A 72,089-nucleotide genomic window follows, 5' to 3' on the forward strand; every position below is an offset into this window, starting at 1 on the left:
TGTTTGCAGATGTCAATCTCAATAAAAATACTTGAGCAAACATTAATATAAACAAAGTAGCGACAAAAATTACCAAAAACCGAGGTAACATAAGTCTACAACATGACCAAAAACAATACAATTTGTATACAATATGTCTAACATATCAAAATAAGATGTATACATAAAACAAACAGAAACTATGAAAGATGAGCCATCGGCACAACATTCTCTAAATACCAACAACATTCAAATGCAACATAAGCCAACCAATTACAAAGAACGTGACCTGGGACGGCACATTCTAATAATAATAATATAACATTAAAGACATATCTCACAGTTTCTAAAAAAAATCCTTCTCTAAGTAATTAACCTGCAGCTATTAGATTATGTCGGCCTATACTCTAATAATGGTTGCTGGAAATATTTTTTGAATTTATTTTCACGAATTTATCATTCCTCAAAAATACTTTATGTCACATTTACAGCCTATTTATAAATGCAAAAATGGTACTTTAATTTACCTCTTTGATGGAAAATAAATTTGTAAATGATAACTGCAAGTTAAGAGTTTATCGACGTAAAAAAAAATTAACAACGACGAATGGTTTCAAAAATTAACTACACTTCTAAAAATAACAATAAACGCGTTATTGTAACACAGAAAATAAACCATAAGGATAATTTTTTACACAACAAAAAACTCGATTATAAAATTTATTTCCGCAATTTTGGAAATTTAAGAATTAAAAATCTATTTTTTTTAAAATTAATATATATATATGTTGCTTAACTTTTTTTTAATCATTGTTACAGACATAAAACAACCAGCTGTTTACTCAACAGCAATACAAGTGAACCCCCCCAAATAGACAATATTCATAGCGAGAGTGAATGTATTTCTTTTGTAAACACAAATAATGTATTTCCATCGATTCCTCGTGTTGTAGTTAAAACATATAATAGCTATTGAACAAAATTTGATCTGCACAACACTTTACATGAGATAAAACTAATATCTCTTATTTCTCTCTATTCTAATCAATTCAACGATTAAAACAGAAGAAAACAGATCCAATTACCGTATCGAGATGCTAGGAGTTGGGTTGCGAACATTCACAAGTTCACACATGACATTTATATTTATGAAAAGAGAGAAATTAAGATTTTTAGAGGTTTGTATTTAAGGTGGTACCCAACACCTTGACTAATATTAATTTGGCTCGTTTAATTTTCCTAAAATTTTGACAAAATGTTTACTTTGACCCTTTGACAAAAATATAAAAATTTCAAATAATTTGAACCAACCACTTTATCAGAAAAATTTCACTGGTTATATAGCAGTTTGACAAACACTAATTTTGATCATTGAGAAGCTTAATATTTCCTTAACAATACAACGTGATTAAAACGTTTAATTGATTTTTACAGAGTTATCTCCCTGTAGTGTTAGGTACCACCTTAAGAATGGGATGCTTCTTTTTATAATTTTAGTGAGATGTACAAGCGTTGACCGAAACACATTTTGTATGAAGCGCCGAAGTGCTTCATATTAAAAATGTGCGCATGATCAACGCCTTTACAACCATGAAAAATTAAAAAAAGAAGCATTAAATTCGTATAATTACATTGTTAGGCTACAAGCATACAAGTGAGAGTTTTATCAAGCTTTTCGTTTGTTTTTCAATGCATTATTTTAACATTGTCACGTATAGGACGTGCAGTCATAGCTGTTGTATTTTATACGGAAACAAAATTTGATATTGGAGTGCCTCACGATTGTTGTCAGCCAATCAAAATTGAGGATTCTTAAGTCGGAAAACAAACTGACAATGTCAAGGCAATATATCCGTATTAAATGCAATATCTAGGACTGAACGTGCTCTCCGTGACAACGTTAAAACAAAGCGACTTAATTTATTTCGTAGTTTCATTGTTGTAACATGAAAATGCAATTTCAAAACTGAATGTTTCTTTAGTAATTTTATAGGGTTGTAAAAACTTTAACGTGATCATTTTTAAAGTATAAAGCACGGAAAAATGTGCTTCAGTCAACGTTTTTGAATTCGAAAATCAAAATTATTATAAATCTGTCAAGTAACATCCTTTAGATGGTCGAAATACATTACTCAGTTAGATATCAGTAATTGTATTTTTAACATTTGTCTTTTGTCTGACACATTTGGGCGAGGGCTTTGAACTTCTTCCATATACAGCCTCATTTGAGATACATATGTGTTGAATGTCATTAGATATTTATAAATGAGCCAGCTTTACTAGCCGACTTGTTTTGTATTCACATGAATCAGAATTCATACTAAAACTTCCAGAAGAAAACGAAAACGTAATAATGGAATTAATTAAAGTCAAAACTATAACGCTGAAAAAAAAATGTCGAATTTGAACAAATTCCAAAAATTGGGAACACTTCTCTTTGAACAACTGAACTTTCAAAATATGAAACACTCTTGATAAGTACTTTGTATATAATAGATTCTACCACACATCCCCGTTGAGTACGATATTTATCCACTCGAGATTTTGACCAATTATAATACACAAATTGTGATACACCACAACAGCACATGTTGATTAAATTTGTCTCGTGTATTTTCCCACTATATCCATTCAGAACATTACACTCGGCATGTTACATTCATTTGTACATATCGACGCTAAATTACATAAAACCATGCATAAGCGCATGGATCATCCAATGTTTGTTCTTGTACTAGATTTAAAATGCAATATACTATACATTTGAGTACATATTCTTTTTAAGTGTATGCGTAGCTACTCATACTTTAATTTTTCATGTGCTTCGGACTTAAAAAAATAACGAAGTGAAAATTTCATTTTCTACCACTTGGTCGGTACCGCTTCTGGTGGACTATACGTCCCGAGGGTATCTTCAGCTCAGAAGTCAGTGCTGTGGTACACTGCATACCTTTTTGTATTAAAAAAAATTGACAAAATTAGAAGGATAAGATCGGAATTCGTTCAAATGTATTGCTGTTTATCTTACCTCCTATACGTTTCTAGGAATATGATTGGTAATAAGCGTCCGCGTGGAGACCGTGTATATTCCATATTAGGTTAGTGGGGAGGCGGGGCTTATTTCAATACACGGTTCGTAGTGGTGTTACGACTTTTGCACTATTTGATTGTTTAAATGTATTGAAAGTTCTGTTTGATATTGTTATACCAAGGTTGTTCATATTAAATTGTTATTGTTGACATTATTTTTTTGTGCAGACCAATTTAAGAGGGTCTTAAAATCGAACACTTAAACACTTTAATATAAAAATAAGAAGATGTGGTATGATTGCAAATGAGGCAACTCTAGTCTAAATTCAACAAATAAAGATAGTCGGTAAGATAAATTCGATACATAGTGTGCTAGTGACCTAATACGATATATACGGGGTCAGTAAATTCCATATGGGGTGAGAGGAGGAAGCTCTCACCCCATATGGAATTTACTGACCCCGTATATATCGTATTAGGTCACTAACACACTATGTAACTAATATTATACCGTGGAAAATCTAGTGAATGAAAAGCATATGTCCTTGTTAACACTTACAAATAGCACCTTCTCCGCAAGGACGCTATATTGGTTATAAGTTCGCAAGAAAGCCTTCTGGTAAATAGCAATAATGAAAACAAGTAAAATAAAAACAAAATTAGTAATTAATTTGTTCTTTTTCCTCTAAATACTAAAAGCAATGAGAACAGCAGTCTATTATATTGTTTTTAAATGTTACTGTACGAATGAATTCATCACGTACTGAACTCAATTTATTTATCTACTGACTGTTTTTGTTACAGGAACACACCGACAATTATTCTCTGTTTATCGTTGACGTTAGATAGGGAAAAAAAGTATCAACAAAATTGATTGATATGGAGGAAAAATTAACAATATTTTAATTAAGTCACAAGGCGAGTTTTCATACAAACGCTTCCGATAGTGATTTGCATTGTAGTTTTTGTCCAGTTCATTGGACTCCATTCGTGAATAATATAAAGAACAGGGCGACTTTAATTAACGTTTCAATTTAAAAACGCGATAACATCAAGGAATCCTGCCAGTGATAATCTCACGTCGTATCATGACGTTTTTCCTTATTTGGATTATGTGATTTTGATGGCAGATCTTAGAATACAAAATTTCAAATCCTCGTATCTATGATGAGTTTGGATATCAGGATTTGAAATTTTGTACGCCAGACGCGCGTTTCGTCAACAAAAGACCCATCAGTGACGCTCGAATAAAAAAGTTGAAAAGGCCAAGAAATCTGTATGATGCCTTATAAACATCTGTTGGTTTTTAGTTTCGTTTTGTAACTGTTTCATTGGTGTATATACCGTGTACGCATCACCTCCCTTTATTTATACAATTTGAAATCGCTAGGTGTCGATAAAAACGAGGAAGCGAATACATTATAAAAAGTGAAAGCATGCATACAGTCAAGTGGGAGGTATAGCTAGCTATAAAACCAAAATTTACACACCATTTCTTTGGAAAATGTCTGTACCAAGTCATGAATATGACAGTTGCTTTCTATTCGTTCCATTTGTTGAAAAAATCTAATGTTTGATTTTGTCAGATTTTATGGACTTCCCCTTTTGGAATTTACCTTGAAGTTCAGTATTTTAGTTTTTTAGTTAATACTATTTTACCAGGTCTGGAGTTAATTTCTGTCAGTTGGATTAGTTCTCATACCAGTTCTCTGAATTTTGATTTTTTTTTACTGAATTGTTTGATAATTAAAATGTTATGATATAATTTAAATAATAAAAAGTACAAGCATCATCGACAATTATATGAGTAACCAATGACCGGTCACGAGTCACTAGTCACAGTGAAAAAAAATTCTATGTTCATATTCATTATACAATGTAACATCGTATGATTCCTAGAAGCAAATAGTAAACTGTATGTTGTTTGATAGCGCTATACGCAATTCCCTCTAAACTGAAGAATATCAACCATACTGAGTGAAAGCATTTATTTATCAGTAAAAGCAAGGCAAAGCTTAAGTAGCGATAACAGTATGTTATGTATGGTTAAAAGGAAGAAAATACAGTTATGTGCGCCACCTGGTTTTTACATCCAACATAAAGCCAAGAAGTAAATATATTTGTTTATGAATATTTATGTTATTTAAAGAAATGACTTCGATGAAAGAAAGGTATGTCTTTATCCAACATTATGTATGCAATTAAATAATTATATTGAATTAGTAGTTATTAAGAACAAAAATTAAAAGTAAAAGAAGCTGCGGCACCATATTGATTTTTGGTACTGTACAACACCCAAAGGTATGATACGCTTTAATTTAAAAGACAAATTTCTCCTAAAAGCTTGGGCATGTGAGTTAGAGGGGAATGTTAACCTTGTCGGCAATGCAAATAATTACTTCATTTTAACCTTATACACACATCACATCGATTCATGGCTGTCAGCTCTTGGTGTGGACGAAACACGATTCTAGAAGAAGCCTGGGGGTAATATAACCCATGTATTTCAGAAAAGAGACACATACAAATGATATAGAGCACCAAATACTATTAACGAATACTTGAGATAGTCTCCAAGATCAGGATTATAATTATAAGCGTTGTATTTTGTTTTTGCTTATTACAAGTAACTAATGTCGTTGATGTTATACTTCATCGTCAGTATACAGTATCTCTACTTATACTTATATTTAGACTAGACATTTATTAACTTTGTCTGTGTCATTTCCGTTTGTTTTTGAGGAATTATCGAGCAAATTGCTTGGAGACATAACATGTTTACTCTCAAGTTCCAAGATATCAATATTTGCAACCAAAAGTACTTCCGTTTTGGCTATAGTCGAAACAAAACAATTTGACTTTGTACTCCTTGTTGCAGTTCGTGGCTTTTCGGGTATCACACCATTAAGACTCATGTCAGATAGAATAAAAAGTATGATAAATAATTAGACGACTAAAATACTTATAAGTACATGTTAACGAAAATCATCGCACTATAACGCCTGGTTAATATTTACAAAATACATTTCGTAATTTTTTTCACAAAAAAATAAGATACATATAACAACTTGTGTAACGCTGTACAAACTAATAGAAACCATGTCTATGGTAAAAGCGCAAAAACCGAAAGACAACCCTTTTAAATTATACATAATCAAATTCGTTCCTTATTTGAACTTGATTATGCAAACCAAATGCTTCGTTCCTTTGATTACATTTTTGATATTGAATACATATCCCTTTTATTGTCTTGCTTATGAGGAAAGTTGCAAAAATATATAGTGTCTACCCAAGGAACAGATTACCTAACGGTATTGGGCAAATCACTTTTTGAATTTTTAGTCCTCACTGCTCTTCAACTTCGTATGTTTTAGCCTTTTTAACTTTTTTTAATCGAGCGTCACTGATGAGTCTTTTGTAAACGGAACGAACGTCTGGCGTACAAAATTATGATCCTTGTATCTATGGTGAGTTTTTCTTTATTTACAAACATATTATGAATTTTGATATATCGGCATAAACAATTTTGTATGTAGAGCGAGTAAAATTATTTCTATTTGACTACGAAGGATTATTTTTCGATTTTATACTTTTGTTTTTTATTTCATTAATTTTCTGACTGGTGATGCATAATACCAAGCCTCTTTATATATATATATACAGTATACATTACTTATGTTCTACGGTGATGGTATATTGTATTGTGTCCCCGTAGAATGCATCAAATTAATCTGACTGATGTCATTGTAAGCATGATAAGAGAGATAACTACAAGGAGAATCATTTTACTGCATGTGTGTAGTTTCACACTCATACGGAGAAAGGGAAGTAATTCGAAGCAATTTACTAGAATAACAGCTTCTATTTGAATTATAGACCATACGCTAAAAATTACGAATGGGTTAACATAAAGACTTAATTTAAACAATGTGCATCCTCTTTAAAACAACTTAGATTTTTTTTTTTTTTCATACATCAACAAACAATCTTTCAAGCAATAATTTCTATTAAATTGTTTGTACAATGTAGAAATAAATCAACATAAAAAGTTTATATACATTTTGAAATAGTATTATTAGTCCAATTTTAATCTAAAAAAACAAAAAAAAAAGACAAAAAAAAAAGAAAAAAAAAGAAAAAAAAGGTAAAGTGGTGTTATTGCCAATCTGATAGCTATCCTTTTAATATATTTTAAAAAGTTGTGTGAAACGAGTTTCTGGTGAAAATAAGCTTAATGCTGAACTGGTTAATAAAGGAACTATGAACTATGAAAATATATATTTCATTTAAAAAATAACAATAGAAATGGTGTTTTAACCTTTTTTCTAATGGGATTATTTGTATAATTTTGGCAGAGTACCAAACTGACAAATGTTAAAAATGATTATGGTCCCTTACAAGTTTAATGTTTGATACTACCATATGAAGATTTTAATATCCTCGAAGTCCGCATAAATATCATTAGGTGCATGCAATTATTTTACGATGATACATTCCTATTTTCGAGAACTCATAGAAGTAGCTAAAGGGAGGCAAAAGATACCAGAGGGCCATTCAAACTCATAAGTCGAAAATAAACTGACAACGCCATGGTTAAAAAAAACCCGACAGACAAACAAGAGTACATAAGCACAACATAGAAAACTAAAGACTGAGCAACACCAAACCCGCCAAAAGCAACGCATATGAAGTTATCACACAGAAAACTGTAAATAACATGACAGTATGAAATTAAAGACTTCCAACCAAACTATATGTAGCATGATAAAACAAAGCAGTAGCGTTTCAAATGGTATTGTGATTACTTTAAACACACTGTTAACTCTATTCGTGATTTATTTTAAGGTTGAATGCATCATCTTCCGATTTTGTGGATGAAGTGGATGAACATGACTTAGTTTCTGCTGGCATTCGCTAACTGTAACAATGTTTTTCAGAATAGAACGATTGAACAAGGTACTGCTGGTCCTTTTTAATTTCCCCTTATACTGGAATTTTGTTTAATGAAGTTATTATATATATATATTGTTTCTCCCAAAACAACAGATTAAATAAGTGTATCACAGAAAACTAAACTTTGTTTTGTGTGATCATTAAAAATCATTCATTATTTTGTAACATTTTATTTGATTATTTTTTCTATAAGACATTGATTTGCTCCTATTCTTCCAAAATATTTCAAGATAATGCAAATTAGTTATACTTAATTTTCATTTAATATTATATCAAGGCTGAACAAAAGAAATGAATACAGTATTCGGAAACATAGTGTATAACCCTACAATTTATTTGGGAGATATACTTGTTCGTATTAAGACGGATCTTCTACTATTATCTTTGTTATGCATCCACGGGTAGAAATAATATCTTTCTTCTATCTTTTATTAGATTTGTCGAAAAAATATTCTATCGACCTTACCAAATAGATGTTATAAACAGTACTTATTATATTATATTTGTTGTGCATCCTTTGCTGAGTTGACCATTCCAATTACAGCACACGAACTTGAGTGTGTAGTTAAAGGTAGTATCTTTGGTTTGAAATCATTATTAACTAACATATTACCTTCCTTTGGGCGGAGTCAACAGCAGAGAACCAATCAAAAGTACTGACAGTATATACATAATCATATAAATATATCTCCCTCACGCAAAGCTCTGATTCCTTGTTCGACGTTGGGTATATTCTTTTGTCGTTTTTTGTTTATAAGCTCTTAATTTTTAATAAGCTTTGGATGTTCAAATACTTTGGCTTCGAGCATTACTGAAGAGACATTTATTGTCGAAATGCGTATCTGGTGCAGAAAAATTGATACCGTTAATGGTATTACTACCACTGGGTCGATACCTCTGCTGTTGGACTGTTAGTCCCCAAGACTATCAAAATTTACTGTTACAACATTTTTGAAATTATTCTAAATTAAGGAATATATTGCCCTAACGCAAAGCTCTGATTCCTTGCCTGACTTTGGCTATACTCTTTTGTCATTTTTGGTTTATGAGCTCTTCACATTTTTTATAAGCGTTTGATTTTCAAATGTTTTGTCTTTGAGCATCACTGAAGAGACATGTATTGTCGAAACGCGCTTATAGTGACGAAAAATTGGTACCGTTAATACTATTACTACCACTGGGTTCATACCTCTGCTGTTGGACTGTTATTCCTCGAGGGTATCACCAGTCCAGTAGCCAGTACTTTGGTACTAGCATGAAAATACGGAATGTATGTTATTAAAATTTACTGTTACAAAATTTTGGAAATTATTTTAAATTACTAGTAAGGAATATATCTCCCTCATTTGCCCGACTTTGGCTTTACTCTTTTGTCGTTTTTGGTTTTTAAGCTCTTTATATTTTCAATAAGCTGTGCATGTTTAGAACATCTTTCAATGACCGTAAAAATGGGATACAGAAATTACTATTTCTCAAAGAAGACGTCACAGATATCTGAAGAATTTGGTATGTGTAAATCGAAAGAGATAGTGTTATATGCAAACACAAATAAAGTTTTCATTTGAAATTGTAAAGGGTTAAAATTGTACAATTACACATGTAGCTGTTTACATTTTGCTTTTGAAGCCTTTGTACTCAAAATGGTGGTAAGGATAATAATCAGCAGTGCTTCTGATCGGATTGGGTTCTTGTAGATGTATTTATTGTACGTGAGATCAACAAAATGTAATTACAATTTCGCATGATGTATATTTTAAATAACATTAACGGGACCAATTTTTCTGCAACAGATGCACATTTCGACAATAACTGCCTCTACAGTGATGCCCGAGGCCAAAAAGTTTAAAAATCCAAAATTTATTAAAAAGATATTGAAATTGTTTGAAATTTTGTTTGATGTTGACCGAAGATTTTGCTGTGTTTTAAGTGCGGATTTTAGAAGCGTCAATACCATATGCTCTTTATGTTTTTTTGCAGCATAAGCTGTTTTATTTTATATGTCTACTTTCAAATTCTGGCAATATTTTCATTGTTTTTGTGTATATTTTTATAACTATGATTCAAACAAACACGGTATCATATATAAAATACATTTTGACAAATTTGGGAACTATAACCTACACTTGCATTAGGTAGTTGTTGCTATTGACGAAGAAGTGTCTTTCCGCGATACAACTTTCCGTCTACTGTAATGATGACAGTCCATCGTAACTGAGTTGAGTTTTATAAATCATTGCTATATTTGATTGCGAATTCTCCATACTTTAAATGAAGTGGTAACTTCCTTCGATAAAATTATTTTAGATATTTTTTAGCTGTTTTTGCTTTGTTCATTTGGTTTTCATGCTCTCAGACGTTTTAATATTGGTGGTGAAAACGTTCTCTCAAGGTCGAACCTAATGAAGGTTTTCCACGACACATGACGTGCGTATTGAAATTATTATTTATTAGCCGATACAGTGATAAAAACACAATTAATTACAAATGCTACTCTGACAATTTGTTTTACTTACAACAGGTGCGTTAGAAAATTGCTTTGTCCGTTGCACACTCTGTAATGAAACTAAATACCTCTGTAAACAAAATCAATGCAACTACAATTAACACATATACGGGTTCAATACTGGTGTCTATATAATATATTAAAATAACCATACATATACTGTAGGCCATCGAAAAATATATGTTCAAATTATAATTTTAATCTTAGACACTTAACATCTTATTGAATTCTATTGTGTGGTTTGTACCAGTACATCAGAAACCAAAATAAAATTAATGTTGTCTTCAATACAACAAGGGACAGTATTTCACCTAATAATTATTATGGAATTGACAGCGGCATTCTAGTAAAGTACCCTGCTGGGAAATATGTTTTAATGGTCGGTCCACTACATATTGAATATAAGGTAACTCCATATGAATATTTTATTATCCGCAAAGTCTTGATTTTCAGGATATATATATATAGCGAAACATACATGCAACTGATAATAGACGAGGTAAGGTTTTTGAAATAAAAGCCCGACTAAAGTAGCAACCCATGTCACGTAATAACACAGAAAAATACAGTTAACATGACAATCTGAAATAAAAGACTTCCAAACAAACTGACAAGGTCAAAGAACTTAGCAATATCTTTCCAAGTGATATCTTGATTGTTTGAATCACATGGTTTGCACAGTTCCTGGTTAATTTGATGGTTGTGTGCATCGCTTTCTGATATTTTTGGATGAACATGAACAATCCGTTGGCATTTTAAAATCGTAACAATGTTTCTCAGAAAAAGTGGAACTGGGTACTTCTGGTCGCTTTTGAAGAATATCCTGAGTTGGAAAATTGTGAGAATGCATATAACGGAACTAAGAACTAAATCTCCAATTAGAAAATAACAAAGTCTTGCCATTGTTTGGGATGTTTTTGGCAAATAATTAGAAATCATCGTCATGAATACTGCTATAGCAAGTAACACAGTAATAGCATATGATATCCTCTCTCCTGATTCTGCAGGAAGCAGAAATACGAATGAGTTGAGCAATGTTAAGGAGATAACTGGAAAAATTATATTGACCAAGAAAAACAGTGGTCGTCTATTAATTGTGATATGAACTTCAAACATAGAACCAGAATCAAAGACATAACTTGATGTCGCTGTTTTCTCCAAATCCCACGTACCATGTTCAGTGTAATATGGTGTCATTGCTTCATTAATTGCAGAATTCATAAGAACCTCTGTTGCGAGAGAACTGTATGATACAAACTGAAGTGTACATGTCTGTTGATCGTAAGGGAAGTATGTGACATCAACCTGACAGGACGTTTCGATTATATCAGGTGGTGTCCATATTGCTAATCCGTAGTAATATAGTCGAATCGACACGAAATCTTGTCCAACACTTTTCAAAGAATCAATCACATTTGCTAGAAATACTGTTGGTTTCCATATTTTATCTTGTGGAATGGTTGTAGTGAACGTCATGTTATAGTCAATAGGATTCCATGATAGTCTGTCGTCGAACCATACACCAATAAATACGCCAGTAACGGCAAATTTCCCGCTAACCTCGTCAAAATCTCTGATGCTGACTAAACTAAATGATGCATTTACTATTGTAGTGGACTGGTCTATGGGAGGTCTTATATCTTTGTTGTACCCTTTTAGTAAGTCCGTATGCAGGTTATTAACGTCTGAAAGTGTGTTTGCTTGAATGACTGTAAAACAGTAGACCAGAACAAACGAAATGCCAAAAAGAATCCTATCTAAAAATATGAAAGGAAGAATGATTACGAACAGCAATGATAATTATATATATATATTTGGAGTTCTAGCTAGTTTTATATTAGGTAAACATGAACTACGGTTTTTGAAAGGCAAAAGTAAATACTGTCATGTTTTTACGCATTTAAATATCTTATTGACATATAAAATAGGTAAATAAGCTAGTAATATAGTAAATGATAAGCTCATTAAAAAGCCAATGAATGTTTTGTAATATTGATTATCTGATTGCAATCACGTGACTTATCATGCAAGTAGCGGTTAGTGTAGACTTGTTAATATTTACACAGTACTTCGCAAGATGCATTTAAGTAATTAAAAATGTGAAATCAATAAAGCAGAAAAAAAACCAAAACTATTCCAGCCTTTAAAACAACGCCAAAATAGGCATACTATCGAGGGACAATAGAGAGATCCGACAAAATAAGTCAACCATAGGCTATGATCCTCAAAATAAAAGAAATTCTTCGTTTTATTAATCCCAGGATAACACGGATAACTAATCGATTGATCAAATGTGTTAATTTGAGCTTAATACAAACAATTCAACCACATTTCCCAATTAAAAGTTATAGAAATGTTAGTTTAAATTTTAATTCATTTCTAATAACACATTCAATTCAATTATTTCTATAAGTTTTCTCTCCTGTTTCAGAATATCAAATGTATTTAATATCATAAAAGTATAGCTAATAAAAGTACCGATTAGTTTCAAATTTACAAAGAAATGTGCATTTTAAGTGAAAGAAAAGAGATGTCGGTTATACGTCATTGACACGCAGCCAAATAATAAAATATAACCTACAAGACAATGTAGGTGGTCCTTACTTGGAACAGGCACATCAATATATTGAGGAACCGCACTGTTTATTTTTTAATTATTAATTATTGAAATACGTAAAAGATGTCGACAGTCCGATAACATCAACTAGAAATTTTTTTTTAAACATTTAAGCATTTAGTGTACAATTCTGTATTTTGTTGAAAAATCAATGTTGGCCTCTAGATGACATTTGAGACATGTTCCGATGAGTTGTTCCCTCATTAACGTATACCCCACATACTATTTCATTGGCATTAGATATTTACTTACGTATACCTGTATGATATTGTTACTAAAGATGACAAAAACACAGATAAAATTATATATAAATAACACATAGCTGATAGGGTGATAGAGCATATTATTACCCCGAGAAAACACTGTCAACTGAGGGGTACCAATCTGCTCGTTCTCCATATCAACTTTGAGTTATTTAATTTATTATTCCGAATGTTCAATCATTATCGTCTTTTACTGTTTAATTTTGAATTGAAAGTTCTATGACATCACGTACATATCAACGTTACAGTTATTACAAGAAAGTAAACAACAAAAATACCGAACTCCAAGAAAAATTCAAAACGAAAAGTCCCTTAACAATTGGCAAAATCAAAAGCTCAAACACATCAAACGAATGAAAAATAACAGTCATATTCCTGACATGGAACAGGCATTTTCTTATGTAGAAAATGGTGGATTAAACCTGGTTTTAAAGCTAGCTTAACCTGTCACTTGTATGACAGTCGCAAAAAATTCAATTATATTGACAACAATGTGTAAACAAAACAAACAGACATAATAGGTAAAAATGTCAAAAATAGGGGTACAGCAGTAAACATTGTGTTATAATCTCAATCACTATAAAAACAAACAAATATGTCAACAAAGAAAAACAAAATTGCATATAAACAAAGCACATACGCAAAATTGAAACACAAGAATACAAAAAAGACAACAGCACAACAACATAATGGCTGAATGTTCCGAGCCACGTCTAAAAGATATTACCAAAAAATGGACCAAACAGTAAACGTTAATAATTTGCAAAGACAAATAAAAGAATACTATAACACGTGATTAAGAAACAGCGGCAGTACCTAGAATCTATACACCAAGACCACCATGTATTATTTGTGAAGTTGATACAGAATATATTTTTAACGAGGTCTTGGTTGGTATTTTCCGATGAACCTTTTCAGAAAAAGGACGAAACGTTCTTTGACATAACCCTGGTTCATCACTTGATGCTCAGACACTGGTGACGTTTTACAAAGTTTGAGTAGAAGCTGCAAGCTCTTGAATACCGAATGAGTTAGGAAATGTATATCCCATTTGTAGGTGAAGTTGGTATATTGCTACTAGGTAGGGTACAAAAGCAACAGAAGTGAAGCAAGATATATTTTTTATATTGACATTCTATGAAAACGTTCATGGGCCAAAACGTAGAACTTTTGCATTGTCTTTAAATTATTTGCTGTAAATTCAATATATAGTCCTTTTAAATTATCGATTTTTGGCACGAGAGGGTGACATTAAAAAATTTGTCTCCCGCTGAGTCATGGGATAGAGTAAATTATCAACCTCTCTCAAATGAGCCAACCACAGTCTTGCATTTTAAGATGAAACATAATAATACTTAACACTACCCGATGAAAGCTGAGAGTACTAGATGTGTTTATTTAATGTATGTAGAAATCATGAACTTTAACTTTCTACAATAGGCAGTTGAACGTCAGTATTATATTGACACATAAATATAAAAGGCCGTGTTTTAAAGACATGATCTCGAACTGTGCTAAAAATAAGTTTGTCTACACAATATCAATATAGGATAGTCGTATAATGAATAATATTGACCAGTTTTATTTAAGCCAGAAATATTTTTTAAACAATCACAAGAAATTAAGTCAAATGCATTGAACTTTTGATACACCCAATGGGACTTTCTGTCTAGTGCAATTATACTGGTTACAGTAATAACATGTTGAAGATAAGAAAAACGAATTTGAACTATTGTGGCTTACTACTGACATTGTATACATGTACGCGAGTTAATAAATACAGGACAATCAACAATAAATCATTCTGTTTCGAGGAATAATCAAAATTGCAAAAAACAAAATCTTTAAAAGAAAATTAAATCAATATTGAAAAAAGTAGTCTTGAACATTTTAAATCTAGCACTGTATTTCCGTGTGATTATAGAAATCTGTTTATTACAGAAAAAGACAACCTAGATGATACAATGAGTCGTTTTTGAAACTGTAGATACCAGAATATAATATATTTACCGAAAACATAGGATCGCTAGGATTTATTACTACTTTTGTCACAAAGTTTATAGAGTCAAGCAAAAGTGACCTAAGGAACAAATAAGCTTGGTCTCAAATAAAAATTTCCGTTGACATTTAGTTCATTTTAATATTTTATTTAAAATACATGGGTATGGCATAATATGTCAAATGCTGGGTCATATATGGGTCGATATCCAAATACGCCTAAACTTCTGGGACATATATGGGTCGATATCCCAATACGCCTCAACTGCTGGGACATATATGGGTCGATATCCCAATACGCCTCAACTTCTGGGACATATATTGGTCGATATCCCAATACGCCTCAACTTCTTGGACATATATGGGTCGATATCCGAATACGCCTCAACTTCTGGGACAAATATGGGTCGATATCCCAATACGCCTCAACTTCTGGGACATATAAGGGTCGATATCCCAATACGCCTCAACTTCTGGGACATATATGGGTCGATATCCCAATACGCCTCAACTGCTGGGACATATATGGGTCGATATCCCTATACTCCTCAACTTCTGGGACATATATGGGTCGATATCCTAATACGCCTCAACTTCTGGGACATATATGGGTCGATATCCCAATACGCCTCAAATGCTGGGACATATATATGGGTCGATATCCCAATACGCCTCAAATGTTGGGACATATATGGGTCGATATCCCAATACGCCTCAAATTGAGGAACTCAAATAGAGTACGTAAATAAGAAAAAATCTCCGTGTAGTGATATTTGACATATTTCAATTTTTAACAAGTAACTGATCTTAACCATTTGAGCTGAAGAGCAAAGGACCGTAGAATAAAGGTCTCAGAATTATGGAGTTATTAAATATATGCATACAATTAATTTTCAAAGAACCTTTTCAACTTGGGAAGCCTCATCGCAAAGGGTATTTTGGAGTATGCTAAATTACGGAAAAATTAATGCCTGTACCAAGTCAGGAATATGACAGTATATTTTGATGTTGCTATTTGATTAGGGACTTTCCGTTTTGAATTTCTGCGGAGTTCGGTTTTACTTTTTGCAACACACACCGAAAACTGAACCACATTTGTAAAAATGTCTTGAAACCAGCCATCATACATATCCAAGTCTTCGACATTGGGAAAGGGATTAAGAAAAAATGCTACCATTAAGGCCTACCTGAAATCAATGGCGCAAATTGGTCAATATATAATTATGATAAAACATAGTAAAGAATTTGACCCAACTTATAATGTGTGTGATTTCTTTTTCAATCATGGAACGTTCATTGAAAAATTATATATCATTACAAACCCATGAAAATATTTTTTAGTCCTACATTCAATTAGTTTAATATTGTAGTGCTCTCTTTGATTCAATAATTCAAAGCGAGTAGAAAATGTTAATACTCCTGTTTCGAGCCGAGTACAAATACAGCTGATATTTAAAAAAACTAGTTATTGTCTTTATCCTGCAATGAATTTTGTACATTTTTTTCCATCCCAATCGTTGAATTTATTTTTGAAAGAAATCGACATGACTTAAACGCGGACCGCGATGAGGACCCCAAATTGACCTGTAACGTAAACATTAACTTGACATAACCGTTCGCTCGCAACAGAAGCAGGATACCAGGAGACTGTATCCGTCTGGTATACGTATATCGCTTCGTGTTATCTGTACACCTGTATATATAAGTATAGTAGAGAGGTCGATTGCAGAATAAATAACTGTATTTTAGATAACTTCTTTACGAGTTCGTAGGTGATATAATTCAATCCAACTATTTTCAAGTGACCCTTTTCCAGAACAAACCTTCTGATTTGTTTTTATAATTTGTTCAAAATCTTTTATCTTCAAAGTTTCAACAAAGGACAAAAATCAGACAATAGTTTTAAGTAACGCTCTTTTATTGCTTGTGAACACAGCCAAGTTCCCATTCCATTATATAGATATAAGATGTGGTATGAGTGCCAATGAGGCAACTCTCCATCCAAGTCAAAATTTATAAAAATAAACCATTATAGGTCACAGTACGGTCTTCAATACGGAGCCTTGGCTCACACCGAACAGTAAGCTATAAAGGGCTCCATAAATTACTAGTGTAAAACCATTCAAACGGGAAAACCAACGGTCTAATATATATAAAAAACGAGAAACGAGAAACACTTATGAACCACATCAACAAACGACAACTACTGAATAGGCTGGTTCTCTCCCTTGCACAAGTAACTTAACAGGAAAAACTTATTATACTAAATTTGTTGGGTCTCTGGACTGTTCCACGGAAAATGTGGTTTACGGAATTAAATGTACTTTGTGTGGACTAAATGTACTTTATGTTGGTGAAACTCGACAAACTTTGCGTAAAACGGTTAATCAACACCGGTCTGATATTAAAGATCCGCAATTCCGGGTTCTTTATAACCATTTTAATCAACCAGACCATGGTCCTTCATTATCTATGAAAGAACGCATCATTGAGTAAATTTATCACCGCACCAATAGCCCTATACTAAGTACTCCTTTCCGAAAAGATAGAGAAAATTTCTGGATAAGGGAACTAGGTACTGCAATGACATATGGTTGCAATGATAATATCAAAGGAGTAGGACATTTTTCAAGTCCAGCCTGCAGTGATGTAAATGTAATGAGCTCATTTAATACTACTTCAAGACACCAGCGTAGTCATGAGCAAAAACATTACCATCGGCCTAATGTAAAAAAGTCTTCCAATCTAGATCGTCCTCTGGGAGTTTTGATTACGTTCTTCTACATCTTCATCATCCGCTAGAGTTTACTCTATTAGAACCTTTATGTCTCACTGCCTGTTATTTTTCTAAAATGTTTGAGAGATTATGCACTTGACAAAGGATGCATAAATACATTTCCTCCAATATACAGACTGGTCAGTATATTTGTGATGTAGCTCTTTTCCTTCTATTTAAACCAGTGAGATCGGAACCTTTACATGATGAAAAGATGAAATTCCTTCCTGTTCATTTTACCAGTAAAGGAATTGATGCAATCAACATCAGCAACGTTCTACATCACAAGGAGGTAACATTTAAAATTCCACTTTATTTTCAAAATCAGTCTGTTCCTATTGTATCCTACAAGTACACCAAAACCATTGCATCTAAAGTATTTAACTGCAAGCATTGCAGGACCTTGATTTAGAACAATACATGAAAAACCCTCTGACATGTGACTGTTCCCACTCGCCTTATATTTACAGCACCTCTGGTCATGTTATTACTGAGGATCTAAACATAATTCAACATGAACATCTCCGAAAGGTGATATCTCATGGTCCTAAGTTTAGAGAACACCAACACATCAATTGGAACCATAACTTCAAAATAATTATGGATTCCATTGAGGACTACGCCAGAGCATGGGTTAAACTAGAATAAGTTGAACTTGACACTTTGACGGAATTGATCAAAACAATCAGGTCTCTGATAAAACGTCGAATTCATAAGTTGAAAAAACTGTGTAAATGATCGACCAAAGTCCGTTTGCAGAGCCAAAGAAGCTGTAAAATGTCTATCATATCTTCACGATAAATATGTTTTTGTTCCTGCGGACAAAGATTCAAATAATATTGTCCTTGTATGTAAATCGTACTACTACGAGTGTCTTGTAAAAGAATTAGGAATAAATGAACACTCAGGTAATCCCACATACAAAAACATATCATTTGACAAGGATGAGATTTTGGCGAATCATGAGTCCTTCATCGCTTCAATGAACATTACATCGGAGGACTTACCTTGTTTGTATTGGATACCTAATCTTCACAAAATTCCATACAAACAACGGTACATTGCCTGCTCATCCGCATGTTCGACGAAGGAATTGTCAATTAGATTGACAAAATTCTGTCCGCAATGAAATATGGTCTTTAGAAATACTGTGAAACTGTTCACTCGCGTAGTGGTATAACCATATGTGGATTCTTAAAAACTCTTAAGAACTTCTGGATAATTTTAAATCTCGATCTTTCTCTGAAATTAGTTCTATTTAAACCTTTGATTTTTCAACACTGTATACCTCCATTCCCATGTGAAATTGAAAAATCGTCTTAATAATCCACAATGCTCTTCAACACAAAAATGGTAGCATACGCTATAAATTTATTACTTTGGGATACCATACGGCATACTTTGGTTATAGTGAACAGGAGGTAAAAACATGCTACAAGAGGAACAGGTGATCAGTATGCTGGAGTTTCTTATTGACAACATATTTGTTGAATTTGGAGGTAGACTTTTTCAACAAATTGTCGGCATTCCTATGAGAACGAATTATGGGCCTCTCCTTGCCGACCTCTTCTTATTTTCATATGAGTCGGAGTTCCTTCAGAAATTTGTCATAAACAAGAAGATCAAAGAAGCCAGATCATTTAGTTTCACATTCAGATATATTGATGATATTCTTTCCATTAACAATCCAAATTTTCTGATTGGGTTCCATTAATATATCCTCCAGAACTAGAAATTAAAAAAACAACAAACACGGCTACCTCTGCCTAATTTTTATACGTATACCTCGAATTTGACATACGCGGTCATCTCAGTACCAGAATCTATGTCAAACGAGACGATTTTAATTTGGAAATTATCAATTTCTCCCACCTAAATAGCAATATACCAACTTCACCTGCATATGGGATATACATTTCCCAACTCATTCGGTATTCAAGAGCTTGTAGCTGCTACTCAGACTTAGTAAAACGTTACCAGTGTCTGAGCAGAAAGTTGATGAACCAGGGTTATGTCAAAGAACGTCTCGTCCTTTTTCTATAAAGTTCATCGGAAGATACCAACAAGACCTTGTTGATAAATATTCCGTATCAATTTCACAAATAATACACGATGGTCTTGAAGTATAGATTCTAGGTACTGACGTTGTTTATCATACTAATTATACTGTTTGTTTTGTTCACACATTGTTGTCAATACAATGGAATTTTATGCGACTGTCATACAAGCGAGAAGTTTAGCTAGCTATAAAACCAGCTTCAACCCACCATTTTCTACGTGAGAAAATGCCTGTACCAAGTCAGGAATATGACAGTTGTTATCCATTCGTTTGATGTGTTTCGGCTTTTGATTTTGTCATTTGATTAAGGACTTTCCGTTTTAAATTTTCCTCGGAGTTCGGTATTTTTGTTATTTTACTTTTTGCAACATACGGGTATCTGAGATACTCTTGTCTATCTGCCAGAGCCTCTGAGATACCCTTGTCTATCTGCCAGAGCCAAATAGATAAATGACAGGGAACTAGTTCCTTTCCGTTAGAACATTGGGTGTACGAGTGTAACGTTACAAATAAAAATTACAACGTCAATTGTATTTCTCAGTCGGCAAGCAAGCCCTTAGAAACGACCGTTGTTGCTACTTTCTAAAGATAACAATGGGACTGATATTAAAACCCGCAATTCTGAAAATGAAATTGGCGGCAATTTAGAAATTTTCTGTTGGAGTCAGAAATTTATTTCTTAAGCATGTGTCATGTTATAATAGAAAATATAATTCAAATTGGCCGTCTTAAAACAAATACGTTGAAAATCATGCGAATTGTCTGGTTTTTTTTTTTATACTATTTTCACAGATAAACTTACATAATATAAATTCTACAGAAGCATAAAAAATTAATACGTATCTCAAAGTAAATCAACTATTTAAAGTCTTAAGATCTGTCACCCCTTATGAAACCCCGTTTGAACTAAATTACGAAGGAAAGACATTTTTTTTAAATTGTAGTTTTTGTGGATGTCTCGCACATCGATGTCAACATGCATGTGAACTGAATGTACAAAAAATTGTGTGTTCCAAAATACACATTTGTTTGAAAAAGCATTGGAGAATTCAGCTGTGAATTTGACTGGATAAAGTATTTTCTTTTAGTTAAATGTTTGACGTTAACTGAAACAAAAAACTAACGTAATTTTATACTGTCCGTGCACAGGCTAAAATAAAGATGAATGGAAAAAATCATTCAGACACTCGTGATGTAGATATTTAATTTTTTGTGATGAAGGACTTCTGTAAAAGTTGAAAGTTAAAACAAATATTATATGTACATGATGTACAATGCAAACATTAAAGTCCTGTCCTCCTTTGAACTTAAAACAATCTGTATCAGACTTGCATTTTGATCACTCTTATTGAATGCATAATCACATTAAGTGTGACTTATTTCTGTTACAAAAATATATTGACTTTAACATCACTCACAAACTGCACTGAAATGGGCCTAGTTATTTTTTTTTAAATAGAAGAAAAAGTTATGAGAACAAATCTTTCTCAATAAAAGTTCATGATTTACCATTTAAATTATTATCCATTAGTTAATGCTTCTTTTTTTACAATTCGGGTCCAATTAATAGAACCTGTATAGAATGAGACAATATTTATAGTTATTTAGTTTAATTGATAAACATACACACACAAGCAAACAAACTTCCTTTTATTTTAAATTATGAATTATTTGCATTGATATAGCTTTGATTATTATTTCTTTTAAATATATAAAACATATTGCAAGGGAATTCAACTTTAGATTTGAAATTTATTTTAACCCTCTCTAGATCCAGTATTTAAGCATATTTTGGCTAGCCCTGGCCTTTATGTAATAGAAAAAACCTCTCATCACATAATTTAAGTTCAGAATAGGTTGCCCAGAAGTTAAGAAAGAAATTTCAACTTCTTTGTTTAAAAAAATGACTCGACGGGTGACGAGCTCGGGATTGAAGGCTTCGTATTCTAATGTAGTACGTTTTATCAAAACGATTTCTATGTTAGAACGTCTGAAAAATATACGCAGTTGTCATTATAACGTACAGCACGCTTTGGCCTCATTTAATATGACTTTTTGAATGAAACCGACTCATTTCTGTTGAACAAAAAAAAAAGACAAAAAATATGCCCAAATATAGTAGTCACGTGACTTCCATTGTAGTTTTTAGAAATGGAGTCAAACCGGGGTCTGCTTTCCGACTTCTTACATCGCCGGACATCAAAAAGGAAATTTTCATTTGTGTTGCTCGCTATGAAACTCAATAAAAACAATCAGCCACTGCAATGAATTTGTAGTACATACTTTTTAGTAAGTATGTTGTCCAAAATTCAATCAATCAGCATCAAATTAATTAATTCAATAATTAAAAACAGCTATATCGATTAATGAATAAATAGAAGTAGAAATGTATCAACATATTAACTAATTTGCATCAATTTATCACTTAATTCATCATAATATTAAACTACATATAAGATACTTACTATTCATTGTCCACGTTTTTCTCTAGATTCCTGAATGAGAAGTATTTATGAAATATCTTTAATTATACTTGAATCAATTGAACCTATACAGTTAAACTCGGTACTGACAACTTGGGTAAACAGAATAATTATTGATGTTTATATTAAGTATGGTATTATATTACAACGGCGTATTGGAAGCAACAATTTTCTATCACAATGGCGATGTTTTTCTATTTTTTTTACTGAATCAACTGATTATAATTATCAAAAAAATAATTAATTCATCAATGCCATTACAGAATCGAAAACTGTTATTTTTGCTATAAGTTTAGTAAATGATATTAGAACTTTTCATTACTTTCGTGACTTAAATCCATCTCTTCTTGTCATTGATTTTTTTATCATTTAATGGAGAATTTAAGATTATGTAAATAAATTCTATCTGTGCACTTTTTTCATTATAAAATTATATTGAAAATGACAAAAGTCAAGTAATAAGTAAAAAAGTAAAAAAGAATATACTATCACAGCTTGTATTTTATGAGATAAAAGTGGTTTAAGATTACACACATATAGTCATAACTGAACTTTTCCAATCCTGCAATCAAAATATTAGGGTTTCAGCTAAAAATTATATAAGGTAAGGAGGAACTTTTAATGCATGTTGGCCTGGTGTTGAACTTAAATAAAAATAATGTATTGAACGTTCAATGATATCAAACAATTTCGGTAAACATGCAGGTTTTACTACTTCCTGAAAAATTTATCTTTCAATATCTTCGATTTGATAGCAGAGCCGGAAATACATTTCAAGTGCTTCAATTGAATTTTTATTGTACTTTTGGTTAAAATAAATGAATCTTTAAAATAATTGATTTAAATTTGAACAACAATTCAACTCATTTTGATTTTATGATATCAAATTTTCCACAAGTAGCTTTAGAAGCGATGTTAAGATACATTTCTGTTGCATCTTCTCATCTGTTATTTATTTGGCTTTCCTATCTGTTTGGTTCGAGTGTACATGATGCAGGTCATTACTGAAACAGGTAAAGAAAGATTCGAAAATCACTAGGGGGCACTGAAAACGTATTGTGTTTTTTTGTTATTTTCTTCAACTGGTAGGCTCGAGGTATATTGCTATTGTAACTTTAGCTTTAGTTCAAATACAGAAATTATTAATTGGTAATTAACAAACACAATATCATATCAGGACCTATCTCGTGTAAGGCGGTTTAGGAGATTGATGCACACTAGAGATTCTGAACATTAATTAGTACAAAAATGTTCATTACTTGTTCTACTGCGCACGACAATTGATCTTGGAACTACTATCATGTTGTTAACTTGAGATTGGAATGTTGGAAAGCTGAAAAATAACAAAAAACATTTAGGGCATTAACCCCAACTAGAGGTTATGTTATGCCTGCATCATTGCTTATGTAGAATATATCGAGGTTGCCTATTTACATACGATTAATAGTTTCACGTTTCTCTTCTCTGTTGATATGGTTGTTGGTCGTGTTTGGCTTGACATTAAGATCGGTCGAGAATTTTCAACTATGAAATTCAAATAGTATGCATTTCCATTTATCTCTCTAAAACAGAATAAGGTAAGTCCTTACCATACTGGTGTTGATAGCAGATCGTTGTTGGTGGTGGTATTTGTTAAATGTCAAAATTATTCGTCTACATACAATTACATTTTTTTAGTATTTTGATAAATTGTGTATTATAATGATTCAATTGATGAACCTTATTTACCTCTTTAATGAATGAAAAAAAGTACTTATAACTTATATTTTTGGTGTGATACGCACATTTCTGCATTCTCCTTAACCTGGAATGTTCAAACCCAATGCCTGAATACGTGCAGATATTACAAAAGGGACTAAAAACAATATCATAAGCCACTTTGCCTGAGGGAGTTGTTCTTTAATTAGCAATAACTTTAATCAACGGATAATTTCAGAAAAAAGACATGTTATAAATCATGTTTGTCCCAAATTTAAAGCACAGACTACTGAGCTGATGATACCATCTGGGACTACGATGTACCAGCAACGGTTACGACCAAGTTCTACAAATAAAAAAAAACACTTTGTATTTTAGACTATACATTATGTGAATAATATTTTAGGTTAAATGGATATTTGTATCATTGTATTAAAGTCTTGTGGTAATAGTGCGAACACTTGTGAATGAAAAGTGATGACTAGGATCGATCCATTACTGCCATTACATTATGTTGTTCCAAACAGTAGTGTATGCAAAGGTCAAATATAATATTATATTTCGGGTTTTTACTGACTCTGTATTTTTCTCATAAGACCCTCTATCGAGACATTTAGTGCTTCGGTAGTGATATGATTTATAACATACTTTTCTAAAATTTCACGTTGATGAATTTAAATATCATTAAAATGATATTTCATCAGGCAAAGTTGACATTGAATACATTTTGTTTTTTTTAGGTTACCGTTTGTGTATATAGCTCCTAACGTTTCTACGTATTTTAGCATTACTGCTTACGTATTTTAGCATTACTGCCTACGTATTTTAGCGTTACTGCCTACGTATTTTAGCATTACTGACTACGTATTTTAGCATTATTGCCTACGTATTACAGCATTAAAGCCTACGTATTTTAGCATTACTGCCTACGTATTTTAGCATTAAAGCATTAAGTTTAAGACATTAAGGTTTGCGCGTTCCTAATAAAAGTAAGTTCATAAAAGTGCAGAGAATGCACGGAATTTATAAAGAGTTATTTTCATTTAGTTGTGCTGAAATTAAATCGCTAAACCCCTTTTTGTAATCATATAGTCATATTATTTTTTTAGTCAACATTTTATAAAATAAGTTCATTAACACTTAAATGCATATGATTAGTTTGAATAATTGATAAAAGAGCGGTTATTTATTGCCTCGTTCTGACTAATTGTTTGCTTCCTGCTCTTCTTGTCATTTGGAGAGGTTATAAACCGAAAAGTAATTTTAACTAGCAATATGTAGTTGTGATAGCTTGAGAAGGTAAGTTAATTTGTTTTGTTCCATGTATCATTTGAAAAGAGATACTATATTTTTATTGTTCTAGCTTACTCTCTATTACTTTTAAATGAAACAGCTGGTCAATTGACGCACTTCCAAGTAACTATACCAATTTACCATTAACAAGTTTTAACTAACTTACTAAAATTATCAATCTATCAATCTACCTGTTCAGTTACAGAAAAAAACTAGATGGTAGTGTTCCAACTTTGTGGAACCGGGATTTGAAAATAGAAACTCAGGGAAAGAAATCATTAAAAAAATCAGTAGTCTCTGTATTTCGCACTAGAATAATTTGTACTGTATTGATGACAAACACGTCTATAGTGTGTTATAGTTTTGGATGAAATGACGGAAAGTACATCGGCTCAAAAGTGTAAGATTTTACAACCACATTCCATCGTTTGATACATTAAATAAGGTCCGAATAATCATCTGAACAGCGTGGTCTGATCTGAAAATGAACTACGTACAACAATCAAATACAACAAATGCTTAATATCATGAAAATGAATGTTCACGGATTAAGTATGTTGTCCAACTCCATGGCGTCAGACAATTTTTAATAGAAAACAATATTTAAAAAAAATAACAAAAACAAAAACAAAGGATGTCTACTATATGCTGTGCTATTATCAACCACTACTACACAGAGATGATGTAGTGACCAGCATAGTCAAATACAGTTTGTACAAGGGGAAAGATACAACTGAGACATATTGAAGCTTTTTTATGTAATAGTTTTATCGCCAATGACATTACAGTTAATATCTTCGAGTTGAAATGTACACATTTTAAGGACCTTGTAAAAACATTGTGTCCGTGTTCTCTAGAATTGAAATAATACTTTTAAAAAGAGAGACTTTAACTACGTGCGAAAGATTAACTTAAAGTGTATGTATAGAAATGGAATTAAAGCCCTTGTTTAATATGTGCTTGAAACATGTTATGTTTATCATATTGAGTGATTACTTTTAATAATATCTACTTCATGTTTTTTGACTTTCAAATCATTCCTTTCATATACTCAATATGTGTTGGACTCATTATAAAATTATAAAATGCATTGGATGGTACAATAAATAATGTCAAATTCAAGCTAGTGTGAAAATATAACCTTTCAACTTGTAATAAACAGAAGATGTCAAGTTTAAATCGCTTATATTTACAAACAATATCTTCCTGTTATGGTGAGTCAACATTCAAGTTATAATGTTATAACGTACATGTAATACTTATCCTGATTATATATAAAAACCATGTTTTCAAATTACAAATAAATGTACAGGATTAACAGGTTGTATGCCGATCTGATTTATCTATTTTTTTTACCTCAATGGTATTTGTGTCGATTGGCAGAGTTTTACATTGGTCAAAGCTTCGTATAGTCTTCTGTGATTCGAAATCTCGGATACAATGTTTGTCTGGTCAGATATTATATTTCAGATTGATGTTGGATGAGGCGTTCTGTTGAACTTTTTCATATTCAATTCAGTTGAATTTATTGAGTCGTTATCATTGTCTACATTATCATGAATATATCGTACACAAACATTTCGTAAAAGTTGTAGACATACTACCAATACTAAAACTTTACAGTTAAATCAAAATCAAAACTGTAGGTTGTAATGATTATCGTAAATATCTACATATAAATGTTTCATCTTGAAAGATTTTCTGAGAATCAACTAATGCGGAAATGATTTTGTTCAGATTAAGATCAAATGCTCGATATTCTTACCAAGTTTGTACCTTGTAATCAGAATTTCCTGAACAGCCGCATGCTTTCAAAAGCTTTGTCACTGAATTTTATCTAGATTCGTAATACGACAGCTGTTTTGATTGTTATACTCTGAAAAGCGGAAAGTTACATTAATTTTCAGGACAATTCACAATTATAAACATGAATGAAGGCCGTACTTTGACCTATGATTGTTTACTTTTAACACATTGTGACTTGGATGGAGAGTTGTCTCATTGGCACTCATACCACATCTTCTTATTTATATGACAATTATTTCAAATACATTTTGAAGGGAAACAAATACCAAAATCCGAGTGTAAGTTTGTATTGATTAAAATGGAATTTTGTGAGAGGCGTTTCCAAATCTATTTAAATAAAGAATTTAAGTTTAAAACAGAGAGATGTTGCAATATGATAATTGATAGCTGCATATTACATTTTGTCGATGATAAGAACTCAAATATAAAGGATTGAACTATCAAACTGATTAAAATATTGACAATTTGTATAACTGGCGTTGTTGTTAATGTTTGATTCGCTTGTTAAGTCTTCCTTTCATTTTACCTACAGTCTGGTCCGTTTTTATTTTATTTCTATTTACAACTCAGATGGTGATTTTTTTTTTGTGAATCAGCTGATGTTATCAACATTTTACAGTTTTTCATCTTTTTGTTTTACATTTGGAAATAACACAGTGCTGTTCGGAGTCAATGAAGTGTATAATATCCAGTAGCTGAATTGTACATTGTCGAGGTTCAGTATGAATATTAGTATATTTGACAGTAGTCTGATGATCTGAATTTGAAATATTTGAGTTGTTTGTCAAGATGTAAAGATGTAATCTTGTCTTTGGTTACGTTGGATTGGAGTTTTTTTTTATACATGGTGACGTCAGAGCCAGTATTTTTTCAGATTTTTGTAGTATGATGCAAAACTATGTTACTGTATGGTTAGTGTCTACAAGGACAAAATATCCTCCAGCAGTTACATCGACCTAGTGGTAATAAAGAGAAGAGATTGCAAGGGGGTAATCGGAAATACAATTCAAATAGACACCATGGTCAAAAATAAAAAACGACAAAAGGACAAACGACGATTACAAACGTTAAATAGGAATATATATACTGTAATTCAGAAATTATTGCGTAAATCTATTATCGCGACGTTTGAAGAATAAATAAAAATGCGATTTTGATAATTGCGATTTTAGGAAAAGCTTCTTACATATATATGTATCATGTATCATAATGCGAGTTCTTATAATTGCGATACTCCGGGAGTCGCATTATTTGCCTTAATAAAAACCCCGCATTAATTTCTAATTTACAATACTAAGCAACACGAAACCTACAAAAAAAAGGGGGGGAGGTGACGAACTCGGCTGATTTGGAAAATTAAGCAGCTGATTCTGCACATATGATATCTGATGTGTCGCTCAAGCAAATAAAAATCCTGTACGTTCGTTTTCCGTTACTGTTAACCAACTTATTTTCGCGGATACTTTATTTCGCGTTAAGCAATTTTCAGCCGAATTCGTGGCGATTTAATTTCGCGGTTCACTCATTTTATCAATGTAATTATATGAGAGAAGACCCAAGTGCTATATATTCGCAACGATTTATTTTCGCGTTATTTTTCACACTCACGAAAGTCGCGAAAATAAATCGCTCGCCAAAATTAGTTGGTTTACAGTATGTCCCAATTGCGAAAAAGATGACGGGATTGTGGAGAATATTCGTAGTAATAACTGTCACTGATATTCAATAAATGTCAAACAAAATTTGATGGCGTCCTTAAAACGTTCGAAAAGATGACTTTAACTTAACTAGTTGGAACCCTTGGATGCAATGTCTTCCTTATAAGCAATACCCTACATCAAAGAATATCATGATACCGAATGCAAGCCTTGGATTTTTGTATCAACTGGACGATATATACTTCATATGCAGGCGCTGCTTAAATATTGGTACACAAGAATTGAAAGTTCTCAATTGGAAAATTTAAACCATCTCTTTTGTCAGAAAATTAAGTGCCCAACGGACCTATATTGTAAATTTTTAGATGTAAGTTAAGATATGAGGCAGCGTTAACTATGTCTGTCATTCACTTCAATTCCATTGCTTTAGATGCAGCTCAAGTGAATATATTCACCACATTTTGAAATTTCTTAGCGAAATAACATCATCTAAACAGCGGAAAAGTTAAATTTAAGGATAAACCATTTTCGTGTTTCTTGTTAACATTCTATATGAAGTCTGCCTCATGAAAATAAAGGTCAAGCAGAGTGGTACACTTAGTTCTCAAATAAGTCTCCCATAAAATGTGAATACCATGTTTTATGTCAGCCATAATGACCTATGTCGTGTATGTTGTATTTCAATTTAAAACATGTCCCGAATTCATGTTTCCGTCTAAGTCATAAAAATATATGTTGCATCATGAATATAGCTCTTTGGAAAACATGACACCGTTAATATAATTATGATGAAACTGCACGAACTTGCTGGGACTTGATAATTTTGAAATTTTCTGAACAAAACCGTATCTGCATTAGCTTGTGCGCAGTAGGTAACAAAAGATGGAAAGTGAAGTTGTAAATATTCCGGACTATCGGTACGTCTTAAAAGCGGGAGGTTTGGCTAGCCACAAAACCAGGTTCAACCCACCATATTTTCTTAAAATGTCCTGTACCAAGTCAGGAAAATGGCCATTGTTATATTATAGTTCGTTTCTGTGTGTGTTGCATATTAGTGTTGAGTTTCTGTTGTGTCGTTGTTCTCCTCTTATATTTGATGTGTTTCCCTCAGTTTAAGTTTGTAAACCGGATTTGTTTTTTTCTCAATCGATTTATGAATTTCGAATAGCGGTATACTTCTGTTGCTTTATTTAGTTGGTACTTTGTTGTAAGAATGTCTCCCTCTTTTAAAGAATTATTCAACATGTAACGAAGGTGGACTTGGGCTGTTTTCTGCTCTTTGGTCGGGTTGTTGTCCCTTTGACACATTCCCCGTTTCAATTCTGTATTCTAACGATAGCTGAATAATTTAGTTGTGGACACATATCAGTGTGGATAGTAATTGATTAATAAGTGTTAGACTATGTTTGACTGTATTTTCTCTCAAGTTAGTTTATATATGGTGATGCACCTCTAGATGTTTTCTTGGCATTTTCTATGTCGTTGTCAGGGGTTCTATGTCAAACTGTGATGCATGGTGAATGTTGATGTCAGATTAGTATTAAACACTGAAAAGAAACAAAATGTCCTGTTTTCAATACTGTTATAATGTTCAAAGCTGTTTTGAAGAAAAAGCTATTTGCATTGATTTACAACATTATGCTATGTTTAACTGTTTTCAAAAGTGGGGACCATCTTTTTTTTTTTTTGATAGGCATCAATAATGCTAAAAAGTATAAGACCATATTAGGTGCATGATTTGGATTAAATGTGTAAGATGGTTTCGGAAAAGTATTTATGTATTTTTCATATAGTTTTACAATGTTTCATTGTGATGGTAATTTTTTTTTCCACGTTTTCAACAAAACCAAGAAATCGGTATAGGATCACCCAAATATCGTAAGTGCAAGAAGAAGCTATAAGTCTGTTTTTATATATTTGTATTTTAAACTCGTTCAATGGAGGTAGCCATCAAGAATTAGGAATGGCAACTCAAAATTGGTTACCGGCTTTCTATGCATCATTTCTACAGCATTTTAAATCAGTATGCCATAAGATTCCTCATATCGTTGTAATTTCAGGTAGTCAGAATACTTTGTAGACATTTAATAATTAGTATCCAAACCACAAAAATCAAACTTTGTAAAGTTCCTTCAAATATTAAGATTCCTGCCAGTTTGGTTTTAGCTGGAAAGAAAGATTTATCAAAAGAATAAAATATGAAAAGTTTACAGATGATGTACGAATAATGATGGCAATAACCCAAATGACCCTTTGGGGTAGTTTAGGTAATTGGCCCAGAAAATATTCTTTTCCTCTGCAATTTTATTTCTTTCTTTGGAAATAAACATAAAGACCTGGTCGAAATTTTAACACTTTTTTTTGTGGAGATAAAAAATAGATAATGACCATTATATTATCATAATTATAGTGTTTAAATGAATTGTAGAATTAGTTTTCCTTCAAAGTTTGAATTAAGTTGACAAAGATAACGAAGTTGCTTTCTTTAAATAATAGAATGCAATCGTAAATCTGCTGGTTTTTTTTGGGGGGGTTGAAAGATCAGATAACTGAAATATAATGATGCATGCTGTATCTTCATGTTTTGTATAAGATGTAAACGATAACTACATGAACTATTACAGATTCTTCCTGTAGCTGCTGTTTAATATAGGGTATATTATTTGTTGAAATTGTTGTATTATAACACTACAACATACAAAATAAGAGGCTATCCTTGGATGATCCATGCTAAGGTGATGTTTTGAAAATAAGAGGAATTAATCTAGTAAAATGAAATGAATTATGTTTCGTTGTTTTTTATGAAAGTTTGAAAATAGTTAAAAAAAACCTAAGCTCTATTCTAATATGTTAATCCCGAACTAAAACCGTTTTGGAAAACTAATCAAAGTGGTTTAATGGTTTTATCATTGGGAATTTATCTTAAGATATGTTAAATCTCAATTTGTTTTTACCACAGGCAGCAAATTTCAATCAGGCTTTTAAAATAGAAACCACCACTTAATACGTAAATAACTAATTGTGTTTAAACAAATCTTTCCTCAGTATTTCTTTTCGTATCTAACTATTTTTTTTAAATCGATCAAATGTAATTTAGTTTTTCCTTCTTTAGGTATAGAACCACTAATTCAGGCACGGTCGGAAAGAACATACAAGAAAGTAGTACATATTTTAACAAAATAGTTCCTACGTATAGCTGTATCTTTGTCAATAGTGGGAATATTTGGGAAGTTATAGTATCAAATAAAAGCTTGGGGACTTGGGATCAATGTAGAACCCTTGTTGAATGTTTTATTTGAATAATAAAGAAGTATATGAAATTGTAATAGGAGGGCACATTTGGCCTGTTGTTCAGATCAGACGTTCCTGTTTTTGTACTATCAAATTCCGGGAACCAGTACGCTCTAATATGCAATTAAAGGTATGTTGATTTTTTCAGCACAAGTCAGGATAAGGTACAGTTTTGACATGAAATAACTGCCACTTTATTTGAAATAAAGACAAAGTAGCCATTAATGCTTGAAATTGCAGAATTTAATATAGAAAGCAATGGGGCTATGAATTTGTGGTTTCATACCTTACTAAAGTGAAACAAATTGGAGTAAACAGGAACAACACGGCCTATGTAGCATAGCTCATGTCCATTGCGCAATTCAAAAATCGTTTTTATTTTTGCGATCGCCTTTAAGTTGAATACGATTATCATTTTAAGAAAAAGAAATTTGCTACAAAGTTGTACTTTTAATACAACGTTTTTGTTTCGCATAATTTATTACGAAATCGTCGTTTCTAACGGTATTGTCTGTTGGCATCTTGCATGAACGTAGAATTTTATTATGTCTGATGAATGGGCTTGACTATCATTCTATATTATGATAATCTTATAATGTATGAAACATTGAACTTCATATGGATCCAGTGTTAGATAAATACTTCAGAAAAATACATGGAACTAATGCAAATATATTTCCTGCAACTGATTTAAAGCCTTCTTCTCTTATAAGAAAGTTAAATATACCAGACTGTGAAACATCAAAGTTAAGATATGATCCTTATGGCCATCTAATTACAGGGGACCTCAACATCATTCACGACCAAGAGGTCATAAACATTCTGAAAAAGGGACCAAAATATCGTCCCACATCGAAAATAAATTGGGAAAAGTGTCGTCAGGTTATTAAAGATACTGTTTCATCCTATTGTAAAAAATGGTGTAAACGGGACAAATCTGACAAAAAAATCACTTGATTCCTATATAAATAAATGTATGAATATTGTTTATTTTTATATAACATTTTGAAAATAATTTAGAAATAAATAAAAGTGTAAGTAATACGCCCATTTCTAGGAATAAAAACAAAATTCAAGTACTATCAAAGCGTTTTATGTTCGTACCGGCCTACAAAACAGCCAACAATGTGGTAGTGGTATGACATAAATACTAAACGGAAGTCCTTAAGAATGAAATTATACATTCAACTACATTCAAGGCCGTAAGCTCCACAGATAGTCATATAGCAAATAATAATGTCATTACCACAGCTCATCTTAAGGTCTCCTCGGAACATTCTTAGTTTCCTTCTACGAAAATGGGAGTTTATATACATAATTGTTATTAATTTTCAAATTGTGAGCTACAACTTACAGAAATGGTAAAGTATTGCCCAAAGTATGTTTGATGGTAACGCGGAGGTCTCCTCTTCCAAAGTTTTTATGGACATAAGTTTGATTAGGTATACTGTTTTAAAAAAAAAATCATTCACAGAATATGTTTCATTTATCTGATAGAGTAGTAATATGTTTTTTCTAGTTGATATGATATTTCACATCTTGCCTTTCCGATGACAATTTCCTTGATAGAAGGTTGCTGCTTACAATGAACGTTATAGCTGACTATGCGGTATGGGTTTGCTAATTGTTGAAGGCCGTACGCTGACCTATAGTTGTTCACTTCTATGTCATTCGGTCTCTGGGGGAGAGTTGTCTCTTTGTCAATGGTACCCCACCTTCTTTTTTTTTATATTACGTCACCAAGAATTCCAAGAATTGAAGTTAATTTTATCCCTTCAAAACTTTAAGGGAAGCGCAATCTCTTCACCACAGTCCTGTCTTCTTTTCCTCGAATGTGACTTACTGAATTAGAATTATCACCGGGTATGTGCTTTGCATGAGCAACACAACGGGTGCCATGTGAAGCACGATCTGCTTAATCCTCCGGAGCACCTGATATGAACCCAGGTTTTTTGGAATGGTTCGTGTTGATCAGTCTTGTGTTTTCAATGTTGTGAATAGTAGATAGCTGTTTGTCTATTGGTAACTTTTCGTATTTTTGTCATGCTATTGTCAGATAGTTTTCGACTTTAAGTTATTAGTTTGACTATCCCTCTCTTTAAAATAAATGTTTCCTTATTCCGTTTGTTTTTATTTTTCCATTAAATTAATCTTTTATTCGGATATTTTCCTGTACAAAAACTCTCATAGTGATCCCTTATCTGATTGATTTTATAGTTTGCTTCCGAATGTACTTATGGGGTAATTGCAAAGATGTTTTATATTTTGATTTTGCACAACGAAAACATATTCTACTGAGTGGAGATAACGACTCATCGTATCGGCCAACCAATTTGTTATGTTGTTCTTACAAGTGTCGTAGTCAAGTGTTGTAGGTAAAATTTTGTCAGTTATGGTATTGAAGTTTTGGAAATTTGCCATGTTTAGTGTCTGGTGTGAAATGCTATAATTTATAGTTTTTTATTCATAATTCCTTAAATTTATGAAACACGAATCTGATTTGCAGAGGGATCTGTATGTTTCTGGTATTTGTATAATAAGAAACCATTTGATATAAATGTTTTATTACTGCATGTATTAGTAACACACGAAAGTATAACTTTTCGATGTTTGTCTTAAATTAACAAATATTAAGTTTTTGATAGTCGTCTGCTTGATCGTCACGCCTAGGACAAATGTGCAAAATTGATGCATAGGGATGCTGACTTGTCTCCATTTCTTGATTAAATAACTTCACATAAATATGCATTTTATTTGCTTCATTTATGTTTTAAGTTTTATTATAATCGTTTAACTATATTTGGAATTAAGATCATTGCCAGGTACACATATTCGTTAGAAAGGAGTAATATGACATTAACCTCATTTCTAGTTTCTGATACTATATATTACAGGTCCACTTATTCAATTTGTGATTCATTGTTGAGCAAAAAACGTTCATGATGTGAAGGGTCTGTAATATTTGATGAAGGGTACATGTCCATCTGACAGGCTTTATATAACATGGCCTTATTAAAATTTTGAAATGGTTGTCATGACGGTTTCGTGATTATGCAGTTTTCAATAACCAATAATAAAAGTCACAATGATAATAACGGGTACATATCCGTCTTACAAATTCCTTATTTGTTTGGCTTGATATATAGATTGGCAGGTGTACATGATAATCTTGCGTGTTCATCTGACTTTGACATTAATTGAAGGATCGGCAGTCAACAATATTTTTTTATTGTGTTAATGTCAGTTTCCCAAATATTTTAAGCTAGTTAAGTAAAACGTCAAATATCTAAGGCGTTGACAATGATTGTAATTGGTATATACCTCTCATTTAAACTTGATATCACTTTCATTGTTCTTTTATAATATCATTTTTTGTAATACCCGTGTTAAGACTTTGATTTAAAAAAAAATAATTATCGAATAATAAGTAGCATCAGCGTCATAAACTAATCAGATTCTCTATATCTACAGATGTATTCTGACACACGTGTTTCCCAAACTTTAATCTTTTACGGAAGTTATTATGTTTTACTTTCTTTCTTAGTTTCCTTCTCTGAGAAATGTCAGTTTAAACCTACAGCCCTTGGATGGTGTAAACATCTACACTACAACATACAAAATAAGAGGCTATCCTTGGATGATCCATGCTAAGGTGATGTTTTGAAAATAAGAGGAATTAATCTAGTAAAATGAAATGAATTATGTTTCGTTGTTTTTTATGAAAGTTTGAAAATAGTTAAAAAAAACCTAAGCTCTATTCTAATATGTTAATCCCGAACTAAAACCGTTTTGGAAAACTAATCAAAGTGGTTTAATGGTTTTATCATTGGGAATTTATCTTAAGATATGTTAAATCTCAATTTGTTTTTACCACAGGCAGCAAATTTCAATCAGGCTTTTAAAATAGAAACCACCACTTAATACGTAAATAACTAATTGTGTTTAAACAAATCTTTCCTCAGTATTTCTTTTCGTATCTAACTATTTTTTTTAAATCGATCAAATGTAATTTAGTTTTTCCTTCTTTAGGTATAGAACCACTAATTCAGGCACGGTCGGAAAGAACATACAAGAAAGTAGTACATATTTTAACAAAATAGTTCCTACGTATAGCTGTATCTTTGTCAATAGTGGGAATATTTGGGAAGTTATAGTATCAAATAAAAGCTTGGGGACTTGGGATCAATGTAGAACCCTTGTTGAATGTTTTATTTGAATAATAAAGAAGTATATGAAATTGTAATAGGAGGGCACATTTGGCCTGTTGTTCAGATCAGACGTTCCTGTTTTTGTACTATCAAATTCCGGGAACCAGTACGCTCTAATATGCAATTAAAGGTATGTTGATTTTTTCAGCACAAGTCAGGATAAGGTACAGTTTTGACATGAAATAACTGCCACTTTATTTGAAATAAAGACAAAGTAGCCATTAATGCTTGAAATTGCAGAATTTAATATAGAAAGCAATGGGGCTATGAATTTGTGGTTTCATACCTTACTAAAGTGAAACAAATTGGAGTAAACAGGAACAACACGGCCTATGTAGCATAGCTCATGTCCATTGCGCAATTCAAAAATCGTTTTTATTTTTGCGATCGCCTTTAAGTTGAATACGATTATCATTTTAAGAAAAAGAAATTTGCTACAAAGTTGTACTTTTAATACAACGTTTTTGTTTCGCATAATTTATTACGAAATCGTCGTTTCTAACGGTATTGTCTGTTGGCATCTTGCATGAACGTAGAATTTTATTATGTCTGATGAATGGGCTTGACTATCATTCTATATTATGATAATCTTATAATGTATGAAACATTGAACTTCATATGGATCCAGTGTTAGATAAATACTTCAGAAAAATACATGGAACTAATGCAAATATATTTCCTGCAACTGATTTAAAGCCTTCTTCTCTTATAAGAAAGTTAAATATACCAGACTGTGAAACATCAAAGTTAAGATATGATCCTTATGGCCATCTAATTACAGGGGACCTCAACATCATTCACGACCAAGAGGTCATAAACATTCTGAAAAAGGGACCAAAATATCGTCCCACATCGAAAATAAATTGGGAAAAGTGTCGTCAGGTTATTAAAGATACTGTTTCATCCTATTGTAAAAAATGGTGTAAACGGGACAAATCTGACAAAAAAATCACTTGATTCCTATATAAATAAATGTATGAATATTGTTTATTTTTATATAACATTTTGAAAATAATTTAGAAATAAATAAAAGTGTAAGTAATACGCCCATTTCTAGGAATAAAAACAAAATTCAAGTACTATCAAAGCGTTTTATGTTCGTACCGGCCTACAAAACAGCCAACAATGTGGTAGTGGTATGACATAAATACTAAACGGAAGTCCTTAAGAATGAAATTATACATTCAACTACATTCAAGGCCGTAAGCTCCACAGATAGTCATATAGCAAATAATAATGTCATTACCACAGCTCATCTTAAGGTCTCCTCGGAACATTCTTAGTTTCCTTCTACGAAAATGGGAGTTTATATACATAATTGTTATTAATTTTCAAATTGTGAGCTACAACTTACAGAAATGGTAAAGTATTGCCCAAAGTATGTTTGATGGTAACGCGGAGGTCTCCTCTTCCAAAGTTTTTATGGACATAAGTTTGATTAGGTATACTGTTTTAAAAAAAAAATCATTCACAGAATATGTTTCATTTATCTGATAGAGTAGTAATATGTTTTTTCTAGTTGATATGATATTTCACATCTTGCCTTTCCGATGACAATTTCCTTGATAGAAGGTTGCTGCTTACAATGAACGTTATAGCTGACTATGCGGTATGGGTTTGCTAATTGTTGAAGGCCGTACGCTGACCTATAGTTGTTCACTTCTATGTCATTCGGTCTCTGGGGGAGAGTTGTCTCTTTGTCAATGGTACCCCACCTTCTTTTTTTTTATATTACGTCACCAAGAATTCCAAGAATTGAAGTTAATTTTATCCCTTCAAAACTTTAAGGGAAGCGCAATCTCGTCACCACAGTCCTGTCTTCTTTTCCTCGAATGTGACTTACTGAATTAGAATTATCACCGGGTATGTGCTTTGCATGAGCAACACAACGGGTGCCATGTGAAGCACGATCTGCTTAATCCTCCGGAGCACCTGATATGAACCCAGGTTTTTTGGAATGGTTCGTGTTGATCAGTCTTGTGTTTTCAATGTTGTGAATAGTAGATAGCTGTTTGTCTATTGGTAACTTTTCGTATTTTTGTCATGCTATTGTCAGATAGTTTTCGACTTTAAGTTATTAGTTTGACTATCCCTCTCTTTAAAATAAATGTTTCCTTATTCCGTTTGTTTTTATTTTTCCATTAAATTAATCTTTTATTCGGATATTTTCCTGTACAAAAACTCTCATAGTGATCCCTTATCTGATTGATTTTATAGTTTGCTTCCGAATGTACTTATGGGGTAATTGCAAAGATGTTTTATATTTTGATTTTGCACAACGAAAACATATTCTACTGAGTGGAGATAACGACTCATCGTATCGGCCAACCAATTTGTTATGTTGTTCTTACAAGTGTCGTAGTCAAGTGTTGTAGGTAAAATTTTGTCAGTTATGGTATTGAAGTTTTGGAAATTTGCCATGTTTAGTGTCTGGTGTGAAATGCTATAATTTATAGTTTTTTATTCATAATTCCTTAAATTTATGAAACACGAATCTGATTTGCAGAGGGATCTGTATGTTTCTGGTATTTGTATAATAAGAAACCATTTGATATAAATGTTTTATTACTGCATGTATTAGTAACACACGAAAGTATAACTTTTCGATGTTTGTCTTAAATTAACAAATATTAAGTTTTTGATAGTCGTCTGCTTGATCGTCACGCCTAGGACAAATGTGCAAAATTGATGCATAGGGATGCTGACTTGTCTCCATTTCTTGATTAAATAACTTCACATAAATATGCATTTTATTTGCTTCATTTATGTTTTAAGTTTTATTATAATCGTTTAACTATATTTGGAATTAAGATCATTGCCAGGTACACATATTCGTTAGAAAGGAGTAATATGACATTAACCTCATTTCTAGTTTCTGATACTATATATTACAGGTCCACTTATTCAATTTGTGATTCATTGTTGAGCAAAAAACGTTCATGATGTGAAGGGTCTGTAATATTTGATGAAGGGTACATGTCCATCTGACAGGCTTTATATAACATGGCCTTATTAAAATTTTGAAATGGTTGTCATGACGGTTTCGTGATTATGCAGTTTTCAATAACCAATAATAAAAGTCACAATGATAATAACGGGTACATATCCGTCTTACAAATTCCTTATTTGTTTGGCTTGATATATAGATTGGCAGGTGTACATGATAATCTTGCGTGTTCATCTGACTTTGACATTAATTGAAGGATCGGCAGTCAACAATATTTTTTTATTGTGTTAATGTCAGTTTCCCAAATATTTTAAGCTAGTTAAGTAAAACGTCAAATATCTAAGGCGTTGACAATGATTGTAATTGGTATATACCTCTCATTTAAACTTGATATCACTTTCATTGTTCTTTTATAATATCATTTTTTGTAATACCCGTGTTAAGACTTTGATTTAAAAAAAAATAATTATCGAATAATAAGTAGCATCAGCGTCATAAACTAATCAGATTCTCTATATCTACAGATGTATTCTGACACACGTGTTTCCCAAACTTTAATCTTTTACGGAAGTTATTATGTTTTACTTTCTTTCTTAGTTTCCTTCTCTGAGAAATGTCAGTTTAAACCTACAGCCCTTGGATGGTGTAAACATCTACACTACAACATACAAAATAAGAGGCTATCCTTGGATGATCCATGCTAAGGTGATGTTTTGAAAATAAGAGGAATTAATCTAGTAAAATGAAATGAATTATGTTTCGTTGTTTTTTATGAAAGTTTGAAAATAGTTAAAAAAAACCTAAGCTCTATTCTAATATGTTAATCCCGAACTAAAACCGTTTTGGAAAACTAATCAAACTGGTTTAATGGTTTTATCATTGGGAATTTATCTTAAGATATGTTAAATCTCAATTTGTTTTTACCACAGGCAGCAAATTTCAATCAGGCTTTTAAAATAGAAACCACCACTTAATACGTAAATAACTAATTGTGTTTAAACAAATCTTTCCTCAGTATTTCTTTTCGTATCTAACTATTTTTTTAAATCGATCAAATGTAATTTAGTTTTTCCTTCTTTAGGTATAGAACCACTAATTCAGGCACGGTCGGAAAGAACATACAAGAAAGTAGTACATATCTTAACAAAATAGTTCCTACGTATAGCTGTATCTTTGTCAATAGTGGGAATATTTGGGAAGTTATAGTATCAAATAAAAGCTTGGGGACTTGGGATCAATGTAGAACCCTTGTTGAATGTTTTATTTGAATAATAAAGAAGTATATGAAATTGTAATAGGAGGGCACATTTGGCCTGTTGTTCAGATCAGACGTTCCTGTTTTTGTACTATCAAATTCCGGGAACCAGTACGCTCTAATATGCAATTAAAGGTATGTTGATTTTTTCAGCACAAGTCAGGATAAGGTACAGTTTTGACATGAAATAACTGCCACTTTATTTGAAATAAAGACAAAGTAGCCATTAATGCTTGAAATTGCAGAATTTAATATAGAAAGCAATGGGGCTATGAATTTGTGGTTTCATACCTTACTAAAGTGAAACAAATTGGAGTAAACAGAAACAACACGGCCTACGTAGCATAGCTCATGTCCATTGCGCAATTCAAAAATCGTTTTTATTTTTGCGATCGCCTTTAAGTTGAATACGATTATCATTTTAAGAAAAAGAAATTTGCTACAAAGTTGTACTTTTAATACAACGTTTTTGTTTCGCATAATTTATTACGAAATCGTCGTTTCTAACGGTATTGTCTGTTGGCATCTTGCATGAACGTAGAATTTTATTATGTCTGATGAATGGGCTTGACTATCATTCTATATTATGATAATCTTATAATGTATGAAACATTGAACTTCATATGGATCCAGTGTTAGATAAATACTTCAGAAAAATACATGGAACTAATGCAAATATATTTCCTGCAACTGATTTAAAGCCTTCTTCTCTTATAAGAAAGTTAAATATACCAGACTGTGAAACATCAAAGTTAAGATATGATCCTTATGGCCATCTAATTACAGGGGACCTCAACATCATTCACGACCAAGAGGTCATAAACATTCTGAAAAAGGGACCAAAATATCGTCCCACATCGAAAATAAATTGGGAAAAGTGTCGTCAGGTTATTAAAGATACTGTTTCATCCTATTGTAAAAAATGGTGTAAACGGGACAAATCTGACAAAAAAATCACTTGATTCCTATATAAATAAATGTATGAATATTGTTTATTTTTATATAACATTTTGAAAATAATTTAGAAATAAATAAAAGTGTAAGTAATACGCCCATTTCTAGGAATAAAAACAAAATTCAAGTACTATCAAAGCGTTTTATGTTCGTACCGGCCTACAAAACAGCCAACAATGTGGTAGTGGTATGACATAAATACTAAACGGAAGTCCTTAAGAATGAAATTATACATTCAACTACATTCAAGGCCGTAAGCTCCACAGATAGTCATATAGCAAATAATAATGTCATTACCACAGCTCATCTTAAGGTCTCCTCGGAACATTCTTAGTTTCCTTCTACGAAAATGGGAGTTTATATACATAATTGTTATTAATTTTCAAATTGTGAGCTACAACTTACAGAAATGGTAAAGTATTGCCCAAAGTATGTTTGATGGTAACGCGGAGGTCTCCTCTTCCAAAGTTTTTATGGACATAAGTTTGATTAGGTATACTGTTTAAAAAAAAAATCATTCACAGAATATGTTTCATTTATCTGATAGAGTAGTAATATGTTTTTTCTAGTTGATATGATATTTCACATCTTGCCTTTCCGATGACAATTTCCTTGATAGAAGGTTGCTGCTTACAATGAACGTTATAGCTGACTATGCGGTATGGGGTTTGCTAATTGTTGAAGGCCGTACGCTGACCTATAGTTGTTCACTTCTATGTCATTCGGTCTCTGGGGGAGAGTTGTCTCTTTGTCAATGGTACCCCACCTTCTTTTTTTTTATATTACGTCACCAAGAATTCCAAGAATTGAAGTTAATTTTATCCCTTCAAAACTTTAAGGGAAGTGCAATCTCGTCACCACAGTCCTGTCTTCTTTTCCTCGAATGTGACTTACTGAATTAGAATTATCACCGGGTATGTGCTTTGCATGAGCAACACAACGGGTGCCATGTGAAGCACGATCTGCTTAATCCTCCGGAGCACCTGATATGAACCCAGGTTTTTTTGGAATGGTTCGTGTTGATCAGTCTTGTGTTTTCAATGTTGTGAATAGTAGATAGCTGTTTGTCTATTGGTAACTTTTCGTATTTTTGTCATGCTATTGTCAGATAGTTTTCGACTTTAAGTTATTAGTTTGACTATCCCTCTCTTTAAAATAAATGTTTCCTTATTCCGTTTGTTTTTATTTTTCCATTAAATTAATCTTTTATTCGGATATTTTCCTGTACAAAAACTCTCATAGTGATCCCTTATCTGATTGATTTTATAGTTTGCTTCCGAATGTACTTATGGGGTAATTGCAAAGATGTTTTATATTTTGATTTTGTACAACGAAAACATATTCTACTGAGTGGAGATAACGACTATCGGCCAACCAATTTGTTATGTTGTTCTTACAAGTGTCGTAGTCAAGTGTTGTAGGTAAAATTTTGTCAGTTATGGTATTGAAGTTTTGGAAATTTGCCATGTTTAGTGTCTGGTGTGAAATGCTATAATTTATAGTTTTTTATTCATAATTCCTTAAATTTATGAAACACGAATCTGATTTGCAGAGGGATCTGTATGTTTCTGGTATTTGTATAATAAGAAACCATTTGATATAAATGTTTTATTACTGCATGTATTAGTAACACACGAAAGTATAACTTTTCGAAGTTTGTCTTAAATTAACAAATATTAAGTTTTTGATAGTCGTCTGCTTGATCGTCACGCCTAGGACAAATGTGCAAAATTGATGCATAGGGATGCTGACTTGTCTCCATTTCTTGATTAAATAACTTCACATAAATATGCATTTTATTTGCTTCATTTATGTTTTAAGTTTTATTATAATCGTTTAACTATATTTGGAATTAAGATCATTGCCAGGTACACATATTCGTTAGAAAGGAGTAATATGACATTAACCTCATTTCTAGTTTCTGATACTATATATTACAGGTCCACTTATTCAATTTGTGATTCATTGTTGAGCAAAAAACGTTCATGATGTGAAGGGTCTGTAATATTTGATGAAGGGTACATGTCCATCTGACAGGCTTTATATAACATGGCCTTATTAAAATTTTGAAATGGTTGTCATGACGGTTTCGTGATTATGCAGTTTTCAATAACCAATAATAAAAGTCACAATGATAATAACGGGTACATATCCGTCTTACAAATTCCTTATTTGTTTGGCTTGATATATAGATTGGCAGGTGTACATGATAATCTTGCGTGTTCATCTGACTTTGACATTAATTGAAGGATCGGCAGTCAACAATATTTTTTTATTGTGTTAATGTCAGTTTCCCAAATATTTTAAGCTAGTTAAGTAAAACGTCAAATATCTAAGGCGTTGACAATGATTGTAATTGGTATATACCTCTCATTTAAACTTGATATCACTTTCATTGTTCTTTTATAATATCATTTTTTGTAATACCCGTGTTAAGACTTTGATTTAAAAAAAAATAATTATCGAATAACAAGTAGCATCAGCGTCATAAACTAATCAGATTCTCTATATCTACAGATGTATTCTGACACACGTGTTTCCCAAACTTTAATCTTTTACGGAAGTTATTATGTTTTACTTTCTTTCTTAGTTTCCTTCTCTGAGAAATGTCAGTTTAAACCTACAGCCCTTGGATGGTGTAAACATCTACACTACAACATACAAAATAAGAGGCTATCCTTGGATGATCCATGCTAAGGTGATGTTTTGAAAATAAGAGGAATTAATCTAGTAAAATGAAATGAATTATGTTTCGTTGTTTTTTATGAAAGTTTGAAAATAGTTAAAAAAAAACCTAAGCTCTATTCTAATATGTTAATCCCGAACTAAAACCGTTTTGGAAAACTAATCAAACTGGTTTAATGGTTTTATCATCGGGAATTTATCTTAAGATATGTTAAATCTCAATTTGTTTTTACCACAGGCAGCAAATTTCAATCAGGCTTTTAAAATAGAAACCACCACTTAATACGTAAATAACTAATTGTGTTTAAACAAATCTTTCCTCAGTATTTCTTTTCGTATCTAACTATTTTTTTAAATCGATCAAATGTAATTTAGTTTTTCCTTCTTTAGGTATAGAACCACTAATTCAGGCACGGTCGGAAAGAACATACAAGAAAGTAGTACATATTTTAACAAAATAGTTCCTACGTATAGCTGTATCTTTGTCAATAGTGGGAATATTTGGGAAGTTATAGTATCAAATAAAAGCTTGGGGACTTGGGATCAATGTAGAACCCTTGTTGAATGTTTTATTTGAATAATAAAGAAGTATATGAAATTGTAATAGGAGGGCACATTTGGCCTGTTGTTCAGATCAGACGTTCCTGTTTTTGTACTATCAAATTCCGGGAACCAGTACGCTCTAATATGCAATTAAAGGTATGTTGATTTTTTCAGCACAAGTCAGGATAAGGTACAGTTTTGACATGAAATAACTGCCACTTTATTTGAAATAAAGACAAAGTAGCCATTAATGCTTGAAATTGCAGAATTTAATATAGAAAGCAATGGGGCTATGAATTTGTGGTTTCATACCTTACTAAAGTGAAACAAATTGGAGTAAACAGAAACAACACGGCCTATGTAGCATAGCTCATGTCCATTGCGCAATTCAAAAATCGTTTTTATTTTTGCGATCGCCTTTAAGTTGAATACGATTATCATTTTAAGAAAAAGAAATTTGCTACAAAGTTGTACTTTTAATACAACGTTTTTGTTTCGCATAATTTATTACGAAATCGTCGTTTCTAACGGTATTGTCTGTTGGCATCTTGCATGAACGTAGAATTTTATTATGTCTGATGAATGGGCTTGACTATCATTCTATATTATGATAATCTTATAATGTATGAAACATTGAACTTCATATGGATCCAGTGTTAGATAAATACTTCAGAAAAATACATGGAACTAATGCAAATATATTTCCTGCAACTGATTTAAAGCCTTCTTCTCTTATAAGAAAGTTAAATATACCAGACTGTGAAACATCAAAGTTAAGATATGATCCTTATGGCCATCTAATTACAGGGGACCTCAACATCATTCACGACCAAGAGGTCATAAACATTCTGAAAAAGGGACCAAAATATCGTCCCACATCGAAAATAAATTGGGAAAAGTGTCGTCAGGTTATTAAAGATACTGTTTCATCCTATTGTAAAAAATGGTGTAAACGGGACAAATCTGACAAAAAAATCACTTGATTCCTATATAAATAAATGTATGAATATTGTTTATTTTTATATAACATTTTGAAAATAATTTAGAAATAAATAAAAGTGTAAGTAATACGCCCATTTCTAGGAATAAAAACAAAATTCAAGTACTATCAAAGCGTTTTATGTTCGTACCGGCCTACAAAACAGCCAACAATGTGGTAGTGGTATGACATAAATACTAAACGGAAGTCCTTAAGAATGAAATTATACATTCAACTACATTCAAGGCCGTAAGCTCCACAGATAGTCATATAGCAAATAATAATGTCATTACCACAGCTCATCTTAAGGTCTCCTCGGAACATTCTTAGTTTCCTTCTACGAAAATGGGAGTTTATATACATAATTGTTATTAATTTTCAAATTGTGAGCTACAACTTACAGAAATGGTAAAGTATTGCCCAAAGTATGTTTGATGGTAACGCGGAGGTCTCCTCTTCCAAAGTTTTTATGGACATAAGTTTGATTAGGTATACTGTTTTAAAAAAAAATCATTCACAGAATATGTTTCATTTATCTGATAGAGTAGTAATATGTTTTTTCTAGTTGATATGATATTTCACATCTTGCCTTTCCGATGACAATTTCCTTGATAGAAGGTTGCTGCTTACAATGAACGTTATAGCTGACTATGCGGTATGGGGTTTGCTAATTGTTGAAGGCCGTACGCTGACCTATAGTTGTTCACTTCTATGTCATTCGGTCTCTGGGGGAGAGTTGTCTCTTTGTCAATGGTACCCCACCTTCTTTTTTTTTATATTACGTCACCAAGAATTCCAAGAATTGAAGTTAATTTTATCCCTTCAAAACTTTAAGGGAAGCGCAATCTCGTCACCACAGTCCTGTCTTCTTTTCCTCGAATGTGACTTACTGAATTAGAATTATCACCGGGTATGTGCTTTGCATGAGCAACACAACGGGTGCCATGTGAAGCACGATCTGCTTAATCCTCCGGAGCACCTGATATGAACCCAGGTTTTTTGGAATGGTTCGTGTTGATCAGTCTTGTGTTTTCAATGTTGTGAATAGTAGATAGCTGTTTGTCTATTGGTAACTTTTCGTATTTTTGTCATGCTATTGTCAGATAGTTTTCGACTTTAAGTTATTAGTTTGACTATCCCTCTCTTTAAAATAAATGTTTCCTTATTCCGTTTGTTTTTATTTTTCCATTAAATTAATCTTTTATTCGGATATTTTCCTGTACAAAAACTCTCATAGTGATCCCTTATCTGATTGATTTTATAGTTTGCTTCCGAATGTACTTATGGGGTAATTGCAAAGATGTTTTATATTTTGATTTTGTACAACGAAAACATATTCTACTGAGTGGAGATAACGACTCATCGTATCGTCCAACCAATTTGTTATGTTGTTCTTACAAGTGTCGTAGTCAAGTGTTGTAGGTAAAATTTTGTCAGTTATGGTATTGAAGTTTTGGAAATTTGCCATGTTTAGTGTCTGGTGTGAAATGCTATAATTTATAGTTTTTTATTCATAATTCCTTAAATTTATGAAACACGAATCTGATTTGCAGAGGGATCTGTATGTTTCTGGTATTTGTATAATAAGAAACCATTTGATATAAATGTTTTATTACTGCATGTATTAGTAACACACGAAAGTATAACTTTTCGATGTTTGTCTTAAATTAACAAATATTAAGTTTTTGATAGTCGTCTGCTTGATCGTCACGCCTAGGACAAATGTGCAAAATTGATGCATAGGGATGCTGACTTGTCTCCATTTCTTGATTAAATAACTTCACATAAATATGCATTTTATTTGCTTCATTTATGTTTTAAGTTTTATTATAATCGTTTAACTATATTTGGAATTAAGATCATTGCCAGGTACACATATTCGTTAGAAAGGAGTAATATGACATTAACCTCATTTCTAGTTTCTGATACTATATATTACAGGTCCACTTATTCAATTTGTGATTCATTGTTGAGCAAAAAACGTTCATGATGTGAAGGGTCTGTAATATTTGATGAAGGGTACATGTCCATCTGACAGGCTTTATATAACATGGCCTTATTAAAATTTTGAAATGGTTGTCATGACGGTTTCGTGATTATGCAGTTTTCAATAACCAATAATAAAAGTCACAATGATAATAACGGGTACATATCCGTCTTACAAATTCCTTATTTGTTTGGCTTGATATATAGATTGGCAGGTGTACATGATAATCTTGCGTGTTCATCTGACTTTGACATTAATTGAAGGATCGGCAGTCAACAATATTTTTTTATTGTGTTAATGTCAGTTTCCCAAATATTTTAAGCTAGTTAAGTAAAACGTCAAATATCTAAGGCGTTGACAATGATTGTAATTGGTATATACCTCTCATTTAAACTTGATATCACTTTCATTGTTCTTTTATAATATCATTTTTTGTAATACCCGTGTTAAGACTTTGATTTAAAAAAAAATAATTATCGAATAACAAGTAGCATCAGCGTCATAAACTAATCAGATTCTCTATATCTACAGATGTATTCTGACACACGTGTTTCCCAAACTTTAATCTTTTACGGAAGTTATTATGTTTTACTTTCTTTCTTAGTTTCCTTCTCTGAGAAATGTCAGTTTAAACCTACAGCCCTTGGATGGTGTAAACTTCCCAAAAAAAAAGTGTATGGTGTAATGGTGTATGGCATATGGTGCAATGGTAGAAGGTGTTTGGTGCTATGGTGTATGGTGTAAGGGGAATGGTGTAATGGTGTAAGTAACGTGCGATCGGGAATGGTGTGAATGAATGATGTACGACATTTAAAACTATGCAAAATATTGATAAGAACTGATTTTTAATTTTATACATTAATTTACAATATTGTGATCAAAATTCGTTTTTTAAAATAAATAAATAACTTTGTAGTCGCACGCTTTCTTTGAAATCAAATTGCATTATGGTGTAATGTGTTAGGTGTATAGTGCAAAGGTGTAACGTGTATGGTGTAATGGCAAAAGGTGTATGGTGTAATGGTGTATGGTGAATGGTGTAACAGTGTATGGTGTTAGTGGGAAGTTTAGACCATCCAAGGACTGTAAACTACATAAGTGTCCTTACAAACAACGGTATATTGCTGTGTCTTCCAATTAATCCACGAAACCTCTTTCTAAATTATTAACATCTATTTTATCAGCAATCAAAGCCGGGCTTCAAAGTTATTGTGAAACTGCCTATTCTAGAGGTGGCGTGAATCGGATGGGGATACTAAAAAATTCCAAAGAACTTTTAGAGTACATACAATCTAAGACTCTCTCATCTTTCAATAGTATTAAAAAATTTGACTTTTCTACACTTTACACAAGTATTCCCCATTTCAAACTCAAAGACAACTTGAAAGAGTTGGTATTGCTTTGTTTCACAAAAAAGAATGGCGAACGTAGATACAAGTATCTTGTCTTGGGGAGGGATAAATCCTACTTTGTAAAGAATCACTCTGATTCAAAAAAAAAATTCTCTGAAACTGACATTATCAAGATGATTGATTTCTTGATTGACAACATATTTGTTACGTTTGGAGGACGTGTTTTTCAACAGACTGTCGGCATTCCAATGGGAACCAATTGTGCCCCTCTTTTTGCCGACTTGTTACTTTATTATTATGAGGCTGACTTCATACAGGACTTCTTAGGAAGAAAGATAAGAAGTTAGCAATATCCTTTAACGTTACTTTACCGCTATATAGATGATGTTCTCTCACTAAATAATTCAATTTGGTGACTATGTTGAACGCATCTATCCCACCGAAATAGAGATAAAGATAAAACAGATACAGTTAAGTCTGCCTCGTATCTTGACTTACATCTAGAAACTGACAATGAGGGTCGGTTGAAAACAAAACTTTACGACAAAAGAGATGATTTCAGCTTCCCAATTGTGAACTTTCCATTTCTATGTAGCAACATTCCAGCAGCGCCTGCATACGGAGTATATTTCTCCAAACTGATACGATATTCCCGGGCTTGTATTTCCTATCATGATTTCCTTGATAGAGGGTTGCTTCTCACAAGGAAGCTATTAAACCAAGAGTTCCAAATGGTGAAGTTGAACTCATCCCTTCGTAAATTTTACGGACGCTATCATGAGTTCGTTGACCGTTATGGAATAACCGTTTCACAGATGATATCGGATATGTTCCTTATGTCGTAATTACAATCCTCTTCCTTTTTCACCACGAATGTAACCTACCGAATTAGACTATTTACCGGATTTGTAATAACATGAGCAACACGACGGGTGCCACATGTGGAGCAGGATCTGCTTACCCTTCCTGAGAACCTGGGATCACCCTCAGTTTTTGGTGGGGTTCGTGTTGCTTAGTCTTTAGTTTTCTATGTTGTGTCTTGTGTACTATTATTTGTCTGTTTGTCTTTTTATTTTTTAGCCATGGCGTTGTCAGTTTATTTTCAATCTATGAGTTTGACTGTCCCTCTGGTATCTTTCGCCCCTCTTCTATAGATATTTTAGTGAAATTAATTGCCAAATTGTTATTTCAACTGAAGGAAACGGTAAAATGTGAATGTACTTATAGTTAACCCTAACTGGAGACAAATATGATTTTATTTCAGGGCATGCGTTTCCTATCATACTGATTTTATAAACATCGTTATTATCTATTGTTAATGCTCACGAGGAAGGTATTGCCAAAAGGATGTTTAATGGTAACGTGGAGGTCTCCTCTTCCAAAGTTTTCATGCACACTATGTTTGATTATGTATACCTTTTAGAAAATCTCATTCACAGTCAATGTTTCATTTGTCGTCGCTGCAAACCCAATCTACTTTCCTTGTTAAGGACAACCCATAATGAGATCGGCTTTACACTTGTCATGAAAAACAGGACATGCAGTACTACGTATGAGTTGAAACCATACGAATTCTTTATGTGGTTCATGCTGCTCAGTTCAATATCACATTTTTTCCGCGATGGTAGACATTCATTTTAATAGTGTATGTTTTCATATAGGTTTAACAAAACCCAAAATACTGGAGTTTAATTTATAGTCAAGAATATAACTGTAATACTTGACGCCGTATTCATAGATTCCGGACAACGGTCTAATAAACCTTTAACATACTTACTGGGTCAGTCGTTGTTTTTGTAGCGTATGTTTGACATTGCTTTTGTTATTCTGCGATTTTTGTCTTTAAGTGTACCTTCACGCGTTGTCGTTTTACGCTCCGTGTATTCCAAATATTCGTTGCATGAACAATCTTGACTACTATGCATTCTAAGCATCAATGTTCATCTCTTCTACTTAGACCTCAACACTTGGTACAAGAGTACCAAACAGTGAACAATAAATATTCGGGTTAACGAGTGACGTAACTGTCCATATTCCCACATTAAATCTGTTTCATTCTTAGATACTACCTCCTACACATTTGAACGATGGCCTTACGATGTTAATTTGTTTGAATTAATTTTATATTGAAAGCCATTGTATCTTTAATGCTTCACAATGTTGTATTTCAGTGTTTTTAAACTTCGCCGCTCATTATCACTTCAATCATGTTTTCAAAAGTTTTTGATCTAAGGAAATTGGCTGAATGCGTTTCTAGTTCATTTAAAGTAATGCTATAGATAGTTTTCCCTTGAACAAACCTTTTTTTAGAGGAGAATCATCTACGTCCCCGTTCTGTACTCTTAACGGTGTTATATTTCTTTTGACAATCGATAAAGTACCAAATTTTCTTTCTGGTATCGTCTTTCATTTCCTTCTGTTTCCTGTACTGAGCTCATTGTCAAAGAACGTACGATTAACAACATGTTTAGTTGCTACCTTCTACGTCATTTGGTCCTGGTGGAAAGTTGTCTCATTGGCATTCATACAAATCTCCTTATCAATATTTAGTTGCTGTGATAAGATATAACTTTTTTGCAACAATTACGTTAAATTGTCCAATTCCGTTTTTTACTGCATCTATAATCCCTACAGTAAGGGCTGAATGTCCGTCTCCGCCATCTTGATATTGTTTAAGCGTGCAATTATCAATTTACTGGTTTACATTGGAGTGAGTAGTGATCAGAAAAAATGGCAGACTTTTAATATTTCTCCAGCTAAATATGGGGTAGTATGTAACTAATTGTGATTCAAAACTGACATTTTGCTTTGAAATGGAGATTTAATCATACAATTATTATGCTGTAAATTGGAAATTTGGATTTTGTCAGCGCAAAAGTGAGTAACAGGTCAACTGGTCAAGTTTTGGACGATCTTTTTGTTCTCGACAATCCTGTTGCAAACATTGTAAATACACACTCACTGAAAAATATGATCACACAATCCCGATAATTTAATATAAAATATTAGATAATTCAATTAGTCTTTGATCGTCATATCAACATCTAGCATTCACTATGGGACGTACTGGCAGAGGAAGGGGGTGTTATAAACGGGGTTTTCAGAGTTCCCAGGGTCAGGAACAGGCTCAGGGCCGTGGTGGCCACCATTCCGCGAAACGATTTCGAACTGGTAGTAGTGACATTGAAAACGATGACCCTGAAGTCATGTTGGATGTATTCGTAGGCATCCTCAATGACCAAAAGATCATGGACAAGTTTGTTGCTTCCTTGTGTGACATACCCCATTTGAAATCAAAGCTCGTTGAACGTCTACTCCCATCCCTTGACGCACATTTATCGGGCATCTTAACACCTTTACGTAAAAATGTTGAAATAATGAGTGATAAATTAACAAAATACGAAACAAAATGTGAAGAACTGGAGTGGATGAACGATGACCTTGAACAATACACTCGCAGACAGTCAATTCGTATAGCAGGTATCCCCGAAAATTTTTTCGAAAGTACCGATGATGAAATACTTAAATTTTCTAACGATGTGCTTTATTCTCAGTTAAAACCTGGTGAAATAGACAGATCTCACAGAGTAGGTCCTCCGCGATCTAATGATAGTAACCAAAAGCCTCGTGAAATTATTGTTAGGTTTGTGTTTTACAAAAGCAGACAAAAACTCTTAAAATGTAAAAAAAAAAACAATGCATGAATCCAGAAAGAGCAATGGTACTAACTACCTGATGTATGAAGACCTCACACGCAAGCGATCTGAACTAGCCTATAATGCACGTTGGCTAAAAAACAACAACTACATTAAAGAAACCTGGACTTTTGATGGGAAAGTTTTTATCAAAATGCCAGACGACCGCATTTTTTTGTGCACTAGACCCTCAGATTTTCCGACGGCATTCCAACAACATCTACCTATCAATAATAAACCTTCCAAACCAGATGATAACAACAAAGGCAAACGACCATCCAGTTATGCTAAAACGGTTAAAAACATTAAACAGTCATCGGTGTCACCATCAGTACCAATACCATCACAAATGTCTCAGTCGACTATCCAAGAGGATACATCTGTTAAGTAACCATCTGCTTCTAAAGTAGATACAGAACACACCATAGGCACCGGGGATACCTCTAACAGTTTGTAATCAAAAATTCGATTAATAAATATGTGCTGGTTAACAATATTATTATCTTATTTGTAAACAAAAACACGTGTTTAAAAGCACATGACTTTCTTTTTATAGTTGAACTAAATACTGACAAGGTCACAATGGTCTATCTGACTTCCATATTTAGCAATATAGCTCTAATTATAAGTAACTACTATTGCATTCAGCTTTGACTTACTTGAACAATAACACACCTTTTTTGATTTCTTTATCTTATATATTAATATTTATATATATGTTACATTTGATGAGAATGATTCTTTTTATTTTGGTGCATTACAACCTATGTTTCGGTACTTTTGTTGTTGGGTCTTATGTTTATATATTTGTTTACTTCCGGAAAAGGAGGACACTACCAAATATTCATTTAATTTTTGACACATACGATTAAATCATGATCACTATTAAGTGTATGAACATTATTGGTAAGTGTCCCTCAACATTTAACTGTATCAATCACCTTAGGTGTTATATACTGTATAAACTTATCTTCCTGTTTTTTGTCAGCAGAAACATTATTATCAACTTACATTTTTCACATATCTTGTCAATGTTTCTTGTACGGTATGGTATTGAGCGGAACCCAGGTCCATATCGCTCAACTGATTTACGTAATATTAAAATTGTTCACAATAATGTATGTAGCTTTCCACAAAATGTAGATTTAATTGAATGTGAATTAGGCAAGTATGATATTATTGCTTTATTGCTCTTTCTGAGTCCCATCTAGATGATGGCATATCTAATGAATCAATAGCCTTAGCCGGTTTTCAAAAGCCTATTAGATTAGATAGAACACGAGCAGGCGGGGGTGTCATTATTTATGTTAAAAATTATTTATACTGTGAAAAATTACCTGAATTGGCAAAACCAGATTTGGAATTATTGTGGTTGAAAATCTCAACCCAACACTATCATTTTTTACTTGGTGTTTTTTACAGACCCCCCAATTCTCGCGTGAAACTATGGGATGACTTTTATGATTCTGTGTCGAAAGCTTTAGACAAGAACTTGCCTGTTTTTCTGACAGGTGATTTCAATGTCGATATGCTATCAAGCAATAATATGCCACGTAGAAGTAGTAACAATTTGAGAAATATTTTGCAACGCTTGAATATGTACAATTTTGTCTTTGAAAAGACAAACTTTACTACTAATACAGGCACATGTATTGATTTATTCTTGACAAACAATAAAAGTAGTGCAAGGTCAGTTGATATATTGTCACCTTTTTGTAGTACACATGCGCCTGTATCTGTCGAAGTTAATTTCAAGGTGAATAATGAATATACATACAAACGTACAATTAGAAAATAGGAAAATGCTAATTATAAAGATTTTGTGAGTGACTTAAACATTATTGATTGGAATGAACATTTTCACTCATGTGATAATATAAATGACATGTATTCACAATTTTTAAATATTTATTCAACTAATGTGAATAAATATATATCAACTAAAGTTGTTACTGTACGTCCAGCTGACAAACCATTCATGAATTTCACTATCCGTAGGAAAATGAGACAAAGAAATAGAATTCATTACAAAGCAAAAAAAACTAATAATTGTATCCATTGGCAAAAATTTAGAGAATTACGTAATGAGGTGATTGGTTTCGTTAGAAAATCTAAAGAGCAATATAAACAAAAACTTACAATGGAAACTACTGACAAAAATATACCACCAGGAAAGTGGTGGAGGATTGTAAAATCTATTTCTAAATTATCAAAGTCTCGTGAATCTACACCTTTTCTTAAATCTGAAGGTCAAATATTTTTACATCCAGTAAATAAAGCTGAACTCGTAAACACTCATTTTTCAAATATTTCTAAAATTGATATTGAGCCTGAACTTCCAAATAATGTACCAGACCCACCATTTAAAATGGAGGAAATAATTATCACAGAAGAAGAAGTTCTCGATCAATTAAAAAACCTAAACTGTAATAAACCTTCTGGTCCTGATGGTGTTTCACCTAGAATTTTGAAAGAAATTAAATCTGGTATTGTCATACCACTTTCTTTGTTATTCAATTTTTAACTGAAACTCAAAAAGGTTCCATGTGAATGGAAAATTTCCCATGTCACTCCTGTTTTTAAGGGAAAGGGAAGCTGTCATGATCCTGTTAATTACCGACCTATTTCACTTACAAGTATCATATAAAAAAATATGGAGGAAATTTTGTTCAAACATTTGTTTAATTACATGAAAGATCACAATATATTATGTAAATTTCAATCTGGTTTTCAACCAGGTGATAGTACAGTAAATCAACTAGCAGAAATATATAATACTATTATTTCCAATCTTGATCAAGGAAAAGATATACGCTTTATTTTTTGTGATATTTCTAAAGCTTTCGACAAAGTTTGGCATGATGGTTTACTATATAAATTGAAAGTTTTTGGTATTCATAGTAATTTAATTGATTGGATTGGAGACTACCAAGGTGACAGATTGCAGAAAGTTGTTTTGGATGGGTTTTATTCATCTAAAAAGGTATCAGTGCAGGGGGTACCCTAAGGCTCGGTACTGGGTCCCTTCCTTTTTTTAACTTATATAAACGACATTGTGGAAAATATGAGTAATCATATAAGATTATTTGTAGATGACACCTCTTTATATGCCATTATTGATGATGACTATTATACTGTTTCTATGTCATTGACTGATGATCTTGGGAGGATAAAAACACGGACTGATAACTGGGCTGTTACATGTACATTTAATCCCTTCAAAACAGAAACCATTTTATTTTCTAGAAAAGACATAAATCCTCCTTCTTTATATTTTGGTATTGGTGGGGATCAAATAAAAGAAGTTAAAAGTCACTCTCACCTAGGTCTCAACTTTGAGGGTAAGGCCAGCTGAAAATTACATATAAATGCAATTTATAAAAAAACATGTTCTAGATTACATTTATTAAGACAAGTAAAATATAGTTTCGATCGAAATGTACTTATTACAATTTATACAGCATTTATTCGCCCTATTCTAGAATACGCAAACATTATATGGGATAACTGTACTTTACAAGAAGCTAACTTATTGGAAAGTGTTCAAATTGAAGCTGTTCATATTATTACTGGTCTCCGACGTACAACGTCTCTTAAAAAATTATACACTGAATCAGAAGGAAGAAGCATAAACTGACTACATTTTATAAAATAAAAAATGGATTCTCTCCAAGTTATATGATAGATTTATTAGAACCTTGTCTTCCCACACAAAATGATTACAATCTTAGGAGAGATTCTCAGAATTAAACCATCCTAAGGTGCAGAACAGTTTCGTATTATAGAAGTTGCATTCCATCTGTTGTTACACTCTGGAATGAATTAGATACTAATGTAAAAAATGCTTTTTCGATTAACCAGTTCAAATCTGTACTGATAAAATATATAAACCAGAGATTCCTCCTAAATATTTTTGTTCTGGTATAAGAAAATTTAATATTAATCATTGTCAATTGCGAAATGAAGCAAGTAATTTAAATTCGCACTTGTTTCATGATTTTTTGATTGAAGAACCTTCCTGTCCTAAATGTTTAAATCAATGTGAAGACAATCAACATTATTTTTTGATTGTCCATCATACACTTTAAACAGGATCATACTCCTTGATAAACTGTCTACTTATGAAGTTGATATTGATTTAAAGTTATTACTATTTGGTGATCAATCTATGAGTATTGAAGACAATATTCAGATAGTTAAGGCTGTTCATAAATACATACAAAATTCAGAGAGATTTGTATAATGAAATATATTTTACAGTCCAAAACTAAATAAACTTTTACTCTGTATGTCTGTATTTTATTTTATATTTAAGTTCTTAGACCCCAACCGGCTGAAAAATAATTAAAATTGAAACAAAAATAAAAAAATAAAAAATAAACGACAATATATTGTAATTGATATTATAAAAACTAAAAAACTAATAAATGCACCTCTATTTTTCTAGATCATACTAACCATCTTTTGTATATCTTTAGTTTCTTAAATCTATTTTTTTATTTATTTATTTTTTTTTCTTATTAACATTCTAAATTCTTTTTTATATTATTATGATTCTTTAATATATCAATATGGTTATTACTCACTGTCGTTATTCTTCAGGTGCGATAAGTTAGTAAAAATAAGTACATGAAATCAATCATGTTGTTTTGAAAAATGAGTTATTAAGATTATAATATTGAACAGCTGACTGGAGACTGTTTAATTTAATGTTAGGCCTCTAAATCAATGTTGGAGTTTATTACTTAAAATATTAATATTAATTTGTTTTCTTTTTTTTTCTGCTGAGTTAACTACATGTATTTGAAGCATTCTTAGAATATTCATACTTTTTATCTGAGTTAACTATTTGAAGCATCATTCCAGTCAGCTATGAGGTATTTTTGGAAAAATAATTATGTGTTGCCCCTTTGTTTGTGTATGTGTTGCCCCTATGTTTGTGTATGTGTTGCTTTGTTTGAATGTAATATATTGTACCTTGTTTTATGGAGAGGGCTTACATAGGCTATGCCTGTTGCCCAATCCAATTCAATTTATTTGAATAAAATACTGTTTAAACTAAATTAAACTATCAATTTACTCGTAACCACTCTAGTAAGTACCGAACGTTAATGAGGAAGTATGGAATGCAAAATTGATCAAGTCCCTAAGCAAATGGCAAAATCAAAAGCACAAACACATCAAACGAATGGATAACTGTCATATTCCTGACCTGGTACAGGCATTTTCTTATGTAGAAAATGGTGGATAAAACCTAGTTTCATAGCTAGCTAAACCTCTCACCTGTATGACAGTTGCATAAAATTCCATTATATTGACCATGGTGTGTAACTAATAATCTTACCTCATATAGATTTCTAGGAATATGATTGGTAAAAAACAGCCGCGTGGAGATCGTGTATATTTCATATGGGGCTTATAAGTAGGCGTGGTTTAATTCAATACACGGCTAGTATAGTGGTGTTAAGACCCTTTGTAAAAATAACTCGGTGTTGAGGAAAAATCTTGAAGGTTTTAACTGACGAAGAAAATTGATGATGAACGATTGAAATAAAATGCAGAAAACACACTAAAATCTAACAAGTTGGTTCTTAATATTGAAGACTTGATAACTAGTCTAAATGCCATATGTTAAGATAGTCGGTAATGTAGATTCGTTACACAATGTGCTAGTGACCTAATACGAGATATATGGTGTCATTAAATTCCATATGGGGTTCGAGCTTCGCTCTCAACCCATATGGAATTTAGGGACCCCACATATATCGTATAAGGTCGTGAGCACACTATGTAACTAATAGAATTACCTAGCAGAAGACAAATATGTCGTGCAAAGATATGTTTTGAAAACATGTCTTGTTTTAGAAAATCTATCTATACCAATTTAGATATCAGTGAAAAGTTGTCATTTCTCTAGTTAATTAATTTATATTTGAAACCATTGTATTGATCTTTACATCATCTGAATAGTTTGAACAATAAATAATTCAGTCATGTTCAGTCTTTCAGTTAATTTCAGGCTTATCCACTTCATTAAATTCAGTACTGTTCTGACATTTTACTTGCAGTTAATTCAGTTCTGCTCTGACATTTTACTTGCCGTCAATTCAGGACTGTCCAGTTGCTATTCAGACAGTTCGGTATGATGTTGATGTATTCAGGTAAACAACAACCACTGAACAGTATGAACATACACTGAACTGATCTTCAAGCGAATTCTCTGAAATATACTGAATTTACAGCAGTGATAAGTTATGTAAAATATTATCATATATTAAATATGAGGTAATAGTTTATTGTTCAGTCTTTCAAAAGCTAATAAGATCAGAATGAGCGTTTCAGATCAGTATTTGTTAACTAGTGTATGATAAAATTTGTGTATTAAAGAAAAAAATTCCTAAAACATTTTGTTTTATTTTTTCAGTGAATTCATCTTTTAAACTTATTTTTTTTAATACAAACACTCTATGTAATGGACTCTTATATAATTGCTTTTTTTTTATATGTTTTCGATTGTTTTTATCATGTGTATGCAATTATTTTCTATACTTTGACCAAGTTCATATGTCGTTGAAATATAAATTGAATTTTAATATTGCAAACGGGCTGCATTATTACGTTTCGTTTTAGCATCACATTCAATGTTAGAACGAAAACAAATTTGGACAGCGAATTGAATTTTTAAAGAGTAAATATTTTATAGGACAGCTCTTAATTAATACATCGGGATCAACTGTTTTTTTTTAATACATTCATACTTGAAACCAGAGATAAAACCCTGATTAAAAAATGAACATTCTGTTATTCGAACTTTTTCTAAAGTCACGTTTGCTGTATTGTTTTCCCTGGACCTGGACAGAAGGTATAGATGGGCTATGTTTTGGGGAATGAATGTCAAGTTTAACGAATGCTTTTATTTGCCGATTGTCGTCGGCGTTAACCTTTTTGAAAGTTTTCTCCTTTAGATACCACTGGATGATTTTAAACTGATTATGATAAATATAAATGCTTCTGTCTCTATCTGCTTTATAAATCATATTAACCCTATATAAATTTCGTTCAGAATAATAGTTACAACCGTTGCTAAAAGTTGAACTTCCAAAAAAAAAAACAACAAACGTACACTTCATTGCTGTCAAACCACTTTACATGACTCACATTTTGTTTAATTTGTTTACCATGAAATATTAGCAACTGGACATGAGGCAAATATCAATGAACCTATTAATCAAACCACCTTTAGAGTGTCACACTAATATACGTATCTTAAAATATAGAAATAATTGAATGGATATGTGAATGTTAAATAAAAGTAACACATTATTGTTGTAATTTATGTATTCAAATCTGTATTCCCTCAACATGTTTGACGAATGAACCCACCTTAGAAAGCTTGCAGTGTGTGCAGTTGTAAGCATTTCTTGTGTAATTAAAGAACGGTGTGTTAATCTATATATACATGCGATGTTTTATTTCATTTGATTCAGTGGTTCTCAAAAAGAACACATTTGTATGTATTTCCCATAGGGCCTATGTAAAACTAAGTCCCTCTCTGGCGGCCAGCATGGATGATGGATCAGCTTCAAAGTAACAACACTTTGTCAGCATGCCATAAGGATCATATGTTACACGAAGTCCCCCTCTGGCAGCCATCTTGGATGATGGATCGGCTTCAAAGTAACAACACTTGGTCAGTACCTCATACGGAACATTCATGCCATGTTTTATCTCTTTCCATTTAGTTGTTCTCTAAAAGGAGACATTTTTATGTATTGTCCATAGAGTCCTATGTTAAACGAAGTCCCTCGCTGGCGGCCATCTTGAATGATGTATCAGCTACAAAGTAACAACACTTGGTCAGCACCTCATAAGAAACATTCATACCATGTTTGGCTTCATTCCATTCAGTGGTTCTCTAGAAGAAGTTCAAATTTTAAAAAGTTAAAGACGACGACGGACGACGAAGGCCAAGTGATGAAAAAGCTCACTTGGCCCTATGGACCAGGTGAGCTTAAAAGCTATTTATCAAGAATATACTAATTGAACCATAGTAACAAAATGTTTAACAAGCCGTAAGATCGAACATCGAACATCGAAAAAAAAAAGTTTCGTTTTATCAGAGAACAGATCAGCGATAACGCCTACACTGTTTCCGGGTAATAAATTCGTTATTTATATCGACTTCGTCGAAAAAAAAACTATCGTACAATTATGATACTTATGAATCAGGAGTTTATATTTTTTGTTACTTTTTTAATGTAATGAATAATCATTAAATTAGGAAAAATATTCATAATGTTTTAGTTGATACACAAGGTTGGAAAAACATTTGCAAGCATGATAAACTATAATGCACTTCAATGTTCCTATTAATTACTTTTTTGCTTTCCATGTTCACGAGAGTGCCAAAACCAGAATCCACACCTGTAATTCTGAGATGGCATGTAAGAATTAAATGAAATGTGAGGTATACGTAAATACGTAAGGAACCATGCAAACGACACAAAAAACAAACTGGTGGGGATAAATATATCATTCCGGGAAATTTATCAGTCTGAGAGTAAACAAAAGATCTGATGAAATCATAAAGACATCTGACTTTCAAATTAATTAAGCTTATCTAGGATATCTCAAATAAGGCATTTGATATCAAGTTGTGAATGCATGAGAGGAAAAACAATCAAAGTACTGACGTACTGTTTACTTGGGTTGACCTAATATCTGGTGGCTGGCGATTAAATCATATAGATTTCAATCTCCATGAAGACTACTATCAGTTGCTTTCTGAAGTCGAGTGGTAAACATTTCAGCCACAGTCAAGACGATAACATACTAGTATTTACAATTTAATCAATGGGATAGGCTATGTGTGCACAGTGGGTCGAATAGCACAACAAAAAAAACCCAAAAAAATGTGTTTTGCACTGAACGAAGACTAGATAAAATAAATACAATCAATGAATGTTCGAATGTCGAGCTGATGTGATTGTGTAAAAAAAGCCACCCTTCCCCAATACGAGACTGGATAAGTTAAAGTCAATATATTTCTATACTGATTTGATCCTTGATGTGTATCCAGTATGCGTTGGTTGCCATGTTCCATAAAACTTCACAGCGGAAACCGTTTGTGGTCGTTGATTAGTTTCAAATAGTTCTAATTTAAAAAGCAAGTCAGACCTCGTCTATTTCATTAATCATAGCAGTACTCAACTAATATTGAACTCGTATGATATATACCATGTTTATAATATTAATTGTCTTATTTGTCTTGATGATCTGTTTATTAGTAAACGGAAGAAGTAATTTACAGAAGTCTATTCGCTTAGTTTAATCAGTAGTGGATCAATGAACTAGTGAAAAGGGGATGTATTAATCAAATACTTATATTTAAGATATGAAAAAAGTAAAATCACAAAAATACTGAACTCCGAGATAAAATCATAACGGAAAGTCAATAAGCAAATGGCAAAATCAAAAGCTCAAACACATTAAACGAATGGACAACAACTGTCATATTCCTGACTTGGTACAGGCATTTTCTTATGTAGAAAATGGTGGATTAAATCTGGTTTAATAGCTAGCTAAACCTCTCACTTGTATGACAGTCGCATATAATTCCATTATAGTGACAACGATGAAAGAGATATAAGGATAAGGAGATAATCAGCAGAATTTACCGGGTCAGCAACATAACAAAAAATATTAACATACATTGACATCCATTGACTCTTTGCGAAATTGAAAATGCAAAGTCTATCTGATTTTTTGTTTGGTTTGCTTGAATTCATAAATTCACATACACTTCTACAAACAAAAAAATGCACTTTGTAGTCTAATCAATATCCGGAAGCTGAAAAAGTTCCCTATTCTAGCGATCCCTACCATACATTATATAGTAAGTGCCATCTCCGCCTAGTATAGACTCTGCAAGGCCTGGCTAGAAAACCTAAAACAGTTCTGGATCTTCATAACTTCGACTTGTTAAGACAAGTAGGCTTATTTCCGAAGTACAAATGTGTGTGTATTTCTTGCAAAATGAAAAAAAACATAATTCACAAAGGGCAGCAACTGAAAGCATTAAGAAATGCATCTAGTTAAACCATCTAAGTGTATCCTTGTCATTCTTTTAAATGTGTCTCCACGATAGTTTAACTTACCAGTTTCGAATGTGAGCGCTCACATAGTGAGCTCATGTTCCTTAAATTTTGTTTACGTGCAACAACAGGGGGAGATATGACTAAATGGATTAGCACGGATACCTTGTTTGTGTTTATATGATAGTTAAGACTTTTGCTCGCAGACTTCAACGAAAAATTACGGTGATGATGACGTATGGCCGTTTAAGTTCAAATGGCAAATTAAATGCACATTCAAGACGAGAACATGATAATGTGATATGACCATAATTTAGACCTTACCTTGTACTAGACGACACACTAAGCCTGACTCCTAATTTGCTCTTTTACAACAAAAAAAAAACAGTCAACAGGTAGACATGTCCGCCTACGCTGACACATTTTTCTGCCTCCGAGTCGACCAGTCTTTGTCCTTACTCCTAAATGCAGAGTGCATAGCGGAGCGCCAGCAAATATGTATTTTCAAATATTTGGTTTGACCCCGTCAGATTCGAACCCACAGCCTTCCGCACTCAGGGGGAGCACGGTACCAAAAGACTACGAGGCAGTAAAAAAATAAAACAAATTGTGTAAATCATATGTTTACAATTTGTTATGTTACTACCCTAATGACCTTAATTTAAACTTAGCGTTTATTTAAAATTATTTTACAAAATGTAATTATATGCATTTATTTCCCGTGCCGGTGGGAGATATGAAAATTTGTTCACCCAAGAATATACATATTTCACGAGGGCTCTGCCCGAGGGAAATATGATTTTTCGAGGGTGAGCAAATCTTCATATCTCCCGAGGCAAAGGGAAATGAATGTTTTATTCCACTGCCTATGCTTTGTTTACTATCTATACATTAAATATTATTTTGCATACATTTTTTTTCTTATCCGCTTGTTTTTGTAAGTCAAACTAAACACGAGATACCTAAGGATCAAAATTTAATTATAAGTCTTTTTGTTTTATCGTCTGTAATAAATTTGAACATGATAATGATTTTTGCTATCGCTATTTTAAGAAGAATAAGAAGTTCAAAACGTTATGTACATTAACCGCGCGTAACGTCGCACGAAGTAATCCCGACATTTCAGAGTCATTTCAGAGGGGAATATGATCCTCAGAATGGAATATGAAGATTTGTTCAATGACACGTGGGATAGTCTCAACCAATCAAATATTGATTAAACTATCAATATGTTTAAACAGTGGAATAATTATAGTTATCAAACATTCCTTCTTTAAATGATAGAATACACATGCTGTGAATAGGACTCGATGTATTGTGCATATCACACGCTAATTAATCGATACTTATAATGTACAATCATGTGATCAGATTATATTATATATACTAAGTATTTTCTCCGTGGTGTTAAGAAGATAACACATAGGTTTGAGCGCTCACAAACATGTTTTAAACTGCCACATTCTTGATGTGCCTGTTCCTAGTCAGGAGCCTGAAATTCAGTGGTGTCGTTGGTTCATATCTGTTATATGTGACTTTCGTAGTTTGTGTTGTTATAAATTATACCGTTTGTTATCTAGTTTAAATTGTTTCGCATTTATTATGTCGGGGCCTTTTATAGCCGACTATACGGTGTGTTTTTTCCTCATTTTTGAAGGCCGTACGGTTGTCTATAATTGCTTACATTTACTTCATTTGAACTATGGTGGATAGCTGTCTTACTGGCAATCATACATGTTTTTGTACCATATCTCTTTATATTTAATATAAATAAGTATCATTCATACCAGTCGTACTGTAATATAACTCTTCAAAAACTGGATTTGAAACTAAACACAAATAGGCGTATAGCGATTTAATATAAATACAGAGGTACACATAACAAATTTCTATGTTCAAATTATTATTATTGATCTATGATGTAACATACCTAGTGATGCAACTACCTAGATATTATTCAAAAGCCATAAAAACGGCCGTATTTTGGAAGTTGAAATTAAGTAAAACTGGCATGCATCGCCATAATATTATCTTTTATTAGTATAAATGACTTGAAAAGACCACATACAATTACTATTATCTGGAAGTAAAACACTCTTTTTCGGTTTTGAGCTAATTTTAGACTGTTTTCAACTCAAGGTATACATACTTTATTAAATCAAGATTAACCAGCGTACACAGATATTCATGGTGTATTTACTGATATATATATTTCTCACGACAAAACAAGCTGATATTACAAATAAATGTTCATGAAAATATTTTAATAAGAGATTTAATCGTTGTAATATCAATATATATGAAGCGATTGCACTCGATAACGCCAGCGTATTTATATGCAGTGAAGAGTGTTTAAAAGAACAATCAGAAATTGCCATAGCATAACTTAGGATTCCCTTAAGGTCGTCCTTGTAAAAATTAAGGATGACGGAATGAAATTATATTCTCATAAGCTTATTTACACAATTACAAAAATAATAAGTTTTTTTTTTTAAATAGAACAATGATAGTGCAATGTTCAGTGCATGTGGTTACACTAGAATACTTATGTCATAATCTCTGAGGGCATGCAGCATTTGATTTTTGGTGTTTTGTTTTGTTTGTTTTGTTTTTGACAATGGCCCTTTTATTGATCTTTCCAACACCAGAAGGACGATACAAACCACAAAATACATTCTATGCCAAAAGAATGATTTGTGAGTGCATTTTACATATATTTGACAATCGCTTTCCCTATTATGTTTACAAGATAACTGAAATGTAAAAGAGCCTCCAGTTTTGGCGTCTGTAGTAAGTGGAAAATTGTGTTTTAGATTTCTTTTTCGGTATGGAAAAGGGCACTGATTTCGGGGAAGACATCTATTGCCATTAGTAATGCATGCGTCATACTGTCTACAAAATAACCACGATAAAGAAAATGATTAAATTCGGGTTTTATCGTAAAAACATTTGGAAATTCGCAAGGGCATCTTAAACCATGTTTGACAACCGGTTGATTTTTCAAGCTTCGGCAGTAACTTAGTGAGCGGGGCAAAATCAGTGGTATGCCAAAAAATTAACGAAAGACCTTGCGATGATTCATTTTCGTGTTGAATTCGTATGTCCATGCTGCTTTTCGTAAGGTTATCGTTGGGACATCTTGTCATTTCGTGTCATCTTCGTCTGTACTTCGTGAGATCATCGGTGCATTTTTCGCCTCACAAAGACAATACGAAGGAAACAGGAAGCTGCCCAATTGTCTTAGAATGCAACACGACTACATGAAGCCCGTGCAATGCCGTCGTGTACTCATTGCATTATAATTATTATAATACGATGACATCGAGATGGGAACAAGGTGTCGGCGAAGACAGTTTATTTTCAAAAGGGTTAATCTTTGCTGCTTATCAATCGATGTTTTGGTACATTTTCCCAGAACTTCTCTGATCTATTTTCAACAACATAATAACGTATTTCATTTTAACGAAAGAAATCCCTGCGTTACTGAAACCATTATAACACCAGGGTTTTCGATATCACAAACAAGTCAAAACACTTACTAGTACTCAATTTTATCATCGGTACAAGGATATCATACGTAAGTATATATCAACATGCAGACATCTTATACGTTCAGGTATTTCACATCCAATCTTATATGGTGATATTCTTAACAAAGCATAAAAATATCGACATTCACCTCAAAAGCTAACCAAACCTTAATCAGACTTATTCAGAAGGGATATAGTTACGATACTGTTGTCAGGTAATTAAAGATGGCATATTTTGGTATTAATATTGATTCACTCATAGGGTTTTTGCATTGGAAATAAACTCATTTATTCTAAAACCAGTTGTTGGCATGGTACGGGTAATGTTCTTCTCGTATATTTTACGATTGTATGATACTAAACCCCTAACGGGTGGGATTGTGCTTGATTTTCATATGATGAAGACATTATCTTTCAATCATTTTAATTGAGGTTTGGAGCTGGCTGAGTTCTACTGTGCGTATTGCTGTGTTTTTGTTTATTCTACATTTGGTAGAGGCATACACCTTATCGCTATTTGTCCACCATTACTGGACACCGCAAAGGTTCCCGTAAAATTGTGACGTCACAATAGACAATATCTGACGCCACAATGGAAAAGTGATTGTTGTATGACGTCGAAAGATTAACCGGCACAGATTCTCGGATCAAGCGGAACAGATCTCCAAATAGCGATAAGGTGTAAAGGGGAGGGTAGAGATCTCAGAAAACAAGTTTAACCCCGCCATGTTTTTGCGCCTCTCCCAAGTCATGAGTTTGTCTTTTACAAGTGAACAGAATTATTTTGAGATTAAAATACAACAAATTTCAATACGATTGTGATAATATGAACTGTACCAAGTTAATTGCATCAGATGCGTATTTCGACGATTAATGTCTCTCCAATGATGCTCAAGGCCAAACAAACTTTGAGGAACTGATTTAGACAAAATTTTCACTGATTTTTTTTCTCATTATTTCGTTCATTGATAGCGATTTTTCTATCTACTTTTGAAAGTGCATCATTCATATCACCTACTATAATTCATGTGGCAAAATTTGGGGTAATTTGCTAATTTGCATAGCGGCCATTTTGCCTTATCATGACGGCAGCCATTACAATAGGATTATATAAGCCCTTTTAATAAAAATGCCAGTATGCAAATACCTATGTCGAATGAACAATTTGTTCGCATATAGGTGAATTGTACATGTTTTTAGGCTTCTGTCCGTGTACAAATGGACATTGTCTACTCTGAAATCTTTCGGCCTTTTAAGTTTAAAAATCGGAAGCGTAACCATTGTGTAATTGCTATATAAGATCAAATAAAATGACGTAAAATCGTAAAATAGCAAGATTCAAAACAGAAATACACATGCAAGAAGATATTGTTCATGATTTGTTCGCATATAGGGAAACACCTTGTAGGTTGAATTTAAAGTTAGATAACTTTTAACTTACCTGCTTTCTTAAGTTTTCGGCCAAATTCTTTTAAAAACATGATGATTTCAACCTTCCTATTTCGTAAAAAGTCAAATTTTAAGCATTTTCCCTTAGAATTACAAAGCATTTTTGTAAATATCCGCCAAAGGAAGTTTTTAAAAATACATTAGTTTTAGATACATGACGGAAACGGACTGGATTATCCGCAAATCTATAATAAATTATATTTTTAATCTTAAGCTAAGGGAAGTAATTTGATCAAAAGGAACAAAGTCACGTGGTGAAAATGATTTAAATAAAGTACCTTTGATTTTGCCATATGTACAGTTCCAATTACATAATAACTTATGAAATCAACCAGTTTTGTTTACGGTCAGTTTCTATGTTTCCTTCGTAAATATTGGCAGGCGTTAACATGATATTTTCTGGTTCTTGTTTAACATAATAATAATCTTTTGAATGTATCTTTGTTTTCGTTTATTACTTTTTATTTTAGTCTTTAATCAACTATAATCACAAATAGTAACGTCGTCATTTCGAGGACCGTTAAGTACATGAACATTAATTATAACTATTCTCAAGTTGTATTTGTGGTGAGGATTGTTTGGATTTTGAAATGCATACAAATGTACAAATGCATATGTTTATCATGTATACAAAACCTATAATATAACTTACGTTTTTCATTCGTGGTAAGAAAAATCCGTTCTGCGTTCATTGTATTACGTATGTGAAGCGGGGTTTGCTTTTTTACCTGTCTGTGTAAATGTATGACACCGGATACCATATGGTAGCACTCGTCGCTTGTCCTTTACTAGTTCAAATGCTTGGTTCAGTTACGTATTATTTTTTTTAGGAAATTCAACGAAATATGAAACAGTCACATTTAGATATTGCGACACAACTGGCAACTGACTTAATGGGAAGTATAAACCTTCTGATTGTTGGAGATTCATGGTGTTGGAAGTCAACATTAATATTTTCAATGACAAAGACTGATTTCATATGCACAAGGGAAGAACACTCTAACGAATGCTACTGGTCGACATACGAAGAATACAAATTAAACATCAAGTTCCGTGGTGCTGATATTATAGTTAATTTACAAGATAGAGTAGGATTGGTAATACTAATCAACATAATTTTTATAGCCTAGTATGAAATTAGAAGTAATGAGTCCTTTGTTCTTGTAATCGGCTACAATCGCAAATTCCTGAAGTTTGGTAATTATTGTTAGATAAATGTCCTTAGAAAGGATCGAATATTGCATTATTTAATTAATAAAATCACTTATAACAATTCAGGAATATGACAGTTGTTATCAAATAATTTGTTTCTATGTATGTTGTCGTTTGTTTTTGTTGCACTTCAGTGTTTCTGTTGTTCCGTTGTTTTCCTCTTATAGTTGATGTGTTTACCTCGGTTTTAGTTTGTCACCCGGATTTGTTTTCTCTCAATCGATTTATGACTTTTTAACAGCGGTATACTACTGGTGCCTTTATTGATAGCCTGACCTAAAACTATTTCGATGTATAACTGATTTAAAAAACATAAAGTGCCATCCATTCGGTTGGATTCATTTTAAAATTTGTACAAAACTTTTGCCAAACTTAGGCTGAGTGATCTTAAGGTTATTAAGTATAATGATAGGAGTGTCTTATTTGAATTATTGTCCTTAATGATTAATTTTACGCATTATTTTGTGTTTTTGGCAAATATCTTGAAAACTATGATATATCGAGAGAAACTGTAATATTTTTTTTTTTAATTAGAAACTTCTAAACATAGGTCAATAATATTTGGCAGATGTTAGTATAGTATTGACACATCTCATTTCAGTAGATTGTATTTGCCATGCCCGTCAGTAACATGTATGCTTCATTGTCATTTGCCTTGCTGCTTATTCGGAATTCTTTTCTAGTTTTCCTCGGTCTTTAAATTGATAGGATAACAGTATAAACGTACCATATATTAGCCGAAAAAATGCAGTGAATTAATATTTTATGAGATTTGATGTACGCCTTTGCAATGTGTTGATAGATAAAAACATTTCAGGAAGAATTCCATCCATTTGTATCAGGGAGTTATCAATTAATGGATGTGGTACTTGTGGCTTTCAACATCTTTAATCCTGCCTCCTTTGCAAACGTTGATGCGAAATGGCTTCCAGAACTATATCATTACAAGAGGAATGTACCACGGATTCTAGTTGGTACACAATCAGGTATAAATCTTTGTTGTCTAAAGACAATAGTCATAATTTCATAATTTCTGAATAAGAATACCGGATAGGAATGACAGGATAGGCAGTTATTAGTTTCCCCAGAAGTGCTTCCCTTTTAAAAAGACAATAATGGACAAATAAAGAAATTGACCATATGAACTAATTCTTTATATTTCATCCCTATCATGACAACGATCAGATGCAAAAAATTCTAAATTTTCAAAAATTAAAATTATTAGATATTTCAAAGCATTTTCTCTTACCTTTCAATAATTTGCAAAACATAGCTATGATCACTCATCATAATTGTATCAATTCATTTAACATAAGAGGCTGTCAAACTAAAACCAACCCGATTGAATGTCAAAATCAAACTTGCCCTCCATTTTGTCACCTGTACATGTAACATAAATACAATTTTGAAAAGTATTGGTAAAACGGATCTCAAATTATTTCACTGAATTAGCTGGGGCCGTCTTACCTCAGTTCAACCCCAAATTAATAATCTGATTGTTTTGTCTTAATTCTTAACATGTTTTATTCCTTAACATGCTTAAGTTGAAAATGTGTTTAGGATTTAAAAAGTGTTCAGGATTGTGTTTTTTATATGAACATGTTTAAATGTCAATAGGAAGAAAAATGTACTCAACTATTAGTTACGTTACTCATTTTATACCTGAACTTGTATTTCTTCTAAAAAAATCATGATTTACTCTCAATGTTTTCATGACAATGCATTATTTAAGCATGTTAAAGTAGTTAACAACAAGAGATTTATGAATGCGTGGGACCATGTTATGATTAAAGTGCTGTGATTCTGTTTGGCAGTCTAATCACGAAAATAAATGAGTTCTCCATTGAGTGTACTTCATCCCACGGGAAATATCTACCACTCTTACTGAAAGTTATATTTTGATTGAAATTGAAATGACACTTTTTTTCAAACATAATAACAATCAAAATATCACGGCATGTACCAATTGCTAGATAGTAACATATATGAAAATAAGAAGATGTAATATGATTGTTAATGAGATAACTATCAAACACTAAACATGACGTGCATGTAAGCAACTATAGATCACTGCACAACCCTCAATAATGAGCAAAAACCTTATCATATTGTCAACAGTTTTGAAATTAAATTTATAGCAAAAAGGGCAAACGTCACCTTTTCAGAAGCCAATTTTCAAAGAAACAAGGAAGGTTGATCAGAGTTTGAGCAAGCACAATTTGTGTTTTCTGAACTGACAACAGATTCATTTACTTTATAGTATAGAACTCACAATACCTTTCCATTAGCATGAATTTATGACACAGCTAGTATTCATACTCTTTGCAGAGCTTGATACTCCCCACCCCTTTCCCTTAAATAAAAATGAGCCCTTTCTGCTGAAACTTATGCCCGTTTTCTGCAAATCAAAATACCGTTAAATTGTGTATGGCTAGTACAAGAACAATACACTAAGCCTTATTCATGGTTGAAATGGACAGGGTAACGTATGATGATCATGGAACTTTATTCAAAATTTAGCAACACATTTCTCGTATGTTCATCCCATTAGCATCCTTGATTGCTAATAATTGTTGTTGAAGACAATTATGAATTTTGAAAAGTAAAATTTGCACTGAACGATCTTTTGATTGATTGAATGTTTTTGCACAACGTTCAGTAACGAATAGTTCATGCATATTCAAGACGAGCATTATAGACAACCACAATTTATAAATGTATATCTAAGAGTCAAACAGAGTTTGAGGTTCAACCTCTTGAATAAAATATTCTAACCTTCCGCTCAGAATTGT

At 32.4% G+C, this 72,089-nt stretch overlaps 1 protein-coding gene across 1 annotated transcript; it reads right to left on the bottom strand.

Annotated features, from left to right (window-relative positions):
* Nucleotides 1–10,989: 10,989 nt before the first annotated feature.
* On the bottom strand, nt 10,990–52,663 carry LOC127705792 (acetylcholine receptor subunit beta-like 1). Its single transcript, XM_052210141.1, has 2 exons — nt 52,600–52,663; nt 10,990–12,222 (listed from the first exon to the last, which is right to left on the bottom strand). The coding sequence occupies exons 1-2, from the start codon at nt 52,661–52,663 to the stop codon at nt 11,009–11,011; spliced, it is 1,278 nt and encodes a 425-aa protein (XP_052066101.1). The 3' UTR covers nt 10,990–11,008.
* Nucleotides 52,664–72,089: the final 19,426 nt, after the last annotated feature.

The sequence above is a fragment of the Mytilus californianus genome, unplaced genomic scaffold (assembly GCF_021869535.1).
Source record: "Mytilus californianus isolate M0D057914Y unplaced genomic scaffold, xbMytCali1.0.p SCAF_6, whole genome shotgun sequence".
Taxonomy (NCBI): domain Eukaryota; kingdom Metazoa; phylum Mollusca; class Bivalvia; order Mytilida; family Mytilidae; genus Mytilus; species Mytilus californianus.

What these genes read in the sequence shown, in the direction of transcription:
- LOC127705792 (XM_052210141.1), bottom strand. Translation starts at nt 52,663, where the DNA reads ATGCCCGATAAATGTGCGTCAAGGGATGGGAGTAGACGTTCAACGAGC. An exon ending in GAGCTTTGATTTCAAATGGG is followed by an intron (nt 12,223 to 52,599) that starts GTATGTCACACA and finishes TCATATTTTTAG; the next exon opens with ATAGGATTCTTTTTGGCATT.